Raw genomic sequence first — 72,089 nt, 5'->3', positions numbered from 1 at the left:
CAGGTGACGTAGAAAAAGAAGATATAATCAGCTTTTATTTCTGGTTGCTTGAATTAGCCATAAGAAACATGATATGTAAGGGGAAAAGTGAACCGCTAATATTTATATGTTTGCTTCAATCCAATGATATAGAACAACTTGACACACTCTTCAAATGAAAGTGCATTTTCTCATTCTTATTTGGGACAATGGACTGTGTGGTCCTGGTTATTTTAGAATTATCTACAGCCACAGCAAAAGGTACAGTAAGCGGATATGTTAGGAGAATGAAATTAGAAAGGCATTTCAGATTGGCAGAATGTAATTACTTACTTGAAATTTACCCAGGACATTTGCTGTTGACACATTCAGTTGGTGCAAAGGATCTTTAATTACCCAAAGCAACTAGTTTGTGGTTTCACATCTCAGTGGAAAGAAAGCAATTCCTGGAGCAAAGCATTGTAAACACCATGCAGTTCTGAAGCATTCCTTCTGATCAAAGGAAACCAGGGTTACTTCTTATTAGAGAGGTCCACTGCTAGCTTGCTCAGTTATTTCTTAGGACAGGAGTCCCCAGATATTTTGTGAAGAGGAGCTAATTTTCCTTTCTTGGAGGCAGTGTGTAATAAAGACAGTGGGCTTTGAAACAAGACTGAGATTGTGGAAATCCTAGCTCAACCACTTACCAACTCTTTGACCTTGGGTAGGTTATTTAATTTCCCCATATATAGTGCCTCAAAAGGGAAATGATACCTATGTCAGAGAGTAATTAGTTGGGGTCAAATAAGCTAACATCTGTAAAATCTAGTACAGTGCATATCACATAATCAGAACTCAACAAATGTCAGTTTCTCTCTGCAAAGCATGGTGGTTTGTGAAGGCTATATTCTGAAATAAATATATCCACATGAATCAAGATTGGGGCATTGCTGATGACTGTGCTTCCCACTATTTGAGTTGAACAGGAAACCATGGAGATGAATTTGGACCCTGATGTTTTGCCCCAGGCATCACAGTAGAAGCGAAAGAATAGTCCCTGTTTTGTTCCTACTTAGCTGCCTGGCTTTGGGTAAATCACTTAACCCAATAATTAGTTGCTTCATCAAGTAATCCCAGCTAATGATATCTTTCCTGCTTACCTCCCATGGGTGTGTGGAACAAACAGGTGTGTGAAATATTTTTTCTGTATTAGTGAGTGCAATCCAACCATGACGACTACCTTTCTAGTCCCAGAAAAGAGGGGATGAATCCATTCCTTTATATAAATAAATATACACATATTGACGGATGAGCCAGTTATTGTGCTAGGAACTGGCCAATAAAACAGATTTGATACGCTTCATAGTATTATGGAGCTTAGAGTCATCTTTCTACACTTTTCCGAGACTAGCACAGAGTAGATATTCATTAATTATTTTTTCCAAATTGGATTGAATTAAAATATGTCTGATAAGGCTCTGAGCTCTCCTGACTGGAACATCTGTCTTAGGCATTTTCTGAAACAATTTGTGACTCATCAAGCGTTTCAGGTAAATTACATATTCAGGTGTGACTATTCGTTAATGGGTTTTGGATCCCAGTGAAATCCACTTTTCTCTCTTTCTTTTTTTTTTTACTTTAGCTATCTTTGGGTTTGTTCGTTTGCTTGCAGGATTAGCCCTACTCTCATTTTGTTTTTAGTGTTTGGCTTATCTTTATACTCATATATGTATTAAACTGTTTTGTGTAAATATAATTTGTTCTTATTTAGAAATAGTAATAAAATCAGAGAATACTAACATAAGAGTTTTCTTACCAAAATCAGGATCTAAAGTGTATGATGTGTCCATGTTGGCTGGGCCACAGAGCGTGTGAACTCAGAGCCATTTAATTGATGACTAGACCATGTAGTATTTCACTGGATAAGGAAAGCAACAGATAACTTTTTGTTACAATGGAACTATTGCTATTATCATTAGTCTACAATATCCATTTCAAAGAAGTATTCATAAGCAAACCTGGTATAACTACTTTGTCCTTTGCAGGACTACTTTGTCCTTTATAGGAGTGGGCCTTTTAAAACAGAGGGATGTTTATGATTCTCAGATTAAAGAGATCTGGAGTAGGTATTCCAGCAAAAGTTAAAGAATAGGGAGAAACATTGTCCTCTTAGCTATGCTACCTCCCATGCTGCATGATGTGACCAGTTGGTTGTGCAATAACAGCAATGAATGCTAAACTTCCCCTGCTGTTCCTGGAGCCCAATCACTTAGATCAATCACAGAAGCATTTGGATCACATGCTTGGACTGACCAGGGCCAAGGATACCATTTTGAGTGACGACTTTCCAGTTCTGCAGGAACGATAAAACTTGTCCATAGAAAGCCCTGTGGAGGTCACTGGGGTCAGGGTTAGGAAAGATCTTCAGTGTCACTTGAGAGCATCAGGCTTGGGGAGCCCTTTCTGGGTTGCACTAGGGAAGTTGGACTCTGTATTCCTGCAACAGCAATGGCAGAAATTGGGCAGTGGTTGGAGAGACTGATGGATTGTGAAGTCCACCTCAGCTGGAACTCTATTTCACCTGACATAAACAGCATCACCACGGTGACAGGTATCTTTTCAGTTAAAAGTAAGAAATCTCCTTTTAAATTGACAGCTAATTAGAATTAGTACCATTGCTTTCAGAAAACAAGCAAACAAACAAAAAGGAAAAGATATCCTCAGTAGTCTGGAGGGTACAAGATAAGAAATGCACTAAAGTCAGGACCTATTTTCATAACAGCTGTACAACAGTTAGGAAACAGGCCTTTGCTGTGGCACAGAGAAACTTCTACACCCCATGATGTATAAAAAGTGTACTAGAACAGCTTATGCCATATATCAATCTAGCATGTTCATTCATTAAAAAATTATTATTACACACCAGGAACAATTTAGGACACATGCATGTAGGTTAGAATTGACTTTTTAATAAAACTGTGATGGCAGCAGGCACATACCTCTAGGTGGAAAGTCCTTTTTGAATGAGGACATCTTCAGCCCCAGGTGCAAACATCACTAGCTGCTATAAATTCTGACAAAATGATTCCTTCTAAGTAGAAAGCTACTTTTTAAAAGTTTATCTACATTCAAAAATGTTAAATGTTGACAATGAAGAAAAATGTTTTATATTCCCAAAAGGATGATATCGATATCGTTTCAACTTTATAATTCAGGAGTCAGATACAAATGTATGTTCACTGCTAACTTTCCTTTGAATCCTAGCTGTGTGGACATAGATTCTATTCAGGTTATGATTGTGTACTTAAGCAATGATGGTGTATTGTGATTCCAATCCTTCCACTGTGTTGAGTGTTATAGTCCAGAGAGAATCCATCAATAGCTTCTTTGTTTTTCCTTCTTTTCCCCTCTACTTATTCGGTTATCTACTGCTCACAAAGGAAAGCAGATTATTAAGGACACTTTTATTTTTTCTGGAAACTATGTACAGAGCTTTAGAAAATTACAAATTGATGATTTATTGGTGTCTACGTTTAAGTAAAGTTACATGATGAGATTTTTATTTCTATTGTTTTTGTACCCAGCCCCTCAAGGTATCTGAGACATTTCTTGCTTACTAAAAATTCTTAAAAATATTGAAACAAAAGAAAAACAAAAATCCAGACAACTTCATCAGTTCTGCAGATTTTGAGTCCACAGTTTTCATATGATTACATTGCCAATTAAGTAATTGTTTTTTAGAAACTTTCATTTTTACAATTCTAATTTGCTTCTTAATTCTATCATAAACACCAAAAAGATGCTGTTCCTCTGATATGGATACCAAAGGGATAGAAATAGGCAAACTGCAACAAAGTAATATTTTTCTGTTTTGTCTTCTCTCACCCTATAGAAATATTAACCCTTCTGCCCACCCTCTAGATTCTGACCAACAAGAATTCAGATTCCCCAGGGATTGCCCCATGTTCTCCCTCTAGATCAATTATTTTCAAATCTAAGGTAAAACCTGGGGGCTGTCTTAAAGATTCAGATTTCCAGGACCCCAATGCAGATTTACCAAGTCTCTGAGACTGTGGCCAGGAATTTTACTTTTCAAAGCTCCTAGGAAATTTTGATGATGAAGTCCATCCCTAGAACGGCAATTGCCCTGGATACCTCACCACCCATGTTTACCATTTTCCATGAGCATGAACTTGGCTGCTGCAGGACGCCTGCTATTTATTCTTTTTCCCGGGCCCCCTCAACAGTACTGCATTGACTTCTGCTCTCCCCATGTACCATGTCCTGCATGCATCCTTTTCATTCCACTGTTGGACTGGTCTCCCACAACTGAGGCCCTCCGTGGATGCCAGCAGCTGCTTCAAGGTTAACCCCTCGCATTCCTTTACACTATTCGTGTGTGCACTTGATAACGTGCTGAAATTCTGGTGATCTGTTTCCTGTCTTTATATTTTCACATCTACTTTTTCTTCTTCTGGTCACAGTCTCCGGTAGAAAAGAGTGGAAAGAAGGGAAAAGAATTAATAGGACACACCTGAAGCTTTTTCCTCCTTCTAGCACTGAGTTTTCTTGTTTTACCTCCAGAGATTTGGGGTGGATAAATTAAAACAAGGTGCTCTTTCTATGTGTATCTAGCCACATGCCAGGTCACAATACTTAAAGAAGGGAGTTTGGGTGAAATTTCAGCCTCTACTCTTCTCACTGGGCAGATGTTTGTGAGCTTTGCACCACTAGCACAACCAAAGTGGAGGTCCAGATTTCCTATTTCTTTCCCAGGAGGCTACTCTGTTCCTGGTACAAAACCACCCATAGATGATGTACCTCTCAGATGCTCCAGACCATGATGAGGGTATCTGAATGCTGAGTAACACTGCTGGGACTTCTATTGGGACCTCTGCTAGGAATAAATAATGTGTTTCAGAGTCTGTCTACTAAATAGAATTCATATCTATAGTTATGTAAGCATAGAATTTATAAAAATATTTAAAATGTTTGCATGTTTGCATTTTTAGACACTTTTCAGTTGATCCCCCCCTATTTATTTTACATAGAGGTAAATGTCCATGAAGACCTCCTCTTTTACTTTTATTATTTTGATTATATTTCCTTTTTTTTTTTTGCAGTACGCGGGCCTCTCACTGTTGTGGCCTCTCCCATTGCGGAGCACAGGCTCCAGACGTGCAGGCTCAGTGGCCATGGCTCACGGGCACAGCAGCTCCGCGGCATGTGGGATCTTCCCGGACCGGGGCACGAACCCGTGTCCCCTGCATCGGCAGGCGGACTCTCAACCACTGCGCCACCAGGGAAGCCCTCTTGCTATTTGATAGTTCTATGTACCCTGAAATTCTCTATGTGTATAGAGTTCTTGAGTGTGACAACATTGGCATCTTAATATTTTGCCCATCCTTCTAACATTTTAGTGCAGCACTAGTAAAATTCATAAATTATTAAATATTTAGTACCTACTTAGTGCAAATTACTGAGATAAGCATATATATGTGTGTGTGTGTACATATATGCACATATAATTTTTTCTTATTATTTTTATAATAACTCTGGAAGTTCTAGATTATCCACATTTTCCAAATGTGGAAAATGAGTCTCAGAGAAGTTAAAGAAATTTTGCCAGTCAACAAAATGGAAAATAAATGTACTCTGGACTGGTTCCTTTTCCTCCTAAATCTTCAGGACTTTTGGCAAGAGGATTCCTATGTTCTTCAGCCACAACTGCTAGGCCAAGCAATTTTCTTGATGGAAATTTTACAGTAGCAGTAGTTTCCTTTGTGAGTCACTTTAATCTCTTTATTAGATATTAATAAGACAGTGCCATTGCCACAAAACACTCTTGAGCTCTGTATAAAAGTAAAGCACAGTCACCATCTACACTGAATGAAGGTCTCTCAGCTCTGTCTGCCCTTGCTGTGGCTTTGTCAGCAGCAAGACTCTTTGTAGAATGATGTGGCAAGGGATGGCTTTTCAGACATTTCTGAAACCTGCTTAGAATATTTGTTAGTACAAAAGCCCTGGGAAAGTTTTGGTTTAATTTCCCATGTTAAAAAAAAAAAAAAAAGAAAAGAAAGAAAGAGCCTTCAGGAGGGCTACTGTATAATTAGAGCCGGATGAGAATTTCATTCATGCATTGAATAAATATTTATTAAGGGTCTACTACATGTCAGGCCCTCTGTTAGATGTTGAAAAAAGAGGGCCTCAAACCTGGTCCCTATTCTCTCATAGCTTAATACCTAGAGGGAGAAATGGGCAGGAAACTGTCATCATACCTACAAGGTGAGAGAAAATGAGGTGGGGAGAGAGGAAGGAGGCTGTGAGAACAGGAGCCATGGGATAAGCCAGGGGAAGTATATCCAGACAGCATGAAGCCAATGGGCAAAGACTCCAAAGGAAAAAAAGAAAAAGAGGGGCTTCCTTGGTGGTGCAGTGGTTGCGAGTCCGCCTGCCGATGCAGGGGACACAGGTTCGTGCCCCGGTCCGGGAGGATCCCACATGCCGTGGAACGGCTGTGCCCGTGAGCCATGGCCACTGAGCCTGTGCGTCCGGAGCCTGTGCTCCGCAACGGGAGAGGCCACAACAGTGAGAGGTCCGCGTACCGCAAAAAAACCCCACAAAAAACAGGGATTGAAAGTTGTGGATATGGCTGAAATCTAGTGTGCAAATGACAATGGGGCTGGGCTTCTTCGCTTCTCTGTCTGATGTGGCCCGCGGGGAGAAGGAACACTTTCTCATTTGTAAATGAGAACCATTTTCCAGAGATTTCCTCTAATTATCCACCAGTTTTGGGACCTGCCGTGGTGCATGATTCAAACAAGCTGCTTAAGCGTTGGTGCTTTCAGTGCTTTCTCTGTCTCTCCCTAACAACAAGACAACTGCATGGGAGCATCTTGTAATGGAAAATAAGTTGAGCCATTTTTGGTCATTTGATGTCAAGTAGGTTATGCATGGAACCTGGAGAAGTTAACTCTTCTTTTCATGGACACCCAGACAGAGCTCTCACTGCTCCCAGTTCTCTGTTAATATTCTTCTCCAGCAATGAGAAACCATTCAGCCCCTTGCTTTACCACGAGGTTGGAGTTGCACTTGGCTTTCTGAGGAAGTGTCCAATCACTGCCAGGTCAGAATCCTATAGTAGCTATCAGTGGAACTCTAGCACTACTAGGGTAATGCGGTATTTGTCAGATTTCATTTTACTGCTAGTTAGTCAATCAAGGCTAGAAAAACATCCAATTTACTTAGCTAAATAGCTCACTCCATTAGCACCATTCATGCCTATCTCCAGGGTAGATGGAGGCAGCTGGCTTTCCTTCCTTTTTTTCTCTTCTGTTTTTTTTTTTTCTTTTCTTTTCCTTAGGATTTCTCCATGATTTCTTAGTATGGAAATACTTTGAATAATAATAGATACCAAACAGGAATGTTTATCCTCTGACTTAAGTTCAGTTTAGAAAAAACAATCAGCCTAGCTCAAAACCATTTTTATTGGTAAAACGATCATTCTGCAATCCCCAGAATCTTATAGCCTTGAATTCCAAACCTGAATTGGAAATGTAGCAGGATGCCTTTTAAAATCCCAGAGCAAAGACAGAATGGGAAAGATCCGATTACAATCTCTTTTCTCTCAAAGTATAAAGTGATTTATTTTGAAAGAAAGCAATACTTGGGGTAATAAATATTTTTTATTCATAGAGGTGTTGCCTATACAGTTTCAACTTAGTTTTTAGTTGGGCTTTGATGGGGGAAGAGACTTTCAGACTTTAACATAGTATGAATTTGATACAAAGGGTTTTCAGAGTTTTAACATTTGAATTCAATAGTGTCTCAATAAACTACTTTTATCTATCTATCTATCATCACTATCTAACTCTTAAACTTTTAAACATAATCTTCAGGATATTTGTGCTGTTTGCCCCCAAAGACCCATTCTCCAGTGTGCTTTGCCCTGTGTCCTGGGAGGCTGACCTGTCCAGACTGCATGGCCAGACTCCCTTGCCCTCTGGCTTTCAGATTTTACTGGCCCAAAGGAGAGACTGGAGCAGAAAAGAGGGCAAGAGCGAGGGATGTCAGTGACTGTCCTGTAGTTACCTTCATCCCCTTCCTGAGGCCATACCTGCTGTCCAATGTGATACAGACTCAAGGCTTTGTCTTCTTGCCCCTTTGGGACTAGGGTTAATAGTGTTCTGGGTCTTATCTTTCTTTTTAATTATTTTTCCCTGCCCACACTCTGGGAAATAGTCTCTCCATTTGACTCTCCTCAGACTCAGCTTGAGTGTGCGTATACCACACTCCGGTCCAGTTTTGCATTTTTGAGTTGGATTGAGACACAGATTCTATGTTCATACTTTTTCTATAGGACATTTTATGCCAAACTGCCTATGATAACTAAAGTGAGAAAAAGAATGACCTATAACTTAAATTTTAAAAATACTGAAACTGTCTCATTAAACCTCTCCTTATAACTCTCCCATGTGCCACATAGTAAATAAAGTCTATAATCAGACTCTCTTGTGTTACCCGTGTGGGAGTCTGGCTTAGAGCTATTTTAAAGTTGCAGAATATTCTTGAGAGCGAAAGGGACAAAGCCAAGCCTGAGGCCACGCTGGGACTCTGGTTTGTGTGTATTGTGTGTATGCGTTGGGAGAGAAGGGGTCAGAATATGAGGACATATAGAGGTGGAGGAAGGAGCTTCAGACTTTGCATTCATTAGAGACAAAATTGTCTAGCATCCTAACTCAGTCACACACTGAATCTGAATATGGTGGCTTTTCCATTGAGGCCGCAAGACATAGGACGGAAGACAAGAGAGAGGTGAAATGATATGCAGTCTGCCTAGGAAACCCCTGTAGTTTGGCATCATCTAGAATTATCCTCCCTGTGGTTTCAATCTTTCTGAAATTGAGCAACATTAATGCGGTCTTTCTTGGATTTTGGGGAAAACAAACCTAACTGAAATATATTTTATAGAGAGTAGGGGTCCCCAACCTCTGGGCCGCACAGCAGGAGGTGAACGGTGGCGAGGGAGCAAAGTTTCACCTGCTGCTGCCCATTGCTCCCCATCGCTCGCAGGGCTGCCTGACCATCCCCCCACCCCACCCCAACCCGTCCATGGAAAAATCGTCTTCCACGAAACTGTTCCCTGGTTCCCAAAATGTTGGGGACCGCTGATATATAGAATGTGGAATGCATGAGAGTCCAATGGACGTGGTTTCAAGTAACCACTAAATTGTATGAAAAGTTGCTTCTTCCACCCCAAAGAAAACAAAGTCATCCCAAATACTAACATTAAAGAAACCCAAACAACAAAAACAACTTTCATTGGAGCCAAGTTAAATTTGTTCTTCACAAATATTCCCACAGAATAAACATAACATTTTCTTAAGCCCTGGCCAGTTAAACAAATCCAGCTTTAAAGAAAGAGGGTGTTAAATGTTTTTCCTCTGACAGTGTTGTCCAAAACTGTAGTGTGGGTGGAATATTTTTGGAAGGCTTCTGAGATTTTTTTTTCTTTCATCCCATTTGCCCCCCCAATTTTGTTTCCTTTGGTACTTTAAAATCAAATCTAACTCATCTTTCACATCATGAAGGATGATAAGGTCCTAGATAATTCTGGGATCATGCATTTGGGGCTGAAGTGCTTTAGTCAAACAAGGATGTTGAAACAAAACATTTTATTCTTTATCATTTTTATTGGTATGGAAGCTTAGTTCTCATGAAGACAGACATCTTCCCCGTTCATAGTCCAAATCTTTCTGCTTATTCTCAGAAGAGATAATGAGGTCAAGTTAGCACAAACTTAGCCTAAACTGCTCTGCTTTATGCTTCGATATAAAGAGAAAAATGAGCCTTATGATTTTGGGCCTCATAGTTGCTAGGACACCACAAGGATGCTATTTTGAAAACCACTTATAAGGTATTAGGTAGACGGCAATAAGTTCACTGCAATAACCATAATACAAATGCAAGTGGAAGGCTGGAGAGCCTGTTCTCTAAGTGCTAGACCATGGTGTCAATTTGCTTGGGTTAAAATCTTAACCCAAACAAAGCTCTGTGCCTTTAGATGAGCTATTGTAACCTCCCTCTGCTTAAGTTTCTTTCATCCATAAAATGGGAATAAAGGTAATATCTGTGTTATCAGGCTGTGGTGAATATTACATGAGTTAATATTTCCAAATACTTATTGCTTGCATGTAATAAGTGTTATAAAGTATTGGCTTTTGTTTTTAATAGATCAGAAAGACGGGCTCATTTTCCCCATTGTAGACTTACTCATTTTCCTTGTTCTTTTAACCGTCACCTCTAAGAGAAAAAGGGCTTGTCACAGTTTGTACCTACTGAGGGTCCATCACTGTATGAACCACTTTACTTTCACAAGCTCATTTAATCCTTTTAGTGAACTTAGGAGGTAGATGGGCAATGGAAACCAGGTCTTAACCGTTGCAGTTTGGTGACTCCATTAGACTATTCCAGATAGCTTTGTTGAGTGTATTTTCATAAGTAGTGCAGCCATCAAATAGACTGGTTAGGATTATCTTATTTGCATTATTAAATTAAAACCCTACAGGGATTTGTTATTACTTAATAACCATCCTCTTCACTTTCACCTTGAAAGACCTAGCAAATTTTGAGGTCTGGAGTAGGAACTCAGGAGTCTCATTAAAGATTAGAATTTTCTACTCACCACTGTAATGTTACCAATTTTTTCTTCTGCAAAATGATAACTAGAAATTTTCATTCAATTAAAAAAATTGAGCTCATTTCAGCTATTGTCATCACCCTATCATTTGAAACCTTATTTCTCCCAACTCTTCTTTCTGCTGGCTACAAAACAGCCTCATTATAACTTGGACTGCTATGTTGATACACTCTGAGGATTGGAGAATGTTCTGGGGAATCTGAATTTTTAGAAAGTAAGATTATTATCTATCAGTTCACTGAGAACCCACAATTTGTGAGGAACTCCAGCAGGTACCCAGAGTTAAAGGATGATCGAATACTAAATTTTTCGATGTCTACACTCCTTCTCACCCTCCGTCACATTCATTAAACTTTAGCGATTTTGATTTTTAATGACTATTTCTAATGCATTCATGGCACCTTGAAGACTTGGTAGCTTATTAAAAAAAATAAGATATGAACCCTCATATAGACTACTGATTCAAAATATTTTAATATGTACTAGTCATCTCCTCAAGCTGTCAGTTCCTCATTCTTTTTTTTTCGTTTATGCATTGATTTACTAGAAATGAAAACATCTACATAAGTATGGCATATCCCAATGTGATGAAAATAAATATGTAAATATATCATGCTTAAACATAATTTCTTAACATTCTTTCATACAGAGATTGAATTCAAATCTACTGGAGAAATTCTCATTTTGATTAATTTGTGGCAATATCAACCTCCAGATAAACACTGGGTGCTCTCTCCTAGCAATTTTTTTTTAAGCCTTCAGAATTTGCTTTTATGGTACCTATTATTTCCAGATGACAGGACATGGTGCTGAAAAGTATGGGAAAATATGGTTAGACTAATGGGTTTCCTGCTGACTAAATCATTCTGAATCATTTAACGCGGCTTATATATTATCTTGTTGTTGATTAAAGCAGAGGCAAATTACAGTATTGGAATCTCTTTAAGAGAAATTATCTGATGAACTGGTTCTCAAAGAGGTGGGGAAATGTGATATGGCTGTGTGCTTGAGGTACATCATTTTCAAGCAATGTCTTTCTGCGATAGGAGCAGTGAATTTGTATTCCCGACAGAGATGTCATTCTGCTCATGGCACATGTATGTCAAGATGCTATCTAAGCTGAAGATTGTTTTTCAACTTTCTTAATTTATAACCTGCAAAGCCCCTTTGTCAATGAAACTTAGAAACCTGAATATCTTGGATGGTTTTCTGCATACAGGAAATTAAAAATGACTTCTTATAAAAGAAGGATATCAGAGGAGAACAAGAAAAAAAGAAAGGAAATGTGTCAAAGTTGATTAATTAGTAGAGTTTAAAATATACCCATTATAAACGGTAGTGGAGAGTGATTTAAAAATGCATTTTAAATGACGATGGCTTTCTGATTTGGATGTCATTTGCTCAATACAGAGACCCTAATGTTGATTGATGGTCTTATAGATGTCTTCTTTGGGACCTGGCAGACAAAACTGACATCAATGCATTAAATCAAATGCTTCCACAGTTTTTAGTTCTATTATAACACTCAAAGCATCATTCTCAATGATCTGAAAGACTCATATCCCATGGCTGTGACAAATGAAACCCACTTATCTCATCCAGATTATATGACTATCTTCCAAACCTTTTCCTAACATCTTGTCTTTCAAAGCTATGCCATGACAATTTCAGACATTTCTTTTTCTGTTTTCTATGTATTGATATTTTCCCTCACATATTTTGGCACTTGATTCATCTTCCTCAAATTGTCATCAGCTTAGCATTGGCAATTTTTGTGATGCCTCATGCATTTAACAATAAAGATAAAACCTAAACTTATGCTCTACTCTGCTGTGGTTGCAAGGTTGACCTTAAGGCAAAATTCAGAAAAGACATTTGGAAAAAACCGGTTAAGCATACGGATAAGGACTAAAGAATACAAGCTTTAAAGATAGACTGTATATAACTCACTTCCAAAATAATTCTTGGCCAAAGAACCAATATGAAGTTTGAGAGAACTGTTTTTTTCAAAGATAAAACAAGGACATGACAAGAAAAAAAATATCCAGTAAAGAATTGCTGTTTCCAGTTTTAATCCTCCTGAAATCAGTTCAATCCAGGCTAAGTGTAGACATAATTTGATTTTTTGGTGTGAAGGGTAGATTCTTGCATTTCTTGAACAGTAATACAATATGGATTGGCATTGCAAGAAGTTAAATTTGAGGACTAGTCCTGTAATAATCTACATCTGAATATCCTGAGTCAACACAATTTTCATAAATACAATACTTATCATACTTGTGTAGTTTTATTTGCCTCACAGTCTTGAGATCCTTCGAAAGGAAAAATAATGTCTTATTCTTCTGTACAACTCAGTTAGTTGCAGAGCACCTGGCATATAGGAGACGTCTGATAAATATCTGACAAATTTGTCTGTAGGAGGCAGGTTATGATACAGATGTCCTGCCTCAGTATCAACCAATAGCTTCTTTATTTGGTTATTCATTCATTTGTTCATTGAATACATACTAAGTGACTACTGTGAAAATCTGTCTAAAATATATTTGAGTGACTAAATATGTATCTTAGGCTAATAATGCACAATGAGGCACAGTTCTTAATGGATGATGGAAAAAGATGTTACTATGAGTTAGACCATTAGAATTCAAGGCATTCTGTTTGGGAGGCACATAGATGGACATGATTTTCTTTAATGCTTAAGTGTCCTTGTTAAAATTAAACTATAACTATTAACCAGAGCAGGTGTCAGCAGTCTACTACCTGTGAATCAAATCTGGCCTGCTGCTCATGTTTATAAATAAAGTTTTATTGGAACACAGTCATGTTCATTATTTTACCTATTGTCAATATCTGCTTTTATGAGGCAGAGGTGTATCCTTGAGGCAGAGACCCATTGACTTGCAAAGCCTAAGATATCTGGCTTTTTACAAAAATCTTTGCCGACACTTAAGCTAGAATATACTTACTAGTGAACTTTGTAAATCTGTTATCTAAATTTTAGCATATATACTTAGGATCTAGGATAACTTGAACAATTCATTTAACCTCTCTGAGCCTCTATGTCCTCATCTGAAAAATGAGAATTGTTAGAACTTGCTTATCTATTGTAAATAAAATGCTGGGGAAATTGTAGCCCTCTGATCTCATTCTCATTCTAATAGCTTTGTGGAGTTAGACGTCTAATGAGTAACCTTGAATAATAGAGCTTAATAGAATTAGTACATCTGACCAAATAGCAAGCAACATTTTAGATTGAGCAGAAAGTTGTCTAAAGATCTTTATAGGTTTGTCCTTGAATTTGAACATTAATTTACAAATATTCCATAAACGTGAAAACTTTCATAGTAGAAACTCTCCCTTTTGCCAGCATCATTACTAGTGGCATTAATACTAAAATCATTACTACCATTTGGGACTTTGGGAAACACAAGGCATGATGCTGAGTGCTTCACAAATATTATGGCGTTTAATCCTGAGGATGACCCTATGAGGTGGATAAGGGTTTTTATTTGATTGCAGATAAAGACCCTCAAGCTTAGGGAAAAAATGAATGCTTTGTTCAAAATGACTCAACAAGGAACTGGGGAAACAGGAATTTGAAAGCAGATGTAGCCTGAAAGATGAGCTTTTAGCCAACACCCTCTGATGTCTCCTGATGTTGTCCCTGGAGCCTTTCTTGCCTCTCCTTTATTGGCATCTTCACTCTTGTCACTGCATTTTACCTTTAGACTTCAGGACAAGATCAGGGCACAGTTTGAGAAATATATAATCTTACAGGCTTCACCAGAAGGGAAAAAAGGAATTCCATATTTCCATAGAATTCATGCTAAACAAAGATTAGTTTCACAGCACACCCTGTAAACCCTTTATTATTTAACTGATAATTAAAACGAAATGCAGTGAAATACTGTGGTAATGCACTTAGTGATAACCAAAATTCAGAAATTATACAACTGAATATTGACTCTTGGAATCCCTAAACTTCTAGCCAGGTAACTGCAAAGCTTTATCTGGTCATTTCATTAACCTTGCTATAACATGGCTCTGCATTTTATATGTTTAAATTTCCATCCTTATTTATAGAGTTTTGGTGGAGTTTTGCTCTGCTATGTAAAGCAACACCCCTTACATTTGACTAGTATGCAGTCCCATTAGTCAAACTGCTCAGACAAGTATGTGAGACCCAAACTATAGCACAGCTCAACAAGTTGGCCTAGGAAGGCATGGAGATTTTGGTGATAGATATATATTATTGCATTTAAAGTATTATGGTGGCATAGTGGGTGGAACTGTTGGATTCTCTACAGGCTGCTTCCTAATGAGAAGGTGGGGAGGTAATATTTCCTATTTCCTCACTTGTCTCAAGTTTTCCCTTCTGTGGAAACTTCTGCCAACTGATATTAATATCTCTAGGGTTCAGATAGCTTTTTCCTAAAGGAATATGAATATAATAGGAGGTTTTAAATATTTCTAGATAAGAACTTGTATGGACTGAATTGTGTCACTTCAAATTCATATGTTGAATTCCTAACCCCCAAAGTGACCATATTTGGAGATAAGGCCTATAAGGAGGTAATTAACAGTAAGTGAGTGAAATTTTAAAGGAGGGGGCTTAATCTAATGGCAATGGTGTCCTTAGAAGAAGAGGAAGAGAAACCAGAGTTCTGTCTGTACACCACAGAGGAAAGGCGTGTGAGGATAATACACGAAGATGACTCTCTCCAAGCCAAGAAGAGAACTCTCACCAGAAACCAAATATGGCTGCACCTTGAGCTGAGATTTCTAGCCTCCAGAACTGTGAGAAAATAGATTTTTATAGTTTAACCTACCCAGTCTATGGTATTTTGTTATGGCAGCCTAAGCTGACTAATATTGTACCTATTGTAAACAGGAAGCTAAGTTCTGACAGTTCCTTTTCCAACATCATTTAAATTAGAGCTTTTTCAATACAGGACATTTTGATTGCCATATAGGAGATTATTGTTTAAGGATTCCTTTCTCATAAAAGAAGTATTCTAAGTCTTTGTAGAAGTAACATATGAAAGAACTTTTCTTTGCTTTACTGTTATATATGGTGTTAAGTTTGACCCTTTGAAAGGTTCCCTGATATTTGATTTCTCAATATATGTATGTTTGGTTTCTAAAGACCTGAATATCCAAATACATACCACATGTATAACATTCCATAATTCTGCTTCTTAGTGGAAAATAACATTGCATTAAACATGTTAAAATTTCTTTTTCTTCTTTTTAGTTAATATTAAATTGTTAAAAAAAATCTATTGCTAGGAGAGGTACCAGGGCAATATTTAAGAAACATTTTAACTTGGGAATCATTGTTACACAATCTTTACATACTGTTCCTTTTGGTAACTGACATCATCCAGTAGTTCTCTCAAGTTTTCTACAATTTTAATAAATTTATCATATCTATTTTGGATTTTCTTAGTAGAAAACCCAAAATAGATATATTAGTATGAAGCAGTTGAAACAGTCAGCTATTTTTATCATTGCTATTTCTTTTGAAAGATTGAGTTAATATTTTAGGAACCAGACAGAATAGCCTTAGCAACCGAAACAGGGCTGGACTCAATGGTAACTCAGTGGTGAATGTGGTCAGAGGACATGGAATTTGGAGAGGATGATTTGGAGTTGGGATTTAGTTTCAGATTTAGTTTCTACTTTGTAAACTCCTGGTGGAGATTTTCAGGTCCCTGTAACATAAAGGCTTACTTGTGCAACTCAGGGTCATCTGAGTTTGGCCCTGGCAGGCTGTTCCCTTTGGACTTGAACAGAGTGAAATTTAAGTGTTGAATTCATTGTTTACATATATATTTCCCTTCAATCTTTTGTGGTCCCTATGTTTAAGTAAAATAGAGATCTCTTTGTTTAAGGAAAATACCTTATATTTTAAATATTTTTATGTGGTGTATAAATATAGCCTATTTTAATTTTCCACATATTTTGGCAATATCTCAAAAGTATTGAATATCAGCCATCATAAGAACATGTGACAATTATAAGTTTTTTTAATGTACTATAAAATATTTTTATAATTTTATAATTTTTATTTTTAAGGACTAGAGATCATTGATGTTTATGAGGAACTACATGGAACACTCTGAAAACTAGATCCTCAGGAAAGATTATGTAATGCTCCAGGAACTTTACATCCTGGCCTTGGCTTGCCTTTGGAGTCATCTTGGGCTGTCTTCTTTGGGTGCTCCATTCATAATCACAGTTAAAGACTTTCTGTCTCAATGGGATACAATGCATTTGAATGCCTCCATGTCTTTCCTAATACCATTCCCACTGCTAGGAATGACAACCACCTTGCTTCATCTTATCTGCCATTTTACACTTAACCAATTCCCATTTGCCCTTTCAAATATTCCTCCAGTATCAATGTAGTCTTCAGTGACCCTTCCATGCAGAATTAATTTCCCTGCCACGACACCAAATACATCTTTCATTATGAATTATTTACTAATCCATCTCTTCCACTAGTGCAAGTATTCTTCAAAGGCAAGGACTGCGCTTTGTTCACCTCGTATTTCATCTTATGTGCTTTGTACTGAGCCTGGCATAGGGTAAACAGTGCATACATACTTGGTCCCTAGATTTGAAGTCCTAGATTTGCTAATTCTGCATTCTAACTTTGAAAGTTTGTAAAACACACACACATGTCACATATATGGTGAGGTTGATTCAGGGAGAATAGTTGAATTAGAACAAAAACTTACTCTTGGACTATATTATATTGTAATTTGTTAAAACAATAAAATAAAGAGTAAATTAACTTCTGCCTAAAAAGGCAACTCTTGTTTTAACCAAAGAAACTTGAGAGAAGTAACACATATCACTTCTTGGTGAAGGCCTTTTAGCGCTGCTGCATGATTTGCTATGTGCTCTTCCCCCCTGTAATGGAAACATGTGATGTACCAGATGATAGAGTTCATCAACCTGGGTCTCTAATTAGAGCCCACCAGGGCTGAGACAAAATGGACCTGTCATCTGAATGAGACATAAACCTTTTTTGTTTTAGGCTATCGAGATTTAGAGTTGATTACCACAGCCTAATCTAGTTTTTCTGACTGATTCAATAATTCAATAATTGTTTAAGAAATAGACATTCTCATAAATGAGAAGTGCAAGAGCTATTACCTAAAAGAGAGAATATTGTCAAGAACAATTACCAATCCAGATATGTTACTTTTTTATACCTGTGGAAATATTATTTTTTAAAATTGTAATGTTACATTTTGTACTTCTAAGATAGTCTGAATCAATATTCCAGTAAGGTAAGATTATACTTTGCTATCTCTTTGCCAGCCAATCCACATTTACTTGAATACTTACTCTACCATATGAAGTAGCATGTGTCCCTGTGGAGGGCTCATCTTTAGAAAGGTTTTCTAATTTTTGTAACCCTTTAGCGTAAGTACTAATTATATAGCATTGCTACATGGAATATAATTTCTATTGATTTATATTTATGTCTCTACAAAAGCATTTATCTGTTTTTTTTCACTTAGCAAGCTATTTATTCATTTATCTTCTCTTTCATTCATTTATTAATTCATTCAACAACTCCTTTTGAGTGCCTAGTACATGTGTTATGTTTGGTGCTGGAGTCAAGTAAGTGAGTGTGTGTGTGTGTGTGTGTGTGTGTGTGTGGGCGTGTGTGTTTGTATTTGTGAGGGGTGTTCTAGTCAATGGGTATTGAAATAATATTACATTGACTCTGTTCTGAAAAACTTTGCAGCCTAGTATAATATATAATCACAATGCCCTTCAAACACTGGAATCACCAAATTACAGTAGTTGGTCAACATTTTCAGTTGAATAATAGTCATTTGGAAACTAAGTGGTGATGTCCTCAAGCTTGTACAATTCAACTGATAAAAGAAAAACTGTCCAAAAAGAACGTGCTGTTTTACTCAGTGAATGTGAAGGGTAGTTTTGAGGACTTGGATGGATCACATTACCTGGAAAGTCCCTCAGAATGGGGAGCACAGTTCTTAGAGGAGTACTTAAACAAGAGCTTTTCCTATAAACCATCCAGACCCAGAGCCAACTTCCTTCTTTGGTAAAAGTCAAGAACATCAATATGAGTTACTCCCTAAGCTCTTTCCATTTTATGTGCTACAACTTCTTGTTCAGGTATCTCCAAGATATCTTAAACATAGACAACCAAGTTATTTTCTATTTTACAACACTATGATACTGTTGGATCCCTAGAATGTCTTGAAATTCCCCTGGCTTCTCTCTTTCGATTTCTTCCTCATTATCATTCATGGAAAGTTTTCAAAAATATTGGCTTTGGGTCTCCTTCTCTTTTCTGTACATGTTCTCTCATTTAGTAATGCATTTACTCATAGGAATTTATCTCTTACCATCATATAAATGACTCAAATCAATATCTGTATTAATGATTTCTTTCCCAAGTTCTATTCCCATGTTTGCAATTAACTGGTGGATGTCTCCTCTTAGGCATTGTTTAAATGTTTCAAAATTAAACATTTCAAAGATGAAATTCTTGTTTCTTTCTCTCACAAAGCAACTAATTCCCTTAGACTACAAGCCTCCAAGTCATTTAGTCATTGTTAAGACTATGTTATAAGCTATTAGACAAACCTGCATTCAAATGTTAACTTTACTATAAAAGCTATGAGGCCTTGAATAGTTTACTAACATCTATAAGCATCCATTTTCTCATTTGTAAGCTAAGTTGGATACAGTGCAGGTTCTAAACAATGGTGGTTTATTTTATTGATACTTAAAATTAATCCTTATGATCAAAATAAGGAACTAATTATGGTTACGTTTACTTTTAAAATAATTCTTACATTAATTTTTAAACTTTCCATTCCCACATAACCAGTTAGCTTTCCACCTGAATAATAAGTTGTCTTCCTTATATGTCATAAAGGAGTGGACATTTGATTTAGCCTTTGACATATAGGCAGAGATCAGCAGAAAATGTGACAGAAGGACATTTTAGGTGAGAAAAAGCATTGAGGCAATAAAATGAACGCTGTTTCCTATGACAAGCGAAGACTTGAGTTTCTCTGAGCATGGATTTCATGTAGAGGAATTGTGTGGGAATAGAGTTTGAAATGGATTTGTTGTGTGTGAGGCATTGTGTACTTTCCTAGGACTACTTCAGTGGGCATGAAGGGCAGGGACGATGCTGGAGTTAAGTTACCAAATCTATGCTTCAGGAGTGTACATCTGACATTCAGATGTGACCAAATGGAATAGAGAGGCACTGGGGACAAGGGCATGAGTTAGGAAGTTACTGGAATTATGCAGGTCAGAAATAATATTTGGTAGTCATGAAGGGAAATCTCAGAAAGCAATGTAGTAATTCAGGAGAAACCGACTCCATTTCAGAGATTGGACTGTAATCCCTAAGAAAAGAAATAAAAGGAAACTGAGAAAATCTGGATTGTAGAAAAGTTATCAACAGCAGAAATTTTGGTGTGGAGGAATATGGCGGGAGTCTAGTTACTGGAACTAGGTTACCATGTGAGCTAATGGACTCAGGAAAAATGCAAGAACTCAAGCTGTTTATGAAAGGAACTCAATTATGTTCATGAAACCTCCCATGTTTATGCAGAATTTCCTTACATGCACATGTGCCTATGACATTTCTCTGGAGACAGTGCCTACAGCATTTATCACATTCAAGAGGGGCCATGATTTAAGATTTATTTATTATTTACTATTATTAAATGTATTTAAGATTTACTACGTTTGGCTGTAAGCTCCACAGTGACTGAGACCATGTTATTCTGATATAGTATTCAATCTCTGGTGCCAGGCCTATATAAGTGTTTTAACAAATATTTATTGGTTGAATGAATGGATGAATAAATTAATGAATAAATGAACATAAATCTTTCTTCTTGATGCTTTCCTTGAGGAAAAACACTGGAACAGACTATATACTTTTGTTATGTACAATGTTGTATATAATGAATAGGCAGTCCTGAGACCATCTCCAAGAATCTGATGGGGACTCCCTGAGCCAATGTTGCCAATGTTTTCACTTCAGGAATAAATGGACAGGGACCAGTGGCCCCGGTACTCTCAGTCATTGGCTGGGAGCAGCCCAGGAGATGTGTTGGCTTCATAGTGAAGGAAGTATACAGAACTGTAAGTCCATCGAGGAACTTCCTACCCAATAATTCTTCCTTCTATCTCCTTTTCCAAGTATCATACCCATATCACAGTCTGAAGGCTCTACCTGCTCATTTTCCCTTCCTCTCCCTTTATCATTTGCAGGTGTTATCTCTAAAAAATCCAAATGCACCATAGCTGAAAGCTGCCATTCAAGTGTGCTCCTTGAAACATTATTTTAAAGAGAGTTTTGAGAATACATCTCAGTGGCTGCTGTACTTTTGTATCTTGGAAACTTTACAGATCTGATTTGAAATATGATCATGCTACTATGTTTCTGTTGGATGGAAACTAAAATTTTAGCACTATCTATGTGAATAGCAATCACGTAGCAATTATTTGGATTAAGAATGCTGGTAAGACTGTAATACTTATGCAAAGCAGGCCAGGGAAAAAATACAAAGTTGTCTGTTTATTTGGGGTATAATTTTTTGAGGGGGCAATGAATAAGACTGTTCACTTCATAAATGTCATAAAAACAAATATGGTTATTTGCTTTCTGCTCGATTCCAAAAAGCCTGAAATGACACACAAAATAATATCCCAATTTAAAGGGGGCTTTAATCTTGGAGACAGTTAGCCAACATTTAAGTGCTGATTAAGACTATGCAGTCTATGATAATAGAAACTATTCTCTGCCTCCAGTCTCCTTTGGTAACATTCTGAACACAAAAATGTAAATTGCATTTTGAACGTACTTAACGTACAGAATTTAAAAGAAAGCTTAACTCAAAAAACAACTTAACTTCTTTGATTTTGATATATAGATATTTTCCTAGATCGTTGGGATGGGAAGCGAGCTGAGCAATGCAGGTCTGTGGACGACTAAGGACATTTTTCTCATTTGGAAATGGTTCTTTTCTGCTATGTATTCCAACTGACAATCAAAGTTGTTGATTCCTTCCTTTTACTCCCTTTGGGTCCTGGAATGTAGAACTTAGATGGGGCCATGTTATTTTGTAAAAGTCGATTTGGAAAGTTTTAATATAGAGCTAAAGCAAACCAAAGGTAGAAAAGGGGTTCAGTGGAAATGGAACTAGAAACCAGGTTCCTGGACTTCCAATTCTGAGTTTTTTTCCACCATGCATTCAGAAAGTCAGAATTAATAATGCAAGAGTATATGCCAAGGATAGGGGAAAGGAAGAAATGAATTACATAATAGTAAACTTGTGGGTTTGTGTCTGAACTTACCTAATGAGTTCATAAGGGAGCCAAGAACACAAATATTGCCTCGGAATCATATGTTAAGGAGAATGAGCTAGGGGCTTAGCGAAATCAGCATCATCTATCCATTACTAGAGGGAAATGTTGCAGCAAGCTTTCCAATTAATCGTGGTTTTCCATAATTCAAAAAGAGTCATGTACCTAAATGTTCATTGCAGCTCTATTTACAATAGCCAGGACATGGAAGCAACCTAAGTGTCCATCAACGGATGAATGGATAAAGAAGATGTGGCACATATAAGGAATGGAATATTACTCAGCCATAAAAGGAAATGAAATTGAGTTATTTGTAGTGAGGTGGATGGACCTAGAGTCTGTCATACAGAGTGAAGTAAGTCAGAAAGAGAAAAACAAATACTGTATGCTAACACATATATATGGAATCTAAGAAAAAAAAAAGGTCTTGAAGAACCTAGGGGTAAGATGGGAATAAAGACACAGACCTACTAGAGAATGGACTTGAGGATATGGGGAGGGGGAAGGGTAAGCTGTGACAAAGTGAGAGAGTGGCATGGACATATATACACTACCAAACGTGCAGCTGCATGGCACAGGGAGATCAGCTCGGTGCTTTGTGACCACCTAGAGGGGTGGGATAGGGACGGTGGTAGGGAGGGAGACGCAAGAGGGAAGAGATATGGGAACATTTATATATGTATAACTGATTCACTTTGTTATAAAGCAGAAACTAACACACCATTGTAAAGCAATTATACTCCAATAAAGATGTTAAAAAAAATCGTGGTTTTCATCAATGAAGTCTGTAAAAGGGTATGTAGTTCATAACTTGCAAATGCAAAAGTTTTCATATGTCTTATATCCCCAGTAAATATCAGTAATGCTTTGGTAGCCACATACCTTTTTTTTCTTCTCTTGCTTTTTACATAGTAGATTACCATATTTCACCTAGAATTAAGGTATTGTCTCAAATAATAAAGATAGGTGTATGTACATATGCAACCAATATAGATAAAAGATTCTGAGGTTGGGGAGAGATTATAGGGACGCTGTCTACTCAGAGGGTCATTTGCAATTAAACAATTGTTTGTACAAGGGTTCCTTCTTAATCAAAGCTGACAGTCCAGTGGATCTTGTTTGGAACTTGTTGGATAAAATAATACATGCAAGAGAATGCCAACTTCATTTGATCATTGGCACAAATTAGTCAATGGTACTTACATCTTTCTCTTGATCTCCTCTTAATATCCAAGACGTCACTTGAGAAAAAGCATATCCAATTGCCCATACTAATTCCTCTGCTTTTTCCTCCACTTAAAATGATGGAACATTTTTTTTTTACTGAACCACACTACTCTTGCTCTTTTAAGTAAATTCTGGTCAGGACCCAGTTGCTGAGTGGAGTAAGATGTGCAGGACAATCTAATCATCTTTCAGAACCTGAAACAGAACAAATTCACTGTATTTTTCTTATAGAAAAACATAAACCTTGGTAATCTCAAAACCAATACACAGTGGACTAAGAAATCATATGTATGTATCTCAGTATATAACACAGTGACTTATTTACCCCTTATCTCTTGGCAATTTCAAATAACCCATTTATGGAAACAACACTACCAAATTTTTCTTGTCCTTTCATTTATAACCACTTATTTAGATTAGAATTTTTAAAGGATCCTAAAGGTAAGGATTTTAAAAAATATCTGGTTGTATGTTAAAGAAAAACAGTATTTCCAGCTTCATTTTTGCTGTAGTTTCATGATATTAAGCTTGTTCAGTCTGAAAGTGTGAAAAGTGACTTGCTTCGTTCTGAGAGAAGTCAGGAGTATTCTAGCACACTACTTGTGCCATTACAATCAGGACTTCTTGTAAATGTTAATACATAGTTGTTCTCATTTGTAGAGTTAAAGAGACGATACCCACCATATATTTTCAAAAATTCTATAAATGCGTATATTGATTTTTGGAAAGGGTTTGAAATCATATAAGGGGAGCAACATAGAAATCTTAAATGAAATAACAAATTTTTACATGTGAATTATTAAATTCAACATAATACCCAGTTGAGGAAAGAATATTAATGACATTGAAAATCACAACACTTGTTATAATGACCACAACTATATCTAGCACTTTTCTGCCAGGCACTGTTCAAAGCATTTTACATGTGTTATCTCAGTTAATCTTTTTTTTTAATTAGTTCATTAATTTATTTATTTTTGGCTGCGTTGGGTCTTCGTTGCTGCACATGGGCTTTCTCTAGTTGAGGAGAGCGGGGGCTACTCTTCACTGCAGTGCGAGGGCTTCTCATTGTGGTGGCTTCTCTTGTTGCAGAGCACAGGCTCTAGGCACACGGGCTTCAGTAGTTGTGGCATGTGGGCTCAGTAGTTGTGGCTCTCGGGCTCTAGAGTGCAGGCCCAGTAGTTGTGGTGCACGAGCTTAGTTGCTTCGTGCCACGTGGGATCTTCCCTGACCCCTGTCTCCTGCATTGGCAGGTGGATTCTTAACCACTGTGCCACCAGGGAAGTCCCTCTCAGTTAATCTTCATAACCACCCTATGAGGCAGGTTTCATCATCTTCATTTTATATAACAGAAAATTGAGATTTGATAGGTTTACTCCCCTAAGTCATAAAATTAGCCAATCATTAGAAACAGGAAGTCCAGCCATAAAGTCTCTAGTCTTTTTACGATTCCTGCTGCTTCCATGCCACTGTTCTCTTTCCCTAAGATCTGAGCATTTTGGGTCCATATCTTATTTATTTGCAATACTGCAGGAGAGTGCCAAGAATATGGCTTTGGGCTCACATAGACTTGACTTCTAATTCTTACTCTACCTCTTAACTGCTGTGTGATTTGGTAGAATCACAAATTCTCCAAATCTTATTTCCCTAAATTCTCTGAGATTTCTTTCCTCATCCATAAATAAAAACTGTAATGTCAATATCATATGATTAATGCAAAGATGAAGTGAAATAATGTATGGTGACCTCATAGTATGGTGTCTAGAACCTAAATATTATTGAAAGAGAGTCATTATCCTTTTAAATAATATTTAAAATACTAATCCAAAGCTTTTTAATTTTTGAACTATTCCTCACTTAATTTGAGTCTTCAGGTACATTTTAATGACTTCTTGCATTCTTTAATATGAAGCCATAATACTGGAGCAAAAATACTAAGGGAGCTTGGGTAGATATTCTGGAAGGAGATAACAGAGTTGTAGGGGTAAGTTAATCTTTGCTGACCCAGTGTTATGGGATGAATTTTGTCCCCCTAAAATTCATATGTTGAAGTCCTAACATTATCTTAGAATTATTTGGAAACAGCGTGGATGCAGATACAATTAGGTAAGATGAGTTCATTAGGATAGGTCCTAACATAATATGACTGGTATCCTCATAAAAAAGGGAAATTTGTCATGTTTTCATTGTCATTTGTCTCTAGGTATTTTTTGATTTCCTGTTTGATTTCAGCCATAAAAAAAGAATGAAATAATGCCATTTGCAGCAACATGGATGGACCTAGAGATTATCATACTAAGTGAAGTAAGACAGAGAAAGATAAATATCACATGATATCACTTATATGTGGAACCTAAAAAAAAGATACAAATAAACTTATTTACAAAACAGAAACAGACTCATAGACCTCAAAAACAAACTTATGGTTACCAAAGGGAAAACGTTGGGGGGAGGGATAAATTAAGAGTTTGGGATTAACATATACACACTACTATATATACAATAGATAATCAACAAGGACCTACTGTATAGCACAGGGAACTCTACTCAATATTCTGTAATAACCTATATGAGAAAATAATCTGAAAAAGAATGGATATATGTATAACTGAATCACTTTGCTGTACACTTGAAACTAACACAACATTGTAAATGAACTATACTCTAATATAAAATAAAAATTAAATTAAAAAAGAAATTATCTGGAAAAAAAAATAAGGGAAATTTGGACACAGGGAGAATGCCATGCAAAGAGATACAGAGAGAAGATTGCCATCTACAAACCAAAGAGACAGACCTGGAACAGACCTTTACTTCATGGCTCTCAGAAGGGACCAACTCTGCTGACCCTTTGATTCTGGGGTCAAAACCACAGGACAATAAATTTCTGCTGTTTGAGCCGCTTAGTTTGTGGGGCATTTTTATGGCAGCCCTAGCAAACTAATACACCCAGAATCCACTCTTTCTTCATGTGATGACTGTACCTTCTGGCAGTAACCTCTTCCTCACCATCAATTTATGTGGTTCAAGTGAGGCTGGCTCTATCCCAGCTCTATCCATGGGCATGACCCAAGACTGACCCATTATAGAAGCCCAAACCTTTGGTCATTGTTTCTGTTACAGAAATTGACACATAACACAAATAAGACATAAGTCCAAGATGTTTATGGGGACCTACTATAAAAGAGAATTCATTTTGTGTTGTTATAGCTCATGGGTCAGCTCACTGTATCTGTAAAGAGCCATATTAAAAAAAAAAACTTCAGGTTTTGTGAGTCATTTGGTCTCCACTGTAACTACTCACTCTTCCTTTGTAGTGAGAAAGCAACCTTAACCAACATGTAAACCAATAAGTCTGGCTGTGTTCTGGTAAACTCTATTTATAAAAACAGGTAACTGAACAGATTTGGCCCATGGGCTGTAGTTTGCTGACCTATGCCATAGATAATAAAATATTAGCCTGAAACATCTTGGTGTTACCATAATGAGATCATGTCTTAACACAAATCTAGCACAGAGAAAAATAAAGCTGAGAGATACAAAGAGACAGATTCCTAAATATATTGTGCAACAGTGAAATAAGAACACAAACATTTAGTTTCATGACCCAAATTATTTTCTCTTATATTTAAATCAATCTGAGCTGGGTGGGAGTATCTTTCCACAGAAGGAGTTCTAACTTATTAGATAAAACTTCCCAAGTAGTATCGATACATAAGGAGAACTCAGTGTTAGCCTTCTTTCCTGTTTGATGGGCAACTGGTGGATTCTTAAGGTAGTACTTTTTTTGAGGAATAGAGTATATTCAGGATGAAAATATTACAGTTAAGCAAAATGAATGAAACAAGTGAAAATGGCTATACAAATTCATACTTTCCACTCTTTCCTTTTGCAATTGCCCAAACTTGACTCCTTTTCTAAACACTTTCCACCTTGACCATAACTGATTCTATTTCCTGAATAAAAAGAAGAGATTACTAAAGAAATTAAATTCCTTAATATTGCACTCTTGCTTTTCCTTATAAAAGAAGCAATTTATCAATGTTGTACTCCTCGTGGCTTCAGTGTTCTTAAAGATGGAGTGAGATCTTTCTAAAGACTATAACACTGATATTTGTAGGGGAGAATAAATATATGGAGAGCAGAATAACTAGGAAGGATTGGTAATTTGAAAAAGCCATAGATACAGGATAGAACACACCAGATACAGGGTAGAACACACCAGATACAGGGTAGAACACACCAGATATTGAAAATTAAAAAGGCCAATATTACTTGGGTAAACAAGAATGTGTTTTTAATTACAACAAAACCTTTTTAATGCTTAACAGAAATAGTTTACATATTATGGTACTCAAGTATGAGTGATCTCCATCCCAAATAGAGAAACAATGGACCCTTGAGATAGTTCCAACATACGTCTTCCTTATTGAAGAAAGAAAGGTGCTAGTGACTAATTGAAAAATATATTTAATTCCATTTTTTAGTTTTGGGAGTATTTTACTTTTTATTTAACTCTCCTTATTATTTCACTTTTATGGAATTTTGATTAGAATAACCATATTTGATTGTGAGGGAAGGATATTTTCAGGGTGACCTGTTGACTAACTGCTGTTCATTAATTCATTTATTCAATGAGTATTTTATGAATATAAAAAAATTTATGAAGTTCTCATTAAATGTACAGCATTTCTTGCTGTTATAGTTTTATGTGCATTCTTAGTGCCTGGAATGATACCTCTATTGCTAAGAACAATGCAATTGAATACATGTTTAATAAAACTTTTTGGATATACAAATAAGTTAATAGATTTATCTGAATATATGATGTGAACTTCTTATCTAGCTGAGGTGATAAACCCCGCATACTTGAGGAAACTACATGGTTGCAGAGATGAATCTCCTGCCAATAATTAATTGCTACAATAAATTATAATAACAAAGAAACTAAGGAAATGAATGATCATTATGGGGTGGGATAAAGAGTTTGGAATGAGTAATGGTTCAACTAGATTCTGAACAATGAAAGGTTAGGATTTAATTAGAAAGAGAGGATAAGGAAAGACATACCAGGTGAGAGAGTTGACAGATGTGGAATCAGAAATAACCATTTCAGTTTTCGGGGTGAGAAGTGGGATGACCAATCTTGGTGGGGGGATGGGGGTGTTAGTATTGGTAGAGTGGTGTTTGGTAAGATTTCATGTAAAGGTGAGACTGTTGGAGAGGTCTTGGCCTGTAAGGATTGTTGGCAGGGAAGAAACTACTAGTCTAAGCCCCTTTGCAGCAGGCTGTGCATCAGAAGGAATTAGAAAAATGGCAAATTAGGAAAAGACATACCTGTGGTGCTCCAAGGACAATGGTGCTTCAAGGACAAAGGATGACCCTTCCTTAAAAATGTTTCAGCGTTACACCCCCTACCAGACACTTTATCGCCCTCCTCACCATGTTTCCATGGTTATGAAATTCCTGAAACCACCTGGGTGACGCCCACCTCGGCAATGGGACCTGCCCCAAATAAGGAAAGGCATCTGCCCTGTCCCACTCCCATATAGTCTTTGATCTGACCTAGCAAGACACTCCTGTGGTCTTAACTACCTGCTGCATCATGAAGAAAAGACCAGGATCTGAGCCTTGCCTTGGGCCTGCACAGATGAGGAACACACCCGAAATCCTAATGAGAACCGAGCAGGGGCACAGGCAGTCCCACTGCAGACCTGGGCAGACCCAGAATGGAGATACCAGGCAAATGAAAATGGGGCAGCAGGAGGGCTCACTAGGAGAAATTACATGATGACCTGTCTACTAGAAGGTATGTAAAAGGCACTCATCAAACCTTTCAACTATAATAAACTCAGAGAAGTTACACAGGAACCCTCTGAGAATCCTGCCCTTTTTCAGGCTCAATTAGTAGAGGTTATGAGGAAATACACCAGCCTAGACCCTGAGACCCTGAAGGTCAGGCTATACTTGCAGTTCAATTTATAAGCCAGGCATCCCCAGACATAAGACAAAAATTACAGAAACTGGAGCAAGGGCCACAGACCCCATTTCCTGTCCTACTTCACACGGCCTTTAAGGTTTTTAACAATAGGCAGGAGGCTTCTAGGAATAGATGAGAACTAAGAGAGGAGGAAAAATTAAAACGACATGCTCAACATATGGCTCTTGCCATTTCTCAGTCCCTCCCACAACAGGGGCCCAAGGGAGCCCCTCTCCCATCTCAGAAACCACTGCTGACCTGCTACCAGTGTGGTCAGAAGGGGCACACTTCCAGGAACGGCTGCACCCCACCACCAGATACCCCGTGCACTTACTGTCATCAAAAGGGCCATTGGAAGAGGGGTCGTCCCTTCTGTCTTCAAGTGGGGAGGCCAACACCACAACCACCCAACACTTGGGGTATTTTGGGTCCCACCCCCTGGGCTGAAGTCAAGGTCAGTTGCCCCTGTGAGTGGTAATTGACCATCAGGATCAAGAATCAGATTGCGCTCTAGATCTGGGCCTCCTGGATGTGGATGACTGAAGGTGCCTGGGGTTCAATCTACAGGTCCCTATGTTCTCCATAAGACCGGAGGAGCCCCAGGTAACCCTGGATGTGGCAGGGGCTACTATAACCTTTCTAATTGACACAGGGGCTACTTATTCAGCCCTGATCTTCTTCTCTGGTCCCACTTGCCATTCCTCAATCCTCCTAACAGGGATGGAAACAGGCTCAGCAGGACTCAAACTCTATTTTCACTGCCCAGCAGCTCTCTCTTGAACTCACACAACAGATTGCTTACCTAGCAGCTCAAATTAACATGCTACAAGAACAAATAAATTTGCTGGCAAGAGTGGTTTTATGAAATAGAAGAGCTCTGGGCTTCCTAACAGCTAATCAAGGAGGGACCTGTGTAATTTTAAAGGAGGATTGCTGTTTTATTTTTGGCAACCAAATGGACAAGGTCCCGACTAATCTTCGAGCCATTATTGAAAGAGCTAATGGATTCTACAAGGAAGGAGTCTCAGGGGGATTCAACTGTTGGGACTTCAAGACTGATATCTGGTCCTGGTTCTCTTAGCTAGCCCCTTTCCTGGGTCCTATAGCAGCCTTCCTACTTCTACTGATCTTCAGGTCATGTATTTTTAACCTCCTTGTTAAGTTTGTCTCTTCCAGAACACAAAAAATAAACCTCCAAATGGTGATAGAACAAGAATACCAGCAAGTCAACACTTGTACAACCCTTGAATGAGCCACCATCACTTTCCATGGAGCCCATGCTCCTCCCTAGATACGCCCTGACAGAGAGCAGACAACAGGAACCCAGTGCCCCATGACACCCCTGCTCAGCAGGAAGCAGCCAGAGAGAGTTTGTCACCCCTTCTCCTCACAAAAGGGGTTCCCGAATGTCTGAGAGGGAATTAAGCAGGTGGGTAGATATGAGCAGGGTATTCAATAGGGCCAAGGAATTGGCCCTATAAATAAAGAGAGGGGGAAATGTGGTGGTTCAAGGACAATGATGCTTCAAGGACAAAAGACAACCCTGCCTGAAAAAGTTTCAGCATTACACCCCCTACCAGACTCTTAATCGCCCTCCCCCACATGCTGCAATGGTTATGAAATTCCTGAGCCCACCTGGGTGACGCCCACCTGGGCAATGGGACCTGTCCCAAATAAGGAAAGGCATATGCCCTGTCCCACTCCCACCCTACAGAAGGAAGGTATATGTGCCTCAACAAATCAGTAAATGAAATTTTCACCTCAGACCATTCCTTTGTTTTCTGGCTATAAAAACTGATAAATAGCACATGTTTGGGCTTGACTCTCTCAGAGTACTAGGAAGTCGGCCTGCTGTTCTGGCAGTGACCCTTCCCTCTAATAAATTCTATCTTCTTTACATTCTGCCTTGTGTCTGGAATTCTTTTCCAGCTCACATTCAGACCATGACAATACCCTCTGTTGACTTGAGTCTCCTGGGTGCACTGTTGGTAGTAATGCCTAGGCTGTATTTCAACTTCTTCCTCCCCCTAGCAACTACCTTTGCACAGTACATTGACACCATGGTCTTCTTACGATTTCTCTTTGCATCCCCAAGGTCTAGTGAGTGGATGAATATTTAAAAAACAAAGGAATTCATGATAAATATTGTTTTAAATAATTAATCAATGAAGTGTGTGTTGCATGTTTTCTATATATACCTTAAAGATAGCCACCAGAATAGAGAAGGCAAATGCATTTATTTTCAGATAATATTCTTGTTGTATAGAATATACGTGTGTCATTTCAAGATGTTATTCAAATTGCCTAAATCCAGTTGACATTCTATGGAATCTATTGCTGTTTTGCAGTCTTAGACAAAATGGCATAGGAGCTGAGGGCATTGATTAGGAGTCAAGACTGAGTTTGAATTTAGGCTCCGATGCTATGTGATATATCGTTGGTCAACCTATTAGTCTTTCTGGGCATGATTATTTCCAGACCATATAAGAAAATGAGGCCTGCTTGGATTTTATAGTCCTTGGTATTTAATTTTTTAAATAAATAAATAAAATCAAAGACTCTATTCAAGTAAAAGCCTAATTTTAGACAAGGGAGTTGAGAGGGATGGAAAGAAAATGGATTCTACTAATTTTATTCTGAACACAAGCCAAATATATGTACAAAGAAACTGTCAGTACTCCTCCTAAGCCCAGGGCATAGAGTATTTGAGAAACAATGAAATTAAGATGAGAACTGTTTCTTCAATGCCACTATTTGATGTTCTCTGATTTGAAACTTTGCTATCATCTGAGATTTTTCCTACATGTGACCAACTCAACCATTTCTCTTTCCTCTAAGATTAGGAAGATCGTTTTTCTATGGGAAGTCTTTAATTTCATAGCATTTTAAAATAGCTAATAAATGGAAATGTTCTTAGGTACATCTTTATTTTCCAAGAATATCATATTTCATGATTTTATAACCATGGTGGAACAGAAGAATATGGATTTAGAGTTCCAACTTCTTCTGACAGTACAGCTAGCTAGAGAAACCCAAGATACTGAAACTACAGAAACAGAACTTTCTTCTTTCTGTGATCCTGGATTCCAAGTAGCAGGTAGCAGCAATTTTTCAACAGTGATTTATATGATCAAAGACACTGACATGTGTGAATTATACAGTATGCCTGCTCCTATTGGTGATGCTGAATTCCAGGGAATAGGCACAATAGATGTTCTCTCTCACTCAAATATGCTTATGCAGATAAAACATGAGTGAAAGAACACTTATATATGGGTAATTTTAATCAGCTCAAATCTTTAAATAAAATTATATTAGATTCAAACTTTGGCATTTTAATATTAGGAAACGATATATATTCCTTACACAGTGCCAAAGTAGACTGCCGAAGAGTTCTGAGCTATTTGTGATATTTGTGCACAAATGATGCAGCTGCAAAGGCAAATGGGAAAAAAAAGTAATGCCACAAAAGTTGAAGCATTGTCTCGAGCAATGGGAACCTATGGTCTTACCAAATTTTATGGACAACTGCTAAGAAAGTAAATGAAGAACTATTCTGACTGAGAGAGGGAATCCACCAGGGAACTATGTCCATTCAAAATTCTCCTGAGAATCTTGATTTCCCCTGACAAATACCATGCAACACTAGAACGCTATAAAATGCAGCTGAAAACTACTGCCCTAGTGGAAAGAGGGACAGAATTTCTAAACATAGAGATGCTTGGGTTGAAATACATGCTCAAGCATGTTCCAAGCACACTCTCATTTAGACTTATGAGCTTTGATTTTTTTTAAAAAATCTGATAGTGGGAAAAACTATTTCATCTTGTTAGGTTAATGGGGGAATTAAAAATGATCTTCATGTGGTACAAAATTGTTCTGAGAGATTTATTTCTATTTTCCTCTCTGTGTTGCTCCCTCCTCTGCTTTCATGTAGGCTCTTTCTTTTTAAGTTTTTGCCTCTGTAATATTTACAGAGCAGAAAGCAGAAGCTGTTTGAAGTTAACAATGTCTCTTCCTATCTTTTGCAAAAAAATGTGAAATTTCTGGTGTGCTGAAATTAGGAAAGGGAACAGTTATGTGGACAAGAGAAATATGGGAAGAGAGATTCCCAGTGGGTGGGAGGGGAAAGGGTTAGTAGGAAGAACCACAGTGGGTACCTTTAAATCACCCTGATCTAAGAACCTGTGCCTTTTCAAGGATTCTAATACCTGTGGTTTGCTGAACCTAAGGAATCATGAGCTATGAGACAGGGATGTCATAACAGAAAAGTGGGTGGGCAAAAGAATTTTGAGCAGAAAGACTTTGCAATCCTTTGGATATGCATCAGAACCTGAGATCTTGGTCAAATTTGGGGTAGAAGGGAATTCTAGTTATAACTCTTATTGAGAATTTAGTCAGCTACATATGCTAGGCTCAGATCGTATTTAAATTGAATAAGAGAAAAGAAATATGATATTTCCAGTTCAGCCAAGTTTATAAACTGAGATTCGTATCCACTATATGCTTAAAACTCCTAGCCCAATTTCAGATTATAGGTAGTATTAAAAATGCCCATCAATTTAATCCAGGCTGCAAAATGCTGACACTAAGACAAAAATTATTTCGTTATAACTCCTAACACATACTTTGAACGAAACTGTACTCAATAAATACAATAAAATTAATAAAGTGGCAATAGAAACATGCCTAATCACCTGCCATTTTTTCCTGTCATGGCAGACACTTAAATCAAATATAAAGCTGTGTACACTTACATCCTTTACTTCTTTTTTAATGAATAGACAGATAGTGGATATTTGGGTATTTTTTGTTCATTTATTTTAAAAATGCTTACTGATCATGTACAAGGTTCCAAGGACTATTCTAGGTATTAAAGCCACATATTAAAAAGGAGAAATAATTCACAGCTGGTCTTCATAGACCCTACGTATCAATTGAAGAATTAATTAGTGAGGGATTTGTGTTCAGCTTCTAGTAGCAGGGGTTTGACTAATTCACAAGGACTTGTCATTTCACATAAAAGCAAAGGATTTACGTAGACCAGAACTCACTTGGTTCTTTTATGGCATCTGCTTCTCCATCGGAACACATGGCTTCCATCCTTAGAATCACCTTATAATCCCTGATTGCTGTTTGAGCTCCAGCTAGGATGTCCATATTCCAGGGATATCAAAAGGGTAGAAGAACAATAAGGACTCACTTTGTCGAGAGTCAGTTTTTTTTGTTTTTTCTAGCAACTTTCCCAGGAATCCAGCACCAGATTTTGCTTACATCTAAATGGCCAGGACTTGGTCATGGCCATAATCAGCTGCAAAACATACTGGGAAATGTAACCTTTACTTAGAAGTACTGCTGTGCTGATTAAATAGAGATACTATACCTAAGGAAGAATGGGAGGATAGCTAGTGCTTGGCAACTAGCAGTCCTTGACATTGTGAGACAGATATTTAGCCACAAATGGTTGTAAGATACAAATGAAGCAACAAATAGTGCTAAAAAAATGAAGTAGGTCAGAGGATAGAAAGTGATTGGACTGCCTTTTTAAAAGAGTGTCATCAAGGAAGGCTTCTCTGAGGCACTGGAATTTGGTCCGAATCCCAAAAGGAGTACAGAGGTTAACCATAAAATTATTTGTGGAAAGAATACTTCAGTCAGGAGAATGGACAGATGCAAAGTTCCTGAGATACAAGCATGTTCAGACTCTTCAAGGAACTTTAAGAAAGTCTTTGTAGCTAGGGCAAGATGGTTTTATATGCAAGATTGTGTGTGTATTGTTATGGTAAGAATGGAGGTAGCTAGAAAGGGGATGAAAGAGAACAAGCATAAGCATTTCATATTTTGGCTCTTCACCCTCAAAGTAATAGTAAGAGCTAAAAATTTTTCTGTTACTACCATGCAGTAGGCAATATATGCTTTTTTAATAAATTATTTTACTTGATCTTTACAAGACCTCTAAATTAGGTACTATTGTCACCAATATGTTGCAGATGAGAAAAGTAAGGCTATCGGTTAATAAATTGGCTAATCTTACATATCCACTATGTGACCTAGTAGGGATATAAACCCAGGCAACCCCATCCCAAAGCTTAATTTTAACCACTGTGCTCTACTACCACCCTGGTATTCCATGGACTGTGCTTCATTCTGAGTATATCCGTTAGTACCACTCATCATCTAGGTCAGATCTGTCTGGGGGTATGAGCCTTGACCATCTTGTACTTACATTTTTCTTATGAATCAGATTTATGGGGTAAGTCTCTTTCAAAGAACCAAGGACACAGTTTAGAGACAATCAAGGGGAGATAACATCTCATATCTACCCTTCAGTTGTGAAACATGAGAAGTACGAGAAAAGTCATTGGGGTCCAGGGAATCTGGAATGAGTGAGAACTACTGACCAACGAATCAGTGTCTGACCCTTTTCTTCCAGCTCTCTAGTGTAGCTTGTTAATATAATCGTGAGCATTCCAAATGTTAACAATTTTCACGCACCTGTCCAGGTGAGACAGATTGGATTAGACTCTTGGTCTAATACTTGGTAGCTTTACAGATCTTCCTTGGCTTATGATGGGGTTATATCGCAATCAATCCATCATAAGTTGAAAATACTGCAAGCTGAAAATGCATTTAATACACCTAAATTACCAAACATCATAGCTTAGCTGAGACTACCTTAAATGTGCTCAGAGCACTACGTTAGCCTACAGTTGGGCAAAATCATGTAATACGAAGTCTTTTTTATGTATAATTAAAGTGTCGAATGCCTCATGTAACTTACAGAATACTGTATTGAAAGTGAAAAACAGAATGGATACAGAATGGTAGTTAGGTATATGAGTTGTTTACCCTAGTGACCGTTTGGCTGACGGGGAGCTGTGGCTCGCTTTCAATGCCCATCATCACAAGAGTGTATCATACTGCATATTGCTAGCCTGTGAAAAGATCAAAATTCAGAGTACAATTTCTCCTGAATGCATATCACTTTTGTACCATAATAAAGTAGAAAAACCATAAGCTAAACCATGTGTTATGGATTGGATTGTTTCCTACAAAGAGGTTATCAGAAGGTGACCTTATTTGGAAATAAGGTCTTTACAGAGGTAATCAAGTTAAAATGAAGTCAGTAGTGTTGGCCTTAATCAAATGTGACAGGTGTCTTTATAAAAAGGTGAAATTTGGGCATAGAAACAAACCTACACAGAGGGAAAATGATTTGAGGACACACAAGGAAAAATGGCCTTGTGACAGGAGTGATACATCTAAGAGCCAAGGAATGCCAAGAATTGCTGGCAAATACCAGAATCTAGAAGAAGAAAGGAACAATTCTGTACACCTAGATCCATCAGAGAAAGCACAGTCTGTGGATATTTTGATTTCAGAGTTCTTTCCTCTAGAATTGTGAGACATTGTTTTAAGCCACCTTGTTTGCCGTACCTTGTTAGACAGTGATAGGAAACTGATATAGCAAGTTACTTAATGTCTATCTGTCTGCATCTCTTTACCCAAGGAATGGAAATGATTTCCATCTTGAAAGCTGACTCTAACATCCTTAATTAAAAAATATGTGATACTCTGGTTTAGTGGTTAAAATGATATGCTTTAATGTAAGGTAGATCTTCATAAATTGTGGGAAAGGTAATATTTTCTCCAATATTTTGTGTTCACACCTCCACATGACCGCCTTGATGAGTCAGCGTGTGGTTTTCTGGAATTTGGCAATTATTCCTGACCCAGGAGAGCCTACCAGCTGCTGCCATCTTTCATCTATACCTCATCAAAACATCTAGGGAGGATAGAATTGTTTAGAGCAACAATATGCATTGGAACTCAAGAGGATTACTCATTTTTTTAAACTACAGAAGACATCTTCAGAACTAGATCCAGAATTCCCATCTTCTGAGGTCCAGCCCTGGGCTTTTTACTTCCTTCTGCTGATTTTCTTATGTGGGGTTTTCTAATGAGTAATTTATTTCATTCACTTAGACGTTTATTGCCTTCCAAGGTTTCCAGGTTGGACCTAGCTAGAGATGGAGTTGAGTTACTGATTATATCTGCACTAATGCGTAGGGCTGGGAAACGTTATTTACTCACCACAATCCTTGTTCTCTCCTAATCTAAAGTTAAGCTTTTTGGGGAAATGTTCCAAACTTACTATGTTTCCCAAAGGAGTAAAAAGAAGGATGATAACTGAAAAAGAAATATGGAATCATATTAGCAGATATGTAATCTGTTCATGATAATCCTCAGGTAAAACTAATCTTAATAACAGCAGTGGAAAGTCTATTCAGCATGACATATAGGCAATAAATGATTTGAATTCTCACTTTTCAGCCTAATATTTCTATTATTTCCTATATGTATCCTTGATTCTGGCTATATAGAACCAGTTACTTTCACAGAATGTGCCATTCCCTTGCACTTTTCTGTGTCTTAAGCATATTGTTCCTGCCTGGAATTTCATTTTTTGCTCTCTCTAACTAATAAAATTCTACTCACTGTTAAAGATCCAAGCCCCAAACTTATTATTATGTCAAGCCTTTTCTGTTTAACTCAAATCGAGGTCACCGTTTATTTGCAGCCTTACGGTAACCAATGCTTACCTCTATTATAACATTTCCTGCACCATGTTAAAAAAATTTTGTAATATATAATTTTTACTTTCCTTAATTACAAGCTCATTGAAGGCAGAATTCATGTCTTGTTCAACTGCATCATTCCCAAGTGCTTAGGCCAATACATAGAACAGGGTAGGATTTCCCCAAATATATGTTGAAGGAACAATGGATGGATAGAGTACAGATAAAGCCAGATATACCAAAGGAGATCACAGTCAGGATCATACAATGATGTCTCTTGTCTTCAGAGCTACACTCTTTCCTCCTCTCCCTCCTCAACTCCAGTTCTAGCAACACTCAGCAAATCACAAACTGTTCTTAGAACTTCCTTGGGAGGCATGGTTTGTATTCACTGATACAAACTAAATCTGAAAGGAGTTATTATATAGATATCCATACTATGGATTGGACATTGTACTTTGATTATTATGTTAGAGAAAAATGAATTGTCTGCATTGCATATAATAGTTTAATAATGTTACAGAATAACTAGATAATAGTTTTTTGGTTAGATTATTTGAGTTTGCTGGCAAACTAAATTGAGCAGCATTCAGAATGGAGCTGGTATTAGAAGGCATTTACTGCCAAAGATTCCTCTATTGTCCAGTGCTTTCTGACTCTTGATGATTATAGAGGATTTCTTCTAGTGGTGAAATGATGAAATCTGTGCCAAAACATTTTTGAAGGGATGCACTGGAGAGAGAGTATAGAAAAAAGGATGCTTCATGGGCAGCTGGGGTTTATTTTGCATGATTTCCTGTTATGAATGCAGAAGAAGGGGGGGAGGGGAACCATTCACAGATAAGGGTGAACATTGAAAAATATGAGTTCACTCCCGGCAACTGTACCAAGACAAGGCTCAAGGCAAGTTCAAGGAAATCTTGTTTCATCAGAAATGAGTTTGGAATCTTGATTGTTATAGCTTCTGGGATTTTATGACCACAAAATGACAATTTAAAACCAATGGAATTGATCTCAGTATGTGTTGACTGCATTGAACCAGTTGTATTCATTCACTATGGCAAGAAAAATTTGTTGAGCATTCTACCTAGTGTTTGGCATTAGAAATGTATTAGAAATGCAGAGATGAAGGAAAAAGAAAGATACTCTCAAGTTTCTTACAGTTTACTTGGGAAAACAGTCATAGTCACAAAAACAGTACAATATGGTGCATGTTATTAATAGATAGGGGTGCAAGATGATTGGAGAATAGATGGACGGTGTGATTATTCCTCTCTGGATACTTAAGGAAGGGTCAGAGAAGGTAATATATACTTTGATATTTTCAAAGGAGCTTTGAAGGCTGAGTGAAAAAAAGACAATAAAGACATTCCCAGGCAAAGGAAAGAGTGTACATAAAGGTATGGAGACTGGAAGGTGTGTGTGTCTTACCCCCCTCTCAGGATCACCACCATTTATGTTCATGGTGGTTATGATTCAGTTCATCAGGTTGGAAGTGGTTTAAAACCCTCCTCCTGATATCAGGGCATTCAGAACTCTGATCCCTCAGGGAGGGAGTAGCCATTGAGGTGAGAACCCTGACTCTTGAAACAGAAAACATAGATACTAGCCTTCAGTTAGAGTAGTAGCATCAGGCCGTCTTTCCTGGGATAAATTGAGAAAACAACAAGCCTATTAGTTATAAGTCAAGTGACCACACAATCATTTCTAAACCAGGAAATTCTTTAGAGTAAAAAGGAGAGTTATTAATAATTGCACCAGAACCCTGGGTGTAAACTGGGACAGTGTCAGACAAACTAGGTGTCTGGTCATCCCAGTGACAAAGAAACAGAAGAAAGAATAATTTCTGGACCAATCAGAATAACTTGAACATTAAGAAGAGGGTGAAAGTGGATATATGTATATATATAACTGATTCACTGATTTGCTGTACACCTGAAACTAACACAACATTGTAAATCAGCTATACTCCAATAAATTTTTTTAAAAAATGTAATTTTAGAACATGTTTATGTAAAAGTTTATTATTATTTCCTTAAAAGTGAGAAAACCTTCTTTGAATTTACAAAAAAAATAAAAAAATAAAAAGGGTGAAGACCATCTCATCATGGGAATAATTCAACTACATCTGTTAAGATTTTACATCAGTTTCCCATTGGATTGGAACTACACACTGAAATCAGAATTACAGTGTTTGTTCCTTGCAATTCTTTGCAAATAAATATGTACAGAAAAATCTCATTTTGCTTCACTTAATGAGTGTTATCTTAATTATTATGATAGATTATTATTTCATCTTCATAAGGTGCTATGGAAAAGGACTCAGTTGGTAAGACATTTCTACATAGCTGTGGATAAGAATGACAGTGATACTCATGACTGGGATATTGTGGGATGTAATATGCATTCAAACTCATCCCTCTCTCCTTGAGCCTTTCACAGGAATGGAAAAGTATAAGAGGCATGCATATATGAGGAGTACAGGAAACTTCATACCTTGTCAAAATCTGTAACAAACCCTTTTCCAGTGACAGTCACTACCAAAAATTTTGTTAGTGAGAGCAGCAATCTTAAGCTTTTCCAAACATTCCCATTACCTGGGAAATATACTCATTCCCAGTTAACTAACAATAACAAAGTTTCACCAGAATATTGAGCAACAGTAACTTTTATACATTGCTGGTAGAAGTGTATATTTTACAATCCATTTCTAAAGTTGCATATAATCATATTCTATAACCTTGTAAGATATGCCTATGTATAGACATATAAAGATTTATACATGAATGGGGATATGGATATAGATATTGATATATAGATAGGTAGATAGATAGATTAGATAGATATCCAACAGAAATACAGGTTTACTAAAAGGCATGAATTAGAATGTTTATGGTGGGTTTATTTGTAATAGCACCAAACTTCAAAAAAGCCAAATAAATTGTTGTATAGACCTTCAATAATGTAATATACAGCAATGATAATGAACACAATTTTGTTACATGTAATACACAGAAGAATCTCAATCATAAAGTTAAACAAATGTCAAGCACAAAGAAGTACATACTGTATGACTCCAGTTATCTAAAGTTTAAAATTGACAAAACCACATTGATATGAGAGAAGTCACAGAAGTTTTCTGGGCTTCTATTTCTTGATCAATATGGTGCTTCTGTTTATGTCTACGCTGCAAAAGTTCATTAAGTTGTATCTTTAGAATTTTCACACTTTTCTACATGCAGGCTACATTTCAAGGAAGATTTACTTACAATTAAAAAAAGAAAAACCATAGTTAGTATTGCATATTTCCATTTTTATAAAAACAGCTTTGTCTATATATCTATATGGAATGACATTCATTCAATATTCTATGGTTACTTCCAGGCACTTGGATTTTGAGTACATTAAAAAAAAATTTCCTTTATACCTATCTGTATTGACTATTGTCTTCAAAACAAACAAAAATCACTTTTACTAAATAGTTTATTTATGAAAAAGATCAGCTAGAAGAGTGTTCTGTATGTATACCATAGATTAAAAAAAAAGTTCTAAGTTTGAATAGTATATTATTTACATTTTATTCCAAATTGCAAATCCATAAAGTGAGGGAGTGAATCATTAGTTTTTGTTTGTTTGTTTGTTTTTACTCACTGCCAGAATCATGGTGCCTTTTAAGCAGTGTCTGGTAAACAGGAGGCAACCAAAAAACGCTTGTTGAATGAGAGAATAAAGGTCTCCATCCTACAATTTTAATGTCACTGGCAATGGTTTCTGGTGTCAACCTTTTTTGATAACAAAAAGACAAATACATAAAAATTCTTTATTCCTTCCAAAGCCCAACCTACCTATTTCAGGAAGTTGCCTCCATTTTATTTTTTGAGAAAACATTTATAAAGTCCAGGTTAATACTGATTTGATGGAAGGACTGGAGAACTGGGAATTGGGAAGCCACTTGACAGTGGGATATCAAATCCCCTAACCTCTCAGGATATGAATTCCATCATCTCTAAAGCAGGGAATGGAACCAGAATACCATTTGTTAAGATATTTTGCTACATGATTTTACATCAGCATGCCATCAATCATAAAGTATTTACAGCCCAATGAAGGGTTTTTTTTGTTTGTTTGTAAGTTTACAGTGGAACCTTTTTACTTCTAATGTCAAAAGTGAAAAAAATTACCTTCCACATTGGCTCTCACATATAATGGTAGATTAATTTTACAAAGGATAGAGACATATTTTTGAAAATGTTATATTTTAAACATTATTCTGAAAAAACTATTTCTGGTCAAATTTTCATAAGAATAAACATTACCAAACTTTGCATGTTTTAAGCAAAAGTGCTGATATCCAGACTAAGAAAAAGTCCAGTTATAACTGTAAAAAATCACAAAGACCTATTATGAAAACAAATGGTATTTGAGAAACATAATATCTTTTATGAAAAATTTTATCTACTTTTGTCCAAAGTGAAATTACTCTGATCCTCTCCTCAGTAAGGAATATTCTTCTTTTGCTGTCCCTTCTCTTGATCCCATGGTCTCTCATTAAGGCCAACATCTCCTAACTGTGATGAAATGCCTAAAGTCCATAAACTAAGTATAAAGTTAATATAGTTAGGGACTGCTCTAAATTGGGTGTGTCAGTGTATGTTTTTCATTTTAGAGTCAGTAAGCTATTACTATTTCAAATCCTCATGTGCATCTCACCCTTGAGAGTTAAGAAAATAGTATTTCAGTTCATACAACATAAAAAGTAAAAACAGGTATAGAGGTGAAATTTGCTCATAATGGAAAGTATGCTGGACTGTAAGAGCCAGTGGACTTGTGTTCTAATTTAGTCCACCCCTGATTACCTGTATGACATTGGACAAGACTTGTAACAGGTTCAACCGAGTGTGGGACAACCAGTGCAGACAATTTTTCCAAGGAGTTTTTGTATAAAGGACATGTGTAATGGTTCTATGGAAGAAGGTGCAAGGGATCAAGTAGGTTTATATTTTAAGGTGGGTAATTTTGAAGAAATTCACCATACTAAAGGAAACAATCCACTAAAAGGCAGAGTGAAGCAGAGTAATGGGTTTAATGGGACAGAAATGTGTGGCCATAAGTCTTCAGCTTCTTTGGGTAAATATCAAGGAGTGTGATTGCTGACCCTATGGTAAGAATATGTCTAGTTTTGTAACAAACCACCAAACTGACTTCCAAAGTGGCGGTACCATTTTGAATTCCTAAAGCAATGAATGAGAATTCCTATTGCTTTACATCCTCACTCGTATTTGGTGTTGTCAGTGTTCTGAATTTTTCTCAGCCATTTTTTGTTGTTGTTGAGAATCCTGAGTCTTTTGACCTATAGAATTTCCTAATTACTAGATTTGGTAGATTGCACCATGTGGCATTTGAAAAATGTTTATCTTCCCAATTTGCTATAAAATTATTAGCTAGATATAGAGGTTTGATTTTATTCTTCTTCAGCAGGGATATGGCCAGAATAATTCATGGGTGGTGCCATGTACTATCTATATCACTGCATGTGTCAACTTCCATAAAGTAAACTGAGGCAAGCTTGAATTCCCAGAAATTGAGTTTATTCAGGAGTTACAAAGGTATTGCAGTTCAGGGCACACAAACTATGGTAAGCTACAGGAGAGTCCATTGAGGGTTTGGTGTGAACCGTTTTATGGGCAAGGAGCACAAAGAGGGAGGAGTTTAGCTGGTGTCCAAGCAGTAAGTTCATTAGCTTGAGGATGGGGAGAGGTTCTTTTACGACATTCAATCGTTCAGGAATACATTTTGGTTTGTACATCAGGCATTTTCGGGAAATCAGTCTCTCAGTCCTTAGGTTTTGTTTTCCTGAGGACTCATGTGTGAGAGTCTCCATTTCATATCTTTTCTTTCCATTTTATTTTATTTTATTCATTGGTTATTTGAAAGAATATTGTTTGTTACAAATATTTGTTAACTTTCTGTCTCCTTGTTTTTTAAAATAAATTTTAATTCAATTTATTTAAACTAAAACCAAAACAGCTCACCCATTTCTACTAACCTCACGCCCACCCCCACCCAGCAACCATCAATCTGTTTTCTGAATCTATGAGCTCAGTCTTTTAAAAATTTATTTTTAGGGCTTCCCTGGTGGTGCAGTGGTTGGGAGTCCGCCTGCCGATGCAGGGGACACGGGTTCGTGCCCTGGTCCGGGAGGATCCTGCATGCTGCGGAGCGGCTGGGCCCGTGAGCCATGGCCGCTGGCCCTGCACGTCCGGAGCCTGTGCTTCACAGCAGGAGAGGCCACAACAGTGAGAGGCCTGCATACCAAAAAACAAAAAAAAATTATTTTTAGATTCCACATGTAAGAGGTATATGTCTTTCTCTGTCTTTCTCTGTTCACTTAGCATAATTCACTTGAGGTCAATATTTCATTATTTTCTATGGCTGAGTAATACTCCATTTCCTTTATCCATTCATCCATTGATGGACACTTAGTTTTTTTGCATATCTTGGCTATTATAAATAATGCTGCTGTGAACGTGCAGGTGCATTATTTCAAATTAGTATTTTAGTTTTCTTCAGCTGTGGAATTCAGAAGTGGAATTTCTGGATCATATGGTAGTTCTATTTAAAAAGTTTTAAGGAACCTCCATATTGTTTTCCATGGTGGCTACACCAATTTACATTCCCACCAACAGCGCACAGGGTTCTCTTTTCTCCACATTCTTGCCAACACTTGTTATTTGTAGTCTTTCTGAATAGCCATTCTAATAAGTGTGAGGTGATATCTCACTGTGGTTTTATTTGCATTTCTCTGATGATTAATGATGTAGAGCATCTTTTCATGTACCTGTTGACCTTCTGCAAGTCTTCTTTGGAAAAATGTCTATTCAGATCTTCTTCCTATTTTTTCAAACTAATAGCCTGGTTTCTCTATATTGAGTTGTATGAGTTCTTTGTATATTTTGGATATTAGCCCCTTAACAGATACACTATTTGCAAATATTTTCTTCTATTCAATCGGCTGCCATTCCTAGGCAAGTAACTTAAAAAAAATTTTTTTACAGATACACATTGTATTTTATTTCTTATTTAATAAAATAACTTTATAGCCATAAATATCACAAACAAAAAATGAATATGTCCATTCAGCCTTTTTCTTCAATTTATAATAGTTTCTGGGAGAAAAAAAATCTTAATTGAAGTTTACTTTACTTACAATATTATATTAGTTTTAGGTTACAGCATAGCATTTCAGCATTTTTATAATTACTGAATTACTTCTTTGCAGTAGATTAATTGACCATAGGTGTGTGGGTTTATTTCTGGCATTCTACTCTGTTCCATTGATCCATGTGGCTGTTTTGTGCCAGTACTATGCTGTTTTGATTACTGTAGCTGTGTACTATAGTTTGAAGTCAGGGAGGGTGATACCTCCAGTTTTGTTCTTTTTTCTCAAGATTGCTTTGGCAATTTGTGTTCTTTTATGGTTCCATATGAATTTTAAGATTATTTGTACTAGTTCTGTGAAAAATGTTATGGGTATTTTGATAGAGGTTGCATTAAATCTATAGATTGCTTTGGGTAATATGGCCATTTTAACAATATTAATTCTTTCAATTCAAGAGCATGGAATATCTTTCCATTTTTTTTGGTATTATTTTTAGTTTCCTTCATCAGTGTTTTATAGTTCTCATAGTATAAATCATTCATCTCCTTGGTTAAGTTTATTCCTAGGTATTTTATTCTTTTTGATGCAATTTTAAATGGGATTTTTTTTTAACTTTCTTTTTCTGATAGTTCATTCTTAGTGAAAAGAAAAACAACAGATTTCTGTATATTAAACATGTAGCCTGCAACTTTGCTGAATTCATTTATTAGTTCTAATAGTTTTGAGGTGGAGACTTCAATGTTTTCTACATAAGGTATCATGTCATCTGCAAAAAGTGACAGTTTTACTTCTTCCCTTCCAATTTGGAAGACTTTTATTTCTTTTTCTTGTCTGATTGTTGTGGCTAAGACTTCCAGTACTATGTTAAATAGATGTGGTGAGAGTGGACTGGGAGGTTTCTTCTATGTGCCATGGTCAAGTCTTCTCCCCAGTTGTAGGTGCTCCAATTCCAGTGCTGCACTGTGAGGTGGAGAGAACATGGCTGGAGTGTTCTCTGTGCTCTGGTTAGGGCATGTACTGAGGTAGTTCCAAAAATCCAGGGCAGACACTGGAGCATACCTCTCTCTGTCCTCTCCACCCTGCTTTGAGGGCAAGCCAGTGCATGTGCAGTCCTCAAGAGCTGAGTCCAGCCTCCACAGAATGCTCCTTTTAGTTTCAGTGTTCCTTCAACCAACCAAGGGTTTCATTTCCCTTGAGTAGAAACACAAGATTGAGGTGCCCAATCTGTGGCTCAAACTGCTTACTCCCCAGGGCCAGTGTTCACCCTTGTAGTCTCCCTGTTTCTCTGAGTCATCTCCCAAGGCCACAGGTCCCAACCAGACTGCTTTTCTTCCCTTCCTACTTAATTATGAGTGTATCTTTCTTATAACCTTGGTTGTACACGTGTACTTCTGCTACTCTCCATTTAGTTTTCAGTGAGAATTGTTCCACGTGTAGATATATTTTTGATGTGTTTGTGAGGCGAGGTGAGCTCCACATCCTCTAACTCTGACGTCTTGATTGATCTCTACAAGCAACTTTTATTTTTTTTCAATGTTTCAAATGTTTTCAACTAATTTACAAAAGAAATATAGTTTTTCCTATTTTTAAATTTTCCTACACATTTGTAACTGAAGTAAGAATGTCTTTAATGTTTCAACAAAAAAATTTAAAGGCCATTGAACAATCATAATTTTCCCACTGACTTTTTTTTATGGAAAAGCACTTTATTTTAAATATAGCAGTGTGTATGTGTCAATTCCAAACTCCCAATCTATTCCTCCCCCCCACTCCATTCCCCACTAGTAACCATAAGTTTGTTATCTAAGTCTGTGAGTCTCTTTCTGTTTTGTAAATAAATTTATTTGTATCATTTATTTTTAGATTCTGCATATACAGCGATATCATATGATATTTGTGTTTCTTTGTCTGACTTACCTCAAAAGCTTTTGCACAGCAAAGGAAACCATAAACAAAATGAAAAGATAACCCATAGAATGGGAGAGAATATTTGCAAATGATGTGACTGACAGTGGATTAGTCTTCAAAATTTACAAACAGCTCATGCAGCTCAATATCAAGAAAACAAACAACCAAATCAAGAAATAGGCAGAAGACATAAATAGACATTTCTCCAAAGAAGACATACAGATGGCCAAGAGGTACATGAAAAGATGCTCAATGTTGCTAATTTTTAGAGAAATGTAAATCAAAACTACAGTGAGGGCTCCCCTGGTGGCACAGTGGTTGAGGTCTACCTGCCGATGCAGGGGACATGGGTTCGTGCCCCGGTCTGGGAAGGTCCCACATGCTGTGGAGCGGCTAGGCCCGTGAGCTATGGCTGCTGAGCCTGCGCGTCCGGAGCCTGTGCTCTGCAATGGGAGAGGCCACAACAGTGAGAGGCCCACGTACCGAAGGAAAAAACAAACAAACAAACCCCAAAACTACAATGAGATATCATCTCACACCACTCAGAATGTCCATCATCAGAAAATCTGCAAACAATAAATGCTGGAGAGGTTGTGGAGAAAAGGGAACCCTCCTACACTGTTGGTGGGAATGTAAATTGGTATTGCCACTATGGAGAACAGTATGGAGCTTCCTTAAAAAACTAAGAATACAGCTATCATATGATCCAGCAATCCCACTCTTGAGCATATATCTGGAGAAAAACATGATTCAAAAGGATACATGCACCCCAATGTTCACTGCAGCACTGTTTACGATAGCCAAGACATGGAAGCAACCTAAATGTCCATTGACAGAGGAATGCATAAAGAAGGTATGGTACATATATACAATGGAATATTACTCAGCCATTAAAAAAAATGAAAATGCAAGCAACTATTATTTATTTATTTATTTATTTATTTTTATTGGCGTAAAGTTGTTTTACAATGTTGTGTTAGTTTCTGCTGCACAGAAAAATGAAGCAGCTATACATATACATATATCCCCTTTTTTGGATTTCCTTCTCATTTAGGTCACCACAGAACATCGAGTAGAGCTCCCCGTGCCATACAGTAGATTCTCATTAGTTATCTGTTTTATACATATTAGTGTATATATGTCAATCCCAATCTTCCAGTTCATCTCACCATGCCCCCCGCCTTTTCCCCTTGGTGTCCATACCTTTGTTCTCTACGTCTGTGTCTCTATTTCTGAATGCAAGCAACTTTTAAATTGCCACCTTGATATAAAATCACCTCTGAGGATTTCAACTAAACATGACATTGGATAGATTAACTTCAAATCACACGTTTCGTTTGGAAATGAATTCTTGTCAGAAGCAATGTTGATGAGAAATGATGACAGAAAACATTTAGTTGTCCATAAGTTGAAGCACTGATAGAAGCCTGATGGTCAAAGAGAATGTAGTAAAACTCAGAATCATTGACATAAATATAATTAATAATTATATAATTATGTATAACACATCCTTAATTTTGTATATAATGTATGTGTATGTGTATAATATACACACAGTGAGAAAAAACTATTGTCTGCCTTGTATTGTAGAAGACCAGTAGAGACAGCTACTTGTGAGCAGATTGATTCACTAGGATGGTGTCATAGCTGAAACTGTGAGCTGGTAACTATCCTGTCAACTATCCTGGGACAGCTGTGATGATAGTAGCCACTATAGACACAGTGTAGGGGATTCTCTACCTTCATATCTATTCTCCAAGACCACTATGGCCATATGAGCATGTGGAGAAAGAAAGATGCTAATTTTCATAGCAAGAAGTTGCCCTCTCCCTGATTATTAGAAGATTTTTGGTATGCACTTCTGCCTTTGGGCCCAAGCAATCCTCTGATTTTGTTCAGGCATTGATCCTGGTGGATGAACTTGCTCTGCAATTGATTTATGTTCTGAGATATAGCCAACTCTTTTTCTTGTTAATAGTGACCTTGGAATGTTGTGTTCAGAGGTGTCCCACAGATGAATTTCCTTCTCAACTGCCTACCCAATGTTCAAGGCTTCAGAGTCTTATACTAACAAGATGGGTACCTTTCTCAACAGGTCACAGGAACCAACTCCTAGATGCTATTGTAGGAAATTGAGGAACACTGTGGGTAAGGGAATTCAAGGAAGTTTTAAACACACTGGTCTTCAGATCCACATACTCATGCATCCAAGCTTATCCTATACAAGTCTGTCCTGGCCCAGCTCTCATATGCCCAACTTTGTAGAAATGGGGGTTTATAAAGTTCCCTGGATATACTTGTTATTTGGGGTTATACTTGAAGTCGATAGTTATTATATCCCCGCCGCTTTTTAGTTGCTTCTCTTAGAGTCAGCGATACCCCTACAACATCATTTATTTAGAGTGTTCTCAAATGGTGTTTCCACATAGAAAAGAAGTGTTCTGGACTCAAAATAGTGAGAAGATACTGGGGAAATAAAGGCAGGAAGAATTCTATACTGAGGGACTCTCAGAGCCTGTACATACTGATGGGTATTGCAAACCTTCTAGAGACAGACATGGTATGTCATATTTCCCTAAATTAGATTAGGATTGGGAAATGCCACCCTTGGATGTAATGGATCAGGTCTTGTTTTCAAGTTTTGTACTTTTGTAGCTATCCTAGCAGCAGAAACTAGCCCATGTGAAGTTCTTTATGGGGTACACCACTTCCCCATAAAGCTTTTTCTGATGTGTACTCATGCCAACTCTCCTTCCCCATCATTACAGAACAAAATGTCTTTTCCCTTCATCAAATTATTATTTGATGATTACTTCTCTCTCATTTATCACATAAATTCATTTTCATAGATAGTGGCTTGAATGTCTATTACCCCATCTAAGTTGCAAGTTTCTTTAATGTATATGGACCAGGCATCATCCACTTAGTGTGGAGTTTACTAATTGAAAGGCTGTGGGTCATACCCAGCCCTCAGAACAGGTTTTGGTGGCCTGAAGAGTATCAGAAAAATAATAAATTCTTTTTGAATTAGTTGACAATATCAAAATTTGAAGATGTATATCTTTGCTTGAAAAACTAGAAGAGCTGGCAGATATGGGTTGGCATTCCTGCATGGCAAAATTGGCAGAAGCTGAATAGTGAATGCCTTCCTTAGCTAGGACATGCACTGTCTTGTACATCAGGTTTCCATCTGGTCTGCTTATTAAATTTGTTTCATCTTCTCCCCTTAAGTGTATTTGAGTGGATGACCCTTGTTGTTGGGCTTAGCTAAGCAAAAGAAATACAGTAGACTCTCAATAAATGAGTTGACTTGTTTAAAATTGAAGTGTGTCTTAGTTTAGTTTCTCCCAGAAGCAGACCCACAGGCTAGGATTAAAATTCAAAGAGTTTCTTTAAGATGTGAAGGAAATACCTGTATGCAAGTGAGAAAGTGATTTAAAGAAAAGAAAAAAGGGTGCTTTTGGCCAGCCACCACCTGTAGGTAACTAGAGATTGATCTTTCTGGGAAATTCTGGAAGTAGTGGAAAATATACATCTTAGAGTTATCCTAACTAAGGGTTAAGAGAACTGGAATATTTATATACCAACTCCTGTCATTCAGACCCTGGGGGTATAATTTTTCACCATATTCATTCTGCAACCCACATAGAGCAGCTCTCTGAGATTTTGGGAAAAACCTTCAGTAAAGAGATGCTGATTTAGCGTTTGGCACTCAGACAGAAGAAGTTGGAATGGCAAGATTCTTAGAACATTAGCAAGTCACTGACAATGACCCCTACAAAGTGAATTAAACTGATTGAAAAGAAAAGAAGGAAAATTTGAGCATCTCTGTTAGCTGCAGGTAAAATTGATTTAAACTCATAAACACATAGTTAATAACTATCTTTGGTCCTCATGCTACTCATCTCCCTGATATAAATCACAGTATAAAATTATGAAGTTTGGGAACTGTAAAAGGTATTTTATTTGTATGTAACTTTCATTCTGAAAGTTGCCACAAAGCCTGAAATGGAAGCTTCATGTCTGCATGAAATTTTCTCTATTATGTATATGACGAACTTAATTTTTCTTGAATATTAAAACCTGCCGATTACTATGAAACTAAAACAAACAAACAGACAAAAACCACTACATGGTTGGGAAAACTTTTTCTTCTGTTCTATCTAGAAAGACCCCTAAGTATGGAAGCTGCTCATTTTGTATCTTTATTTTCCTTCCAGACTTCCAAATGCTCATTTTAACTTGATCACATAAGGATGACAATGCCCTAGCAGACCAGACCATAGGGTGACAGGGACCTTGAGTACATTTAGATATGGCCCTGTCCAGAATTCACATAGGAAAGTAAGACAATCATTGTACTTATTGATGTAAATACATTTGCAATTTCATTCAATATTTGAAACGAAAAATTATTTACTGTTGAAAACTGTTCTAAGTTAAAAGGAAAAACCATTCAAGATCATCAAAGTGCATTCCACAGGTAAAGTGATGTCTGTGTCTCATTCTGTTGATTGAAATGTGTTCCTTTCATAAACAATCATAAAAACTTCAAGATAGATACATCTGCTTTCAGAGAGGGGAGAGGAATAATCAAATTGAGCTTCACTAGAAATTCAGAAAAAGCAGAAAGTTTCATTTTCCTTCCCTTTCAAGTGGGAATATAGTTAACTTCTGGCAACTTCCCTGACTCTTTTTTTTTTTTTTTTTTTTTTTTTGCAGTATGTAGGCCCCTCACTGTTGTGGCCTCTCCCATTGCGGAGCACAGGCTCTGGACGCACAGGCTCAGCGGCCATGGCTCACGGGCCCAGGCGCTCTGCGGCATGTGGGATCTTCCCGGACCAGAACACGAACCCGTGTCCCCTGCATCGGTAGGCGGACTCTCAACCAGTGCTCCACCAGGGAAGTCTCCTTCTGACTCTTTTTGTGCTTTTGTTTCTGTGCAGTTATCTGAAGTCCCTCTGAGACTGTGAGTCTTATAAGCTTCTAAAAGCAAGATTTGGGTGCAGTTTTTGTTTAAAAAAAAAAGAAAAGAAAAAAGCTTGCTTTTTCCCCCCTTTTCTTTTCTAAAGAGTATTGATTTCCCTTAGGAACTAACAGAATATCTCTAGCCAAGCCTGATTTGGAATTCAGTATTGAAACTCAAACTGCAACTTTTTTTCCTTTTAATTATTATTTATTTATTTGTGTGCTATACTTTACTGAATTGTTTGAAGCTAACTTATAATTGCTATTAGAAGGCAAGATTTGATGCTCAAGATTTTCTTTTCTTTTTGTTTATCTTTGGATTGTCTTCTAATTTAAAAAAAAAATCAGGATAATTCGATGACATTCTTACTTTTCTAAGAAGAAAATACTATTTCATTATCTTAAAATATGTATGTCTATTTTATTATATTTAAAATACATTTAACTAGTTTTCTCATGTTCTAGTTTTATTTAGGAATTGAGATTTAATGTAGAGGATAAGAATGCTTCAATAAAGGGAGAGAGATTGTCCAAATGATGTGAAATAAAAGTTGCCATCATTTTAAAGTTTAATCACCATATAAACAGAACATCAAAACTTAATATTATTGTGTAATCTGATGAATAGCATTATATTTTTTATTGACATAAAAACATTTAAAATGTTAACATTAAAACAAGTCAAAACAAATTTGGTTATTTTGATATATATCCAATGTACCTTTTTTCAGATATCTAAGCAAATACTGGTTTGACATACATCTGTTTGGAAATGAGAACATTATTAGAAGAGTGGGTGCTTTCTACAGGGTATGTGGTTTGTATATACATTCTTACTAAATGGGAATTAAGAAGTACCAAAGCCTGGAGTTGCTTATTAATATTTAGAACATAAGCACGTCAAGTTGACTTGAAAGTGATGAAAGAAACAGATGTGTTGCTTGAAGTATATATGTTTCGTGTATACCTGTCAGTTTGTTCCAAGAAGGCAGCTCTCAGAAATTGAAGAAGAAAAACAGGACTAAAGGCACAGATGTAGAGAATGGACTTGAGCATGAGGGGAGGGGGAAGGGTAAGCCAGGACAAAGAGAGTGGCATGGACTTATATTTACTAACAAATGTGCTTGGTGCTTTGTGATCACCTAGAGGGGTGGGATAGGGAGGGTGGGAGGGAGATGAAAGAGGGAGGAGATATGGGGATATATGTATTCTTATAGCTGATTCACTTTGTTATAAAGCAGAAACTAACACACCATTGTAAAGTAATCATACTCCAATAAAGATGTTAAAAAAAAAGAAGAAGAAAAACAATCCCCTGCACCCACATCTCCTTCCAAAACAGCAAACCAACAAGCCAATAAAAGTCAGCTGTTCACTATAGTTCGGCTATAAATAAAGGTGACTTGCTGGGATTGGTGGATTACAGCAAATGTGAAATAAAATGTATAATTAGTTTCAGTATGCTGCATCTCCAGTTCCATTTCCATTACTGTTTTATAAAATTTGAGGGCTCTGATGTAAATACTACATATCTTATTCTTTCTTAATTGTATAGAGTGATTATAGGAATAATATATTCTTGTGGTTCTTAATCATTTTGGAGTGATGGGGTGTTTGAAATTGTTATTTAAAAAAATCTATGGGCCTTTTATGTAGAAAAATGTACAAGATCCATACAAAATTCAAGGAGTTAACAAACCAGTAATTTCATCTCTAGACTCTAGAGATCTATAGGCTTGTATTAAGAACCTCTTATATAATTCAACTTTATATAAACAAAATGTTAGCATCTATTTTTAAGAGACATCTTAAGTAACTTGCTAATTTTGAGATTAGTCATTATTATTTAGGTAAATATCATCTTCCTTATTCAGACCTATTGTGGAGCACAATATGATGATTGTTATGAAAATGCTTGGTGAGTTTATAAATGGGATTCATTCACTTGCCAAATATTTATTAAGCATTGGCTATATGTTAAGTATTGTTCAATGGCCTAAAGGTATCAATCTGAAGAAAAGAGGATATAGAAAAAGGACACATGCCGGACATGGGTCTATATCTTGGATTTATCTTACTAGTTAGTTCCTATAGCTTTCTTTATATATATATTTACATAATATATATGGATATAAATATTTCATATATTTATATATTTTAACATATACATTATATGTTATATAATATTTATGTTTTTATGTATTTATTTTCATTTAGGTATTATATAATTATATATAATTAAGTAAATTTATTTATTTACTATAAATTTATATAAAATAATTTTATCATTTAAAATTATTTAAATATGAAATGATATATATTCCAAGGCTTATAAAGGATTAAATAGCAGGGAAAAATATGGGGAGAAAAGTATGACAGAGGATCTACTGTTATACTTGATATACGTTTGGTACTTGGATAATATTTGATCCTGTACTCTTTTTGTACCTCCAAAGTAATCCAATAGCTAATGAGACAAACATAGTTGGAGATAAAGAATTATAGTGTGGTAAGTGCTGGAAGATAGGAATGGGTACAAATAAGCACTAAGAAGGAATGCCTAACTCTGTCTTGGGGAACTGATGAGACTTTCATCAAGGAGCAGCTATGTGAACTAAGATGCTGGTCTAAGAAGATTTCTTACTGAAGAAGAAAGGAGAGAGATCTTTGATGTATGAGAAATGAAGTGAAAGTGTGCAAAACTATAGAGTTTAGTGAAAGTCAAAAAGTTTGTGCAGCTGGATAGGAAGAATAAGGGTTAGGGTGGTATTCATGAGGGTGGGAGAGATGATGTTAAACTCAAAGTTTGGTCCAGATGTGAAGGGTCACATATGTCACATTTGGGGGTGTTCATCTTATCCTTTAGGCTATTAAACATCCTTCAATAGGACTAGAATATGCATTTGAACTATATAAACTTGGGAATATTAGAGCCTCAGTTTTTAATTTGTAAAATGGGAATAACAATAATATGTACTTTATAGGGTTATTTTATGGTGTTTACATATTATAAAGCAGGTGAGCCTTCTTGGAGCTCTGCTTGGTATACGGTTAGCAGTCAATAGATATTAACCATATAGTTAAAAATTATCTCTGAAAATTAAGCATTGTTTCATGCTATTTTGCTCTTCCTCTATGAGATTCTTACTCTAGTCAGACAGAGTCATAATATTGCTTCAGGAATAATTTAAATTGTTATGGCACAGATATCTTTTATTTTTAAATTAATTTTTATTGGAGTATAGTTGATTTACAATGTTGTGTTAGTTTCTGCTGTACAGCAAAACGAATCAGTTATACATACACATATATCCACTCTTTCTTAGATTCTTTTCCCTTATAGGTCATTACAGAGCATTGGGTAGAGTTTCTTGTGCTATACAGTGGGTCCTTGTTGGTTACCTTTTTTTTTTTAAAACGTCTTTATTGGAATATAATTGCTTTACAATGGTGTGTTAGTTTCTGCTTTATAACAAAGTGAATCAGCTATACATATACATATATCCCCATATCTCCTCCCGCTTGCATCTCCCTCTCACTCTCCCTATCCTACCCCTCTAGGTGGTCACAAAGCACGGAGCTGATCTCCCTGTGCCATGCGGCTGCTTCCCACTAGCTATCTTTTTTACATTTGATAGTGTATATATGTGTATAGATATAGATGTAGTATAGTGTATAGATTCAATATATATGTGTTAGCATACGGTATTTGTTTTTCTCTTTCTGACTTACTTCACTCTGTATGACAGACTCTAGGTCCATCCACTTCACTATAAATAACTCAATTTCATTTCTTTTTATGGCTGAGTAATATTCCATTGTATATATGTGCCACATCTTCTTTATCCATTCATCCGATAATGGACACTTAGATTGTTTCCATCTCTGGGCTATTGTAAATAGAGCTTCAATGAACATTGTGGTACATGACTCTTTATGAATTATGGTTTTCTCAGGGTATATGCCCAGTAGTGGGATTTCTGGGTCATATGGTAGTTCTACTTTTAGTTTTTTAAGGAACCTCCATACTGTTCTCCATAGTGGCTGTATCAATTTACATTCCCACCAACAGTGCAAGAGTGTTCCCTTTTCTCCACACCCTCTTCAGCATTTATTGTGTGTAGATTTTTTGATGATGGCCATTCTGACTGGTGTGAGGTGATACCTCATTGTAGTTTTGATTTGCATTTCTCTAATGATTAGCAATGTTGAGTTCATTAAGACAGTAGATCAGAAAATATAACTTTTGATTTGCAAGAGAAGGATTTTGTTAGGAGAAGAAAGATTCTTGAGAATCAACCAAAGAAGGCTCTGAATAATGCAGGATATAAAGCTTATTTTCTAAAAAAATATCGGAATGATGATGAAGAAAGACTACATTGCTTACATTCTGGAGGCTAGATGAACTTCATGCGGGCTGTGGGGAAGGCAGAAAAGACTTGAATGGAGGTGTGTCTTTAAGAAGTTCTATTGGTTCTGGGACAGGGAACTCTTCCTAAGAAATCCACTGAGAGTGAATTCAGCAGCAGCAGGACTGCCCAGCATCTTCGGTTGCCAGTGCCAAGGAGCCTCATAAAAGACAAGATGATGCATTTGAGTTTCTTTGTTTATGAAGTGAGCATTGAATGTTTCCTGTGCTGAGGAGTCATTTAGTTGACCTTCCCATCGCTCTTAGTGGAGGGTCTTCCATCAATAGCTGCCTGAGTTGTTGTCTGGGTATTTTCCTACAGAAGGTTCTTTTCTCTTTGTCCTTCCTGAATCCTATTTGAACAGCAATGTACATACATTCCCTTTCTAATTGTCCAAGTACATTTGCAAACCCCAGAGATTGATGGCAGAAAGTAACACAACATTGTAAAACAATGATGCTTTAATAAAAAAAAGAAAGAAAGAAAGGAAGGAAGAAAGGAAGAGAAGAAAGAAAAAGAAAGAAAGAAAGAAAGTAAGAAAGAAAGAAATTAACAGGAAAGTCGTTTTGGTGGTGTGAAAGGAAAAGTTCTCAGTATCCATAGTTGCCTAATAGGGCAGATATTTTAGTGGCAGAACTGCTAACAGGGAATTTTTTTTTCTTAGTCACAGTTGTATTCTCAGTGCCAAGGAAGGTGATGATATATTGAGGATTATCGGAATTTGAGGTCTAATGCTTTGTTTCCTCTGCAAATTTGGAGATATCATGTGTCAGTAAACTTCCTTAAATCTAGGTTTCTTATCTGAAAATGGATTAATGATACCTAATCTTCACCTATTTGTAAAGATTCAATGAGATAATGTATGAGAAGAGTTTACTTTTGTTATTATTATTATTATTCATTAGCATGGCTTTTCCATATAAGACCATATTTGCACCCTTAGTTTTAACTTCTATTCAGTGGGTTGATGGCTATCTTAATGGAGGAGTGGTAGAAAAAGTAACATGTCTTCAAAAGATGAAATTAGGTGCTGTGTCAAAGCAGTCAGCATTTTGGACCAAGCAGGAAATCTGATTGAATTTTGAAAGTCAGTGAGGAGGCTGGGCAGGTTAAGATGGTCTACCTCATTTAGACTCCTGTTTCTGAAGTTGTGGCTGGAATGGTTGAGATTTCTATTACTCTTCTTCAATCATCAATAATATTTTCATAAAAGTTTAGTCATTTCTGGGGGAGCATATACATTTAACATGGAAAATTTTTGACTTGTGAATTCTCAAGTGTCAAAAAGGAATTGTTGATAATTCTAGCATACTGATATAACACATATATTGATTCTGCAGATAAAACAGTCAGATTTCCTTTGATGTTGAACTAATAGTGTAATGTGATCTGATTTGAAAGTAGTTTTTTATAAGAAATTTAACTAAAATCATGTCCTTATTTTCATAATAGTGGAGTAAATTTTATGGATGATAATTAGGTATTTTATAACCCCCTCAATGCAGGACCTCCAAGTATGTATATATTTTATGGAGTTTTCAAACAAATAAAAAATTAAAGCACTGGCTTCTGGAAATGTTCTATGGACAATAATGTTACTATAAAATGCAATGTATATTTTGAATTCTTAACGTTTTTATTAGAGAACTTACTGTTAATCATTTGACATTTTGAAGAATCTACAATAGGATAATAATTTTACTCAGTTTATGCTCAGAAGATGGTAAAATAATGGCAAAGATACTGTGTTGCTGTTATTCATTTGTTTTTCATATGGATGTTCATCTAGTGAATTATTCACTAAATTATATTGTCTATGGATATTTCAAAATCTCAACTAATCAATCTTTCTGAACTCATTTTAATGGATTTTAGTTTCAGTTCTTTCCATGATTATTAGATTTAATGTCATTAATATGTGTCTTATGGCTATTATGTCCTCTGTAAATCAGTTTTATAAACCAGAGGCAGAGAAGAAGGTCCTAAGATTCCATTCTTTCCTGGACCCTTGATTCTTTGCTTATCCCCTACTTTGGCTTAACTCCTTGCAAATGGTGCTAATAGTAACCAAAAAATAAGAGATTTGGAATTTCTACTTGCTCTAGTCTCTTCTATAATGGTAGCTTATCTAAAGGGTTAGAATGTGGGACTCACTGTTTATATTATTATCAGTAATTCTCAATGAAACTTTAATTGCTTTAATTTCTGTTCTGAATGTGGAGTCTGGGATGTGTGCCAGAAATTCTTACTTTGAAAATACTAACAAAAATACATCCAGGTTTTGATTCTGTTAACATGTCTCTTTTTTAATGGTTCACTGCATGAAATGTTAGGGAATTACATGTTTTGTTATCTTCAAATTTTACTGTAAATTCTAACAGGGGCCTTGTTGAAAAAATTACTCAGGAAACTGACTATAATTCAATAAGAGGTAAATGAAGCATCTTCAAAAATTACTTTACCAAATTTATATTTTAAATTGTAATTTTTTTTTTTTAGTTCCCACTACTAATAAACTACCTCACAGTGAATGACAAGATAGACATGGGGATTAAGTTTCCAGCTTCAGCCTATTTCTTATTTTATTTTCCCTTAGACAGATAATAAGTTCATGTACTATTTAATATTTAGCTCTCTTTTGAAATAGAAGGTTCATCATAAAAATTCATTCTAAAATCAGTGAAAATGTATAACTTGGGAGTTGTCAACATTATATAGTTAGTAAATTGTATAAACTGATTTCAAAAGGAATAACTTCATAGCTATAGCTCACTTTCTAGAGCAGAAGTGTTTCTAAAACCCTCTCCCTCAATTGGGCTTTATGGTATCAAAGCCAGACTTCATTGATTTCTCAGCTATTCTTTTGGGAAATGTGTTAAACCAATGATAGAAGAAAAATCACAGATTAGAATTGGGGAAGTTTTTAGAATCACATCTTTAATGCAGAAAAATACATTTTTATATATTAATTCAATGAGGCATATTTTATATATCATATAATTCACCAACTGCAAGTGTATAATTCAATATTTTTTAGTAAATTTACAAGTTGTGTAAGCATCACAGTTAATCTGTTTTAGAATATTCCCATCACCCTGATAAGATCCCTCATCTCTACCAACTGTCAAACTCTGTCTCCCACACTCCCCACCCCCTACCACCTCAGGCAACCATTAATGTATTATCTGTCTCTGTAGATTTGCCTTTTATGGACATTTCACATAAAAGCTGGCTTCTTTCACTCAGCATGATGTTTTTGAGGTTTGTGCATGGTGTAGCATGCATCACTAGTTTGTTTCTTTTAATTACTGAATAGTGTTCCATCACATGAATATACTAGTACTTTGTCTATCCATTCATCAATGGAGGGCTATTTAGGCTGTTTCTAATTTTTGTTTCTTATATATAAGGCTGCTAAGAACATTTGTGTACAAGTCTTTGTGTGAACATATTTTTTTTGGACTGACACCTAAGAGTGGAATTACTAGGTCTTATGGCAAATATATGTTTAACTGCTTAAGAAACTCTCCAACTGTTTTCTAAAGTGGCTATGCCATTGTAAATCCCCATTAACAATGTATGAGGGGTTTCCTTTCTCACATTCGTTATTGTATGCTTATTTTTTAATAGCCGTTCTAACAGATGTGAAATGGTTTCTAATTGTGGTTTTGATTTGCATTCCCTAATGACTAATGATGTTGGGTATCTTTCCTTATACTTGCTAGCTATCTTCTTTATTCAAATGTATATTCAATTCTTTTATCTACTTTTGTTGGGTTTTTTATTTTTTAATTATTTGGCTATAAATATTCTCTGTTTATTGATAGGAATCCTTTATCAAATACACGTTTTACAATTATTTTTTCTAATCTGTTGCTTATTTTTTCATTTTATTAATAATGTTTTCTGGCTGTCACTGTTTGCAGATGACATGACACTATACATAGAGAATCCTAAAGATGCCACCAGGAAACTACTAGAGCTAATCAGTGAATTTGGTAAAGTTGCAGGATACAAAATTAATGCACAGAAATCTATTGCATTCCTATACACTAATGATGCAAAATCTGAAAGAGAAATTAAGGAAACACTCCCATTTACCACTGCAACAAAAAGAATAAAATACCTAGGAATAAACCTACCTAGGGAGACAAAAGACCTGCATGCAGAAAACTATAAGACCCTGATGAAAGAAATTAAAGATTATACCAACAGATGGAGTGATATACCATGTTCTTGGATTGGAAGAATCAATATTGTGAAAATGACTATACTACCCAAAGCAATCTACAGATTCAATGCAATCCCTATTAAGTTACCAATGGCATTTTTTACAGAACTAGAACAAAAAATCTTAAAATTTGTATGGAGACATAAAAGACCCCTAATAACCAAAGCAGATTTGAGGGAAAAAAACGGAGCTGGAGGAATCAAACTCCCTGACTTCAGACTATACTACAAAGCTACAGTATTCAAGACAATATGGCACTGGTGCAAAAACAGAAACATAGATCAATGGAACAAGATAGAAAGCTCAGAGATAAACCCATGCACCTATTGTCAACTAATCTATGACAAAAGAGGCAAGGATATACAATGGAGAAAAGAAAGTCTCTTCAATAAGTGGTGCTGGGAAAACTGGGCAGCTACATGTAAAAGAATGAAATTAGAACACTCTCTAACACCATACACAAAAATAAACTCAACATGGATTAAAGACCTAAATGTAAGGCCAGACACTATAAAACACTTAGATGAAAACATAGGCAGAACACTTTTTAAAATAAATCACAGCAAGATCTTTTTTGATCCACCTCCTAGAGTAATGGAAATAAAAACAAAAATAAACAAATGGGACCTAATGAAATTTCAAAGTTTTGCACAGCAAAGGAAACTGTAAACAAGATGAAAAGACAGCCCTCAGAATGGGAAAAAATATTTGCAAATGAATCAACGAACAAAGGATTAATCTCCAAAATATATAAACAGCTCATGCAGCTAAACATCAAAAACATAAACAACCCAATCCAAAAATGGGCAGAAGACCTAAATAGACATTTCTCCAAAGAAGACATAGAGATGGCCAAGAAGCACATGAAAAGCTGCTCAACATCACTAATTATTAGAGAAGTGCAAATCAAAACTACAATGAGGTATCACCTCACACTGGTTAGAATGGGCATCATCAGAAAATCTACAAACAACAAATGCTTGAGAGGGTGTGGAGAAAAGGGAACCTTCTTGCACTGTTGGTGGGAATGTAAATTGATACAGCCACTATGGAGAACAGTATGGAGGTTCCTTACAGAACTAAAAATAGCATTACCATATGATCCAGCAATCCCACTACTGGTCATATACCCAGAGAAAAGCATAATTCAAAAAGACACATGCACCCCAATGTTCATTGCAGCCTGTTTACAACAGCCAGGTCATGGAAGCAACCTAAATGCCCATCGACAGACAAATGGATAAAGAAGATGTGTTACATATATACAGTGGAATACTACTCAGACATAAAAAGGAACAAAATTGGGTCATTTGTTGAGACGTGGATGTATCTAGAGACTGTCATACAGAGTGAAGTAAGTCAAAAAGAGTAAAACAAATATCGTATATTAACGCATATATGTGGAACCTAGAAAAATGGTACAGATGAACCAGTTTGCAGGGCAGAAATTGAGACACAGATGTAGACAAAAAACGTATGGACACCAAGGGGGCAAAGTGGTGGGGTGGTGGGGGTGGGGGTCTGATGAATTGGGCTATTGGGATTGACGTGTATACACTGATGTGTATAAAATTGTTGACTGGAAGGAGTTGAGGAAGATGGCAGAAGAGTAAGATGTGGAGATCACCTTCCTCCCCACAGATACATCAGGAATACATCTACACGTGGAACAACTCCTATAGAACACTCACTGATTGCTGGCAGAAAACCTAAGACCTCCCAAAAGGCAAGAAACTCCCCCACATACCTGGGTAGGGCAAAAGAAAAAAGAATAAAAAGAGACAAAAGAATAGGGACGGGACCTGCATCTCTGGGAGGGAGCTGTGAAGGAGGAAAGGTTTCTACACACTAGGAAGCCCCTTCCCGGGCGGAACTGCAGGTGGTGGAGAGGGGAAGCTTCGGATTCATGGAGGAGAGCACAGCAACAGGGGTGGGGGAGGGCAAAGCGGAGAGAATCCCTCACAGAGGAGTGGAGCCGAACAGCACTCACCAGCCCGAGAGGCTTGTCTGTTCACCTGCCGGGGCAGGTGGGGGCTGGGGCTGAGGCACGGGCTATGGTCAGATCGCAGGGAAAGGACTGTGGTTGGCAGCGTAAACACAGCCTGAAGGGGGCTAGTGCACCACGGCTAGCCAGGAGGGCATCCAGGAAAATGTCCGGGAAAAGAGACTTATTCTTCCCTCTTTGTTTCCTGGTGCGCAAGGAGAGGAGATTAAGAGCGCTGCTTAAAGGACCTGAAGAGACGGACGCGAGCTGTGGCTATCAGTGCGGATCCCAAACTTCTCTAGGCAAGAAACACAAGAGAAGGAAAAGACCTACAATAACGAACCCAAAACAATGAAGAAAATGGGAATAGGAACATACATATCGATAATTACCTTAAATGTAAATGGATTAAATGCTCCCACCAAAAGACGCAGACTGGCTGAATGGATACAAAAATAAGGCTGCTGCTGCTGCCACCAAGAAGCCTGTATGCAAGCACAGGTCACTATCCGCACTGCCCCTCCTGGGAGCCTGTGCAGCCCGCAACTGCTAGGGTCCCGGGATCCAGGCACAAATTCCCCAGGAGAACGCATGGCGTGCCTCAGGCTGGTGCAATGTCCCGCCAGCCTCTGCCGCCTCAGGCTCACCCCCCATCCATAACCCTCCCTCCCCCGGCCTGAGTGAGCCAGAGCTCCCTAATCAGTGGCTCCTTTAACCCCGTCCTGTCTGAGTGAAGAACAGACACCCTCAGGTAACCTACATGCAGAGGCGGGGCCAAATCCAAAGCTGAACCCCAGGAGCTGTGCGAACAAAGAAGAGAAAGGGAAATCTCTCCCAGCAGATTCAGGAGCAGGGGATTAAATCTCCACAATCAACTTGACGTACTGTGCACCTGTGGAACACCTGAATAGACAACTAATCATCACAAATTGAGGAGGTGGACTTTGAGAGCAAGATTTATTATTTTTTTCCCTTTTCCTCTTTCTGTGAGTGTGTATGTGTATGCTTCTGTGTGAGTTTTTGTCTGTAAAGCTTTGCTTTCACCATTTGTCCTAGGGTTTTGTCAATCTGGTTTAAATTTGTTTTCCTTAATTAAAACAATTTTTTTCATAATAATTATTTTTTATTTTAATAGCTTTATTTTATTTTATCTAAATTTATTTTTTCTTTTTCTTTTTTCTCTTTCTTTCTTCCTTCCTTCCTTCCTTCATTTCTTTCTTTCCTTCTTTCTTTCTTTCTTTCTTTCTTTCTTTCTTTCTTTCTTTCTTTCTTTCTTTCTTTCTTTCTTTCTTTCTTTATTTCTTTCTTTCTTTCTTTCTTTCTCTCTACTTTTTCTCCCTTTTATTCTGAGCTGTGTGGATGAAAGGCTCTTGGTGCTGCAGCCAGGAGTCAGTGCTGTGCCTCTGAGGTGGGAGAGCCAACGTCAGGACACGGGTCCACAAGGGACCTCCCAGCTCCACGTAATATCAAACAGGGAAAATCTCCCAGAGATCTCCATCTCAACACCAACACCCAGCTTCACTCAACGACCAGCAAGCTACAGTGCTGGACACCGTATGCCAAACAACTAGCAAGACAGGAACACAATCCCACCCATTAGCAGAGAGGCTGCCTAAAATCATAATAAGGCCACAGACACCCCAAAACACACCACCAGACGTGGACCTGCCCACCAGAAAGACAAGATCCAGCCTCATCCACCAGAACACAGGCACTAGTCCCCTCCACCAGGAAGCCTACACAACCCACTGAACCAACTTTAGCCACTGGGGAGAGATGCCAAAAAGAATGGGAACAACGAACCTGCAGCAATTATGAACCTGCAGCCTGCAAAAGGGAGACCCCAAACACAGTAAGATAAGCAAAATGAGAGGACAGAAAAACACACAGCAGATGAAGGAGCAAGATAAAAACCCACCAAACCTAACAAATGAAGAGGAAATACGCAGTCTACCTGAAAAAGTATTCATAATAATGATAGTAAAGATGATCCAAAATCTAGGAAATAGAATAGAGAAAATGCAAGCAACATTTAACAAGAACCTAAAAGAACTAAAGATGAAACAAGCAATGATGAACAACACAATAAATGAAATTAAAAATACTCTAGATGGGATCAATAGCAGAATAACTGAGGCAGAAGTACGGATAAGTTACATGGAAGATAAAATAGTGGAAATAACTACTGCAGAGCAGAATAAAGGAAAAAGAATGAAAAGAACTGAGGACATTCTCAGAGACCTCTGGGACAACATTAAATGCACCAACATTCGAATTATATGGGTACCAGAAGAAGAAGAGAAAAAGAAAAGGACTAAGCAAGTATTTGAAGAGATTATAGTTGAAAACTTCCCTAATATGAGAAAGGAAACAGTTAATCAAGTTCAGGAAGCACAGAGAGTCCCATACAGGATAAATTCGAGGAAAAACATGCCAACACACATATTAATCAAACTATTAAAAATTAAATACAAAGAAAACATATTAAAAGCAGCAAGGGAAAAGCAACAAATAACATACAACAGAATCCCCAATAGGTTAACAGCTGATCTTTCAGCAGAAACACTGCAAACCAGAAGGGACTGGCAGGACATATTTAAAGTGATGAAGGAGAAAAACCTACAACCAAGATTACTCTGCCCAGCAAGGATCTCATTCAGATTGGATGGAGAAATTAAAACCTTTACAGACAAGCAGAAGTTGAGAGAGTTCAGCACCACCAAACCAGCTTTACAACAAATGCTAAAGGAACTTCTCTAGGCAAGAAACACAAGAGAAGGAAAAGACCTACAATAACGAACCCAAAACAATGAAGAAAATGGGAATAGGAACATACATATCAATAATTACCTTAAATGTAAATGGATTAAATGCTCCCACCAAAAGACGCAGGCTGGCTGAATGGATACAAAAATAAGACCCATATATATGCTGTCTACAAGAGACCCACTTCAGACCTAGAGACGCATACAGACTGAAAGTGAGGGGATGGAAAAAGATATTCCATGCAAATGGAAACCAAAAGAAAGCTGGAGTAGCAATTCTCATATCAGACAAATTAGACTTTAAAATAAAGACTATTAGAAGAGACAAAGAAGGACATTACCTAATGATCAAGGGATTGATCCAAGAAGAAGACATAACAATTTTAAATATTTATGCACCCAACATAGGAGCACTTCAATACATAAGGCAAATACTAACAGCCATAAAAGGGGAAATCGACAGTAACACATTCATAGTAGGGGACTTTGTAACACCCCACTTTCACCAATGGCCAGATCAGCCAAAATGAAAATAAATAAAGAAACACAAGCTTTAAATGATACATTAAACAAGATGGACTTAATTGATATTTATAGGACATTCCATCCAAAAACAGCAGAATACACATTTTTCTCAAGTGCTCATGGAACATTCTGCAGGATAGATCATATCTTGGGTCACAAATCAAGGCTTGGTCAATTTAAGAAAATTGAAATCATATCAAGTGTCTTTTCTGACCACAATGCTATGAGACTAGATATCAATTACAGGAAAAGATCTGTAAAAAATACAAACACATGGAGGCTAATCAATACACTACTTAATAACGAAGTGATCCCAGAAGAAAACAAAGAGGAAATCAAAAAATACCTAGAAACAAATGACAATGGAGACACGATGACCCAAAACCTATGGGATGCAGCAAAAGCAGTCCTAAGAGGGAAGTTTATAGCAATACAATCCTACCTTAAAAAACAGAAAACATGTCGTATAAACAAACAAACCCTGCACCTAAAGCAATTAGAGATAGAAGAACAAAAAGAACCCAAAGTTAGCAGAAGGAAAGAAATCATAAAGATCAGATCAGAAATAAATGAAAAAGAAATGAAGGAAACGATAGTAAAGATCAATAAAACTAAAAGCTGGTTCTTTGAGAAGATAAACAAAATTGATAAACCGTTAGCCAGACTCATCAAGAAAATAAAGTGAGAGAGTGGCATGGACATATGTACACTACCAAACATAAATAAATAAATAAAATAAATAAATAAATAACATAAATAAAGTGAGAGAGTGGCATGGACATATGTACACTACCAAACATAAAATAGATAGCTAGTGGGAAGCAGCTGCATAGCACAGGGAGATCAGCTCGGTGCTTTGTGACCACCTAGAGGGGTGGGATAGGTAGGGTGGGAGGGAGGGAGATGCAAGAGGGAATAGATATGGGAACATATGTATATGTATAACTGATTCTCTTTGTTATAAAGCAGAAACTAACACACCACTGTAAAGCAATTATACTCCAATAAAGATGTTAAAAAAACCCCACAAATTTATCATAAGGAATTCTGGTAATTCAGAATTCTGAAAAGGGTCTCAGTGAGCTAAAATCAAGGTGTTGGCTGGTGTCCCTTTCTGAAGATTCTAGGGGAGAATATACTACCTTGCTCTTTACACCTTCTAGAGGTTGCCTCTATTTCATTGCTTATGATGCTCTTCTTCAATCTTCAAAGCCAAAAGAGTGAGTCAAGTTCCAACTCTGATATAACTCTGACTCCTCCACCTCCCTTTCTCTTCTACTTTTAAACCCTTGTGGTTCAATTGAGCTTTCCTAGATACCCAAGGACATATTTCTATTTTAAGGATAGCTGATTAGCAACTTTGATTCCATATGCAAACTTAATTCCCCTTGGCCGTATACCTGAGCATATTTATAGGTTCTTGGAATTAGGTTATGGACGTCCTTGAGGGGTCATTATCCTGCAGACCATATAAACTATACTTTTGGTGTCACATCTAGGAACCAGTTGCCTAACCAAAGTCCAGAAGATATTTTCCTACATTATCTTCTGAAAGTTTTACAATTTTAGCTCATAAATTTGTCTATAATAAATTTTGAGTTAATTTTTATTAGATTTTTTCTAAATTTTGAGTTAATTTTTATGTATAGTGTGAGATAAGAGTCTAAGTTCATATTGGACATACAATTGTCCCATCACCATCTTTTAACAAAGTTAACTTTTTCCGTATTTAATTTCTTGGTATCTTTGCCCAAAATTAATTAACTGTAAAGGCAAGGCTTTATTTCTAGACTCTCAATTCTGTCCCATTGATATACTGTCCATCCTCTGTCAGTACCACTGTCTTTATAACTATAACTTTACAGTGAGTTTGAAATTGGAAAGTTAAAGTCTTCTAGTTTTACTCAATTTTTTTCAAAATTGTTTCAACTACATTAAGTCTTTGCAATCCCTTATAAATTTCTGGACCAATTTTTAATTTATGCAAAAAACCTGCTGGAGTTTTGATAGAGTTTATGCTGAATCTATGGGTCTGTTGAGAATAATTGCCATCTTAACAGCACTGAATCCTTGAATAAATGAACATGGAATGCTTTAGATCATCTTCTTCTTTTTTTTTTTTGTTTTCTTTTTTTTTTTTTTGCAGTACATGGGCCTCTCACTGCTGTGGCCTCTCCTGTTGTGGAGCACAGGCTCCGGACACACAGGCTCAGCAGCCATGGCTCATGGGCCCAGCCACTCCACGGCATGTGGGATCTTCCTGGACCAGGGCATGAACCCGTGTCCCCTGCATTGGCAGGCGGACTCTCAACCACTGAGCCACCAGGGAAGCCCCCACCTCTGTTCTTTATTACATTATTTGGTTACATTTTTAGAAAGTTTTATAGCTGATATTGATGTTTTTATTTTTTTCTGGATCTGTAATATTAAGGAGTTATTTTATAGGCCTATATAAAGTCCATAATCTTGTTTTTATTATAATTTTAGTTTTGGTAAATGAACAATGGAGTGGAATCTGGACATAGAGCCAAATGTTATTTTTTTTCCCACAGTGAAATGGTCCCTGGTTGTTACTTGATCCTGGCGTTGAACATCAAAGCTTCAGATCTCTTTTAGGAAATGTGGACAGCAGAAAATTTTCCGCTGAAAGGATATGGGGGGAGAGCAGTTGATCCCACTACACTTCACAATGTTGAATTATCTGTAAATAGACTTTTTTTTTTTTTTTGCGGTACGCAGGTCTCTCACTCTTGTGGCCTCTCCCATTGCAGAGCACAGGCTCCGGACGCACAGGCTTAGTGGCCATGGCTCATGGGCCCAGCCACTCCATGGCATGTGGGATCTTCCTGGACCAGGGCACGAACCCGTGTCCCCTGCATCGGCAGGCGGACTCTCAACCACTGTGCCACCAGGGAAACCCTAGACTTTTTTTTATTGAACTATTCAGAAGCTGTAGCACACGTCTGCATTCACAAAATCAGTGTCTGGTACTATCACTCTGGCAGGTTTCTTATCGCTAAATTCTAATTCTCAAAGTGATCTTAGGAGTGTACATTATGCCTGCAACTATAATGCCTTTTCAATTCCTGTTTAAATAGATGCATTTAGTCTTTTTTTTTCTATTTGAATGTTGCTGTGCACCTCTAAATGAGGCCTTTAATACTAAATAATTAGGACCATAAACTCTGCGATTGACTATTATCATGCAGTACATGTAGAAGCATTCCTACCAGCTCATTATGATTAATCTGGGGAAGCAGTGTGGTTATAATTAATTTCTACTCAATTCTGTTTCCTATAACGGGAGATGCACACATCTGCTTACACTTAGTGAAGACTTACTACCCTCAGCATCGTTGTCATCTAAATCACAAAAATTACTGATACTGTGCTCAAAATTAAAGAATACTTGTCATGCACTCAAGGGGCATGGAATAACACTGGATATGAGTCAGGAGACTTGAGTTATAGCTTCGGGCACAAGAAATATCTCTTTTCGGAGTAATTTCAAATCTTTTGGCATCAGAATCTTGGTCTTCAAATTTAGATGTTTGAACTAAGTGATGTCTCTATTCCCTTCTTCATCCAAAATTTTTTGAGTCAGTATAAAATTGTCTTTTTTTCCTTTTATTTAAAAATATTGATTAACTTAACAAATAAGACGTGATCTCAATATGAGGTAAAATAAATCACACAATGCAACTAAGCATAAGTCTCTTCTAACCTACCCTTTCTTTCTCTAGCCCTGTCTCACCTCTGAAGAAATCATATCGTTATTTTAATGTGTATCCTTCTAGATCATTTTCTATGCATTATATGTGAATGTAAACTTTCCAAAATAATAAACTATATATTTAAGCTGCTGCATAGGCTTTGTCTCATTAATGCACCATAACATATTTAACCTTTATTTTGTTGAATGATATTTATATTATTTCTTATCTTTGAAAATAATTATGATGAAGTCCTCTTTGCACATTTATGAAATTAATTCTAAAGGGGAAAAACTGACAGGTGAAATTGTTGCATAATAAAGAATGCGTAGTTAAACAATTTAACAGAAATTGTCAAAAATCTCCAAAAAGCTGCAGGATATACTACATAGTTCTCTGTATTATGGGAGTGTTTAAAATGTTGCCAATCTGAGGGCCAAAAATGTGCTGTCTCATTGCTGTTATTTGCTTTTCTGTGCTTATTCATGAAAAGGAGCTGCTTCTTGTTATTATTGTATTTTTATATTTCTGTTTATATTTTTGCCCAAATTTCTGTTTTGAAACATTAATCTATATAAGGTTTTAATACATTCTAGAAACCAATCCCATTTCTTTTGAATATTAGACAATTTTTTTTTCCAAATTGCCACTTTCTCTTTACCTTTGCTTGTAGTCATTTTTATGTTATGTTTTGGTTTTGTCAAATGGGGTTTTTCACTTTAAAATAGCTACGAAAATGGATGTGGCTACTTTTTATATAAGAAAGATAGTCTATTGTACAGAGAGCAATCATGCACAGATTTATACAAGACCTATTCTATGCAAGTTAATATATCAAAAATAGTAAATGAAGGACAGTAATTTATATAAAAAGAGTAATCCCTTGAGTTTCTTAGCATATCCCATTTGAATATACATTCTATACTTACGTGCTTGTAAAAGTTTGACCAGGAGGCAGAAAGGCTTTAAATAGTTATTGTATTTTCTGATTATAAATTAAGAATCAGGATATCTACTAAGAAATTCGAGAATAAAAATCACCTGTAATCCCATCATCCAGAAATAGATACATTTAACCTCTCGATGTGAATCTTTGTCTTGTTTCTAAGCAAACATGCAGAAAGAGCAAATATAGTTGCATCCCAGAAATATTGTTATCATTTATTCAACCCCAAATTATAGAATCATAAATGAAATGCAGGGAGAGGAAACTATGTTTACCTCACATGATCAGTGACGGGGAACCCACTGCTTTTCCAAGCCTTGTCCCTCCTTTCTTTTTCCAAGTGCTTTTTCCAAGCATTGTCCCTCCTTTCCTCCCCTTCCTCTCTTCTTCCTTCCTTTCAATGTTTTCCTGATAGTTGTTACATTAGAACAGACCTTCTTTTTGTGCACCCTGAAACCTGTCTCCTTCTAACTTTTTGCTTCTTTTTGCCTTAGTTATATTTGGATGTATTTGTTGATGAAACAATCGTATGCTATCGAGAATAACAACTTCAACATAACCACGTGTAATATATACTCACACTACTTGTATGTATCCTGTAGCTAATGATTATGTCCAAATCCATGAGGGGGCAAGAAACTTACTACTAAGTTTCTGTATCCTTTAGACCCTTCTACTCCCTGTACGCCAGAGCCCACTGGCTTGCCCTTCTTTCTAATCCTACATTGTTGTTAACAAAAATCTCTTCTGCTGAGAAGACTTTCATTATACCCCTTACCTGGCTAAATTATATTTGTCCTTCAGTTCCTAGCCAAATGTTAGCACCTCTAGGGAGTTTTCTCTTTCACAGCCCAATGTGGGTTAGATGATTTTACTTTTCTATCTCTCCTGCTCGTCTTTGTCTGGGCATCTATCATACTTCTTTAGAATTGCTTGTTGATTTGTATATGGTCTTCTCCTTAATCGATAAGCATCCTGAGAGCAGGACTTCCCCATTTCTGTTTCCATGGCACCTTGCACTGCTAAACTCATAATAAATATTTGTTGAAAGCACAACGAATGACAGAAAGCATAAACAAACTCTCATAATTTCTAGTCTACCTTACAAAGCCCAGTAAAAATGTTCTCCTGATCGAGCCTCAGCTTTCCCCCTTTCTTCCTTCCAAGAAGCAGTATTTTTTCCCCCCACCACTTGTGTCCTGCCCTTTCTAATGGAAATCAGTCTCATTTCTGCCTTCTCTAATTCTTACCTCTCTTTTCACATTATCTCAAGGAGACAGCACCGTGAATGAACAGGGAAACTTCCTGCTGTGGAACTTTGTGACTCTCCATATATGAATATTTTGGTCTCTGTTCTATTTATTAAAAATACATGTGTCTATCTATCAACTATATTTAAAGTATGCTAGGTACCAAATTGTTCACAGTTAATATTTTATGAGCTCAGATTTTGCGTTATTTGTATGATTTTCATTTTGTTTGTATTTTCTAAATTCCTCACAATGAAAATGTAATCTTTCATGTAGGGAAAAATAGTTAAATTATTTAGAACATGAATTATTAGATTTGGCAGTGAAGAGGTCCCTAGTGTCTCTCCAGGAAAAATTTAGGGGAATAGAGAAGGAAAAAGATTGCTAGGAGGCAAGGATTCTA

This window comes from Pseudorca crassidens, chromosome 4 (assembly GCF_039906515.1).
Source record: "Pseudorca crassidens isolate mPseCra1 chromosome 4, mPseCra1.hap1, whole genome shotgun sequence".
Classification (NCBI taxonomy): Eukaryota; Metazoa; Chordata; class Mammalia; order Artiodactyla; family Delphinidae; genus Pseudorca; species Pseudorca crassidens.
Note: the sequence above shows the minus strand (reverse complement) of the source record.